Consider the following 72,089-nt stretch of genomic DNA (forward strand, 5'->3'; position numbering starts at 1 on the left):
TGTGTTGTAGGGAGGAAATACCATTGCAGAGTTCTCTCTCTGCCAACATATATATTAGTACTATAGTAAAGCATTTAGCAGCCTTTAACGGGTCAACGAGCATTGACAGTTGGGTTTGTAAGTCTTAATAATGGTATTACGTCCTTTGCAATCCATGCTGAACAGGAACAGCAGTTCTTGGGTCCCCCCTGATGAATAGGTATTGGGAGCGCCACTGGGTTGTGCCAGGGATTACTGGAGGTCTCAGTCACACTGAGGGATAACATCTTGCAAACATCCTCCTGGATGCTGACCCTTACCTTACCTGAATAACTGTATATTTTGTTTTTAATAAGTAAGCTGTAACCATTGTCAGGGAGGGCAGTCTATCAAACTGTTTCAATATTTGGTGACAGTGCCTCTGCTACTAGTCTGTGAGTGTAGGAGAGAGCTCTAATTCCTCCAATGAAACACTTTTGTAATTGTGGGATAGTAGGTCCGGGAGAGGTTTACTTTCCTCCTTCTCCTCTCCATCAGTGCCCATCAACATTGTCATCTCTGACAAGCCAAACTGTGGCTTGAATTGGACAACATGAATCACCCAGTGGTGGTTTTGGGGGTGCCAAGATCCAGCAAGTATGTGACCTCCTCCATCTTCTCCAGTGTCCATTCCATTTATCTTAGATGTCTCTGGGGTCCATGGGCTACAAAAGTCCCAGCTTTGGCCTAACTGGTATTTCACCAAGGTGGTCTTCAGGCCACTATGTTTTTGATAGCCCTCTATATTTACTTAACCAGGACAACAGGCTATACATGTAGTCCATAATGCTTTATTGGGTTCTTTGAGAGATTTGTTCTACCATTCCTAGAGTAGACTCAAGGGACCTTGACTGGGTGCTCATACAAAAGTGCAAAGAGGTTGTTGCCCACTCCTTTTCATGGCACCTCCCAACGGGCAAATAAAAGGCATGGTAGCAGGACATCCAACTTCCATCTAATTTGCCAATATAACCCCATATTCACACTTTTTCAAGGTCTTGTTGACTCTTTCCACAAGCCTATTGATTTGGGAGTGTTAATGAGTAGAAAACGTATAAGTTATCCCATACTCAAACCACGAAGTCTTCACGTATGCAGGCATGAGGCTTGTCACTCTATTACCTTTTTGGTCATCCTTTCTAGGACAAAGATACGTAGCACACCCGTGGAAACCACAGACAGAGTTACCCTCCACAGAGTTATGGCTTCAGGGTACCTAGTGCCATGATCCATCACCACCAGGATGAAAGTGTTTCCTGAGGCTGACTTGGGGACTTGGTGCGTGACAATGTCAATCCCCACCCTCTCCAATGGCATACCCACCATTGGTAGGGGGATCAGATGAGCCATGGGTTTCCCTCCTGTTTTGTCACAGGCTTGCAGGTAGTGCAGGAGCAACAGAACTCTTTCACGTCTTCAGATATCTGGGGTCAGTAAAAGTGATTTTGGTCTGCTGTAAATTCTCAGCCAAGTGGATAGCATTGGTTAATTTTGAGAGGAAATCCCTGTAATGCTTCAGCCAATCTTCTGGTTGTCACAGATTTGGGGCACAAGGCCTATCAGTTTATTTTGCATGCTTCTCAGGAGATGCATCATGATCCACTAGCATCCCCTCTTTTTGGATCCCAGCCTGTCACTGAATGCATTCAATAGTTGGGCATTCTTGCTGTGCTTGTCTGAGTTACTCCTTTTTGGGTCTTCCAGCCCCATGCAGCTCAGAGTGCCCTGGCATATATCTGGCCAGGATCCTCTACACCATTAAGTAACATTTCTACTCCTTGAGGTCAAATTCCTTCTGAGCCAATAGAGGTTTTGAGGCTAATTTCCTGCATCTCTTATCTTACCTCTTATTTGCAGGATCCTAGACTGCACCAACAGCTGTGGTTTTTTTGGAACCAATAGTATCACCATTCTTGTGTCCCAGCTTATGACAGTCCAGGTATACCCCAGCCTTAGAGTCCTCAAAGGTTTTCTTCCCCTTGTACCTATCCCACTTTTTTTTAGAAAAGGTATGTGAATTTCCCTTCTGGTTAAACTTTTGGGGATCACATAAAAACGTTTCTTTGTATCCATGTGATCCATTATTTTCCCTTAAGGGGGTTGTGCCCGCTTTCTTGGGATGAACCCCTGGTACTTCTTCAGCAAACTAGTGTGCACCCACATATCAGCTGGCTTCCCAAGCTGTCTGGGATCACACTGCTTGGATCCACTGGATTATAGCGTAACTTTGAATATTCATGTGCATTGACTGTATTGCCTTTCACTCAGCCCTCCGGTGATTTCACTAAAACATCTACAAAATCATCTTTGGATTGTTGTGAATCTTTCCTTATATCCCTAACTGTCTTCCAGCACATTCACGTGTACGCCTAAAGTTCTGCATTAGGTCATCCTTTATGTAAGTATAGGACAATCTAGTCCCCAGGAGTTTGTAACCCCACCAGTTTAGGCATTACTGCCCACAATAAGACAACCTACTTATGTTGGCCTATCCTGCTCAGTTTATATGCCCTTTCATTGGAGGTAAAACATTTAACAATGCTGTCTACCACAACAAAGCTAAACATGAGACCACTGGCCAAGAAAGAGGTGTGTAACCCCAATGAAGGCATCTTGCAATTACTGCCACTATCCTGCTTGAACGTCAGGAGTCCTATACTAACCTTCTCCTCTCCTCCAAGACCAATTCATTTCTTCAAGTGCAAGCTTATTTTCCTCCGTTGTTATGACTGCCAGTTTCACCTGCACATTCCTTGCTGATCGTTTGTCACTGAGATCCATCTAGAGAACAACAAGGAGGGACATTAAAAGGACAATATTTATAGGGGTCCAGTGTACCTGTCCTAAGAACATACAACAAAGAATTGTACAAAGTTCCCCAATAGGTAAAGCTAGTGTGGCAAAGAAGTCTCTCTCTCTACGTAGGAATGTGAAATCAACAGTCAGGGGACCAACGGGGTCCCTTTTCGGAACTAGGAAGCCTCACACAACTAGTTAGCTGGATGACTTGTTTCATCCAGCACAATGGTTGTCTTGCCTCATCACCGGCTTCCTGCTCCAACGTCAAGCCGGCGCTGCAATGCCTGACGGGTAACACAAGGTGCTACACTTTTATGGAGATCTTTTGTTCCTTGCCGTCGTTGAGTGCGTGTGAGGGGCCTAGGAAGGTGGAGTAGTGAGCAAGGGAAAGTGTGTTTAAAAAGGTTAGTTTAGTCCACTAAGACAACTTTATTCACGTGGCTAACTGCCTAGTTAAAAGAGTGAAAGGAGGGGTACCGAGAACCAAGGTTAAGGTCGTATGGCCTCGTTCAACCCTCGCCTGTGGTCAACATGTTTCATGCCCTATAGGCAATTCTTCAGGACCTAATTGTGCTCATAAACTTATAAGGGGCCCAGATTGGACTAGAGTGTATACAATATACAACCTGGTGGGTCAGTAACCAGTGCAGGCAGATGGTCCTGCGTGAGAGTCAGCTCTAGAGAGATAAAAGAAAGTGTTATATACAGACGAGTACATGCTAGTTATTGCATGACAAAAACTATATCAAGTCTAAACACTTCAATCGGGCGTCGGTGATCACCCAGATACAAGGAGATCAGGTTGTGTGAACGTGAGAGAGAGACTACGAATGCTTATCGCATTATTATAAAATTATAGTATTTACATCGTATTACTGACTAAAACTGATAGTCTACTTCTTTTACATATGACAGGTTCAGTTTAGTCAGTATTGCGAAGGTGAGGGCCATTCAAGCCAAAAGGGGGTAAGAATTGGCAACCCAAGTGTAGAATGTAAGAACTGGGATCTCACCCTAATAAACCATAGGAAAATCCCCGCAGACTGTTCTTGTGGGACCTGTGCTTCTAGGTGATTGTCTGCAAGGTAGAGCGGGGAAAGAAAGGCGGAAGGGACGGGGTTAATTAGCCCAGTCAAGGGGCAGGTGGAGGTATGGAGCCGACCAAGAGCCCGCATGAAGACCTGTCCCACCATACAGCTGGTGCCCGTCGGACGTAACTCTCGACCCAAGGGCCGGCGCCGTCAACGACGCCGCGGGTAACGCCCGAGACACAAGACCCCTCCACTGGAGACCAACAGGATGAGGGGCGATCCAGCCCAATCAGTAATGATGCCAACGGGCGTGGCAGGCTCAAACCCTCAGGGACGGAAATAGTTGTCCGCTCGCTAGTATCCCAAACAAGGCCAGCGGGTGGCATGTGACGTGGCGGCACCGCGGAGATCGCAAACCAGCGCCGCTAACCCGGGTGAGGGCAGTCCTCGGTCACCGCAAAGTGGCGGCGAAACGAGACTCAAACGGCCTTGCTAGAAGGTCCGTGGACAGGGAAACAAGGATGCATATTCCCCCACACTCCGGCGTGTCACGGCACGCAGAACAGCTGGTGGCGTCCTGGGAATCCCGCCGCCATTAAATAAGGGGAGTTCCCATCCACGAGGGCGTATTATGAGGGGGCGTGTCCCAGGTGGCGTCACCGAGCGACACAGCCAATCGGATGCCTAATGTGTGTAGAGAATAGGCAAGAGCGTGAGTCTATGCGATTTAGCGTCTTAAGGGCGCGCCATGTTGGGAAAGGGTTGCGTTCTACAAGATTGGCAGAAACGGGAGACCCCATCAAATCTATTAGGCTCTTGGAGTGGTAGCGTGCCAGACCCTGCCCTCAAACGGAGCGACTATAGACTAACGTTAGTAGAGTTATCTGGCTAATAAGTTCCAAGGGACAGAATCATTAAGACCACGGGTATCTAATTGTAAACGATGTTCAATTCTATGTAGTGCTTGCTGACTGATGGAAGGGTGCCATTCCAAAATGACCCATTGTATGCTTTCGGCAGGATGGCCGTTTTGTTTACAGTGTTCATACAAACATGTATGTGTCTTAGCACAGCGGATGTTGCTGTTGTGTTCCATAATGCGCACTTTCACAGTGCGCATCGTCATTCCTATATACTTTAAACCGCAGGGGCATGTGAACATATAGATGCATTTGCTACTGTTGCAGTTTGTGTGCTTGTTAAGGTGCCAAGTGAATGTGTCCGACAGTATGATGTCTTTACCTTGTGTGGACTGTGGACAGACGACACAATTACCACAGCGAAAATGCCCTACAACTGGTGGTAACCCCCAAAGTGTGTTCTGGGGGAGTGTACTCGTCTTCTTTGGTCGAGTGTGGATGAGAGTGTCCTTCAGGTTTGCTGTTCTTTTAAAAGCAAAGCGTGGACGTGGGATATCTAATCCAACTGAATTAAGGATACCCCGATGAGTGTTCACTGTCTTTTTGATGAATGTAGAGTTTTTTGTGTAGGACGTTACACATGTGATGACATCTTTGGTATCCTTAGTATGTGTTTCCAGTAGAGATTCTCTATTGTTGTTGAGTGCTCTCTTCACTGATTGTTTAAGGAGTCTCATCGGGTAGCCCCTATCCTGGAGTTTATGTTGCAGAGTGGTTGCCTCCCGTTTGTAATCCATTACCGAAGTGCAATGTCTGCGAATCCGCAGAAATTGACCAAAAGGCAGATTTTCCCTCAGTGCCCTGGTGTGATGGCTATTGTAGAGCAGGAGGCTATTCCTGTCGGTCTCTTTTCTGTAGAGAGTGGTGGTGATCTCTGTGGGTCCCAACATAATTGTCAGATCCAGGAAGGGTAATGATTGTTCGGATATGGTACCCGTGAACTTAAGGAATGGGTTCTGGAGGTTAATGCATGTGCAGAAAGCCTCGCAACTTGCCCGGTCACCTTTCCAAAAGATCAAAATATCGTCGATATAGAGTCGCCATAGGGTTAGGTGTTCGAGAAACGAGGTTGTTGTCAGGGGAGTAGATGTAATATTTCTCGAAAGTGGCCATGTATATGCATGCCAAGCTCGGTGCAAAGGTTGATCCCATTGACGTGCCACGAATCTGGTGGTATATCTGTGACTCATATTTGAAGAAATTCTCCGTTAGAGCTATGTTGGCCAATGCCATGATGAACGAGATCGGGTGGGGGATGTCCATTCTTCCGACCTCAAGGCGGACTCCACTGCTTCCAATGTAGCCTGTTGGGGGATGTTTGTATATAGGGCTTCCACATCCAATGTCAGTAGAAAGTCGACATCTTCCCTACCATCCACGTCGTTAATCAGGTGTAGGACATCCCTGGTGTCCTGGAGGAAAGATGGGATTTTCTTAACTACGGGTTGTAAAAATACGTCACAAAATTGGGAAAGTGGTTCCAGTAAAGAACCTATTCCGGAGATGATGGGCCTGCCCGGGACCGGGGTTACCCCCTTGTGTATCTTCGGTAGTGTGTAGAAATAGGGCGTTACCGGTTCAGTGGTGATGAGGAATTCTGCTTCCTTCTTGGTTATCCGTTCATTTGTCTCGCCCTCGATCACCAGACTTATAATGGTAGTAGTCAGGCGTTTGGTAGGGTCCACAGTGAGAGGTCTATAATGGGTGATGTTAGACAACTGTCGTCTGCATTCCAGGTCATAGTCGTCATAGTCTTGGATCACCGTTGCTCCCCCTTTATCCGCCTGTTTGATGACGATGGTCTTGTCATTACCCAAGGCGAGGGAGGCTTGTCTCTCTGCATTGGTCAGGTTATGGAATTGGTTGATATGGGGTTTATTTTTAAGGCTAGCAAGAACTGCTCGCTCGAACGTCAAAATCTCTGGAGGGACCATCCAATCCGTGGGAGTGAAGGTGGAGGGTTTACGTAGTCCCGTGTCTGGACTCTTTGGTTCGGGTTTGTCATCAAAGAAAGCCCGCAGGCGTATCTTTCTGAAGAGTTGTCTGATTTCAATCATCTCCTAAAAGCTGTCTGGAGTCGGAGTGGGGACAAAGCCAAGTCCTTTTTCCAAAACTCTGCTCTCATTTGGAGTCAGGACTTTTTTTGAGAGGTTCACCATCAGATTCTTCTCCCACTGGTTGTACTCCTGGTCTCCACCATTGTCTGTGGTGTCGGCTGGTCTTGCCACTGGACCCCTTTCTGTCCGCCTCGCTTTCGCCCTCTTCCTCTGCCCCAAACTCTACCTTGAAAAGGTGGCGGGTTCAAAGGGTAAAATTGCGGCGGGCCCTGTGGGTAGAAGGGATACTGCCATGGAGGTGCCATGTGTGGGGGCCCATGGAACATTGGTCCCTGTTGGTAGCCTTGTTGCCAATTGGGGCGTTGTGGGGAAACGGTTGTTCTTTGGATTGCACCCTCCACTGGAATCGCTACTAGTAGAGCCTCGTCTGCTGTTGTTATCTGAGTTGTCATCCGAGGAGTAGCTGGTCTTTTTACTATTGAAGCCGTCTTTCAGGTATGGATATTCCTTCTCCTTCTCAAACTTCGAAATATCTTTTTGAAGTTTTGCTGTTTTTTTGGTTCAGGAGGTATTCATGATGGTCAGCCATTTCCTGATTAATATCAGCTAGTTTGGTGGTGAAGGCGGCCTTGTTGTTCTTGTTAACTGCACTCCTCATAGTGGCTTCTATGGCTGTGATTTTCTCTAGTAATGCATCAGACAGCCATTTGGCTGTTTGTACGATTAGGAAGAGTAAGTCCTTGGTTCATTTCCAGGACACCTGACACCAGTCAACCTTGAATTGTTTGTCTTCTAAAAAGAGCCTGGGTATAATGTTAACGATTAGACCCTGAGGTGCTATTTTGCTTCTCAGGTATTCGGTCATCAAGGTCCCATGTATAGTGATCCTTATCAATTCTTTCTTCATCTCGGTCAGAATGACCCAGTCGTCATTGGTAGTGCCTGAGGCAGAGGCAGTAGGGGTATTGAGCAGGGTGGGTGCTGCCCTTAGGGCTTCGGCAATGGCATCCTCATCAAAGCTGAGACCCGGTACGTCTTGCATAATTGGTGGAGTGTGGCCGGGTTTAGAGGTATGTGCTAAAAGATAGGTGATCAAGCCACTAATGTGGTATTTTGAAAGAGAACGAGTATGTGATGGGCCAATACAGTGAAGTAGTGTCACTGTTGGTAACCTAAGTGTCCCGTGGGGGGCAACCCATGCAAATCATGTGAACAACAAGGAGGGACATTAAAAGGACAATATTTATAGGGGTCCAGTGTACCTGTCCTAAGAACATACAACAAAGAATTGTACAAAGTTCCCCAAGAGGTAAAGCTAGTGTGGCAAAGAAGTCTCTCTGTCTACGTCGGAATGTGAAATCAACAGTCAGGGGACTAAAGGGGTCCCTTTTCGGAACTAGGAAGCCTCATACAACTAGTTAGCTGGATGACTTGTTTCATCCAGCATGATGGTTGTCTTGCCTCATCAAAAAAAAAGTCCTGACTCCAACTGAGAGCAGAGTTTTGGAAAAAGGACTTGGCTTTTTCCCCACTCCGACTCCAGACAGCTTTCAGGAGATGATTGAAATCAGACAACTCTTCAGAAAGATACGCCTGCGGGTTTTCTTTGATGACAAACCCGAACCAAAGAGTCCAGACACGGGACTACGTAAACCCTCCACCTTCACTCCCACGGATGGGATGGTCCCTCCAGAGATTTTGACGTTCGAGCGAGCAGTTCTTGCTAGCCTTAAAAATAAACCCCATATCAACCAATTCCATAACCTGACCAATGCAGAGAGACAAGCCTCCCTCGCCTTGGGTAATGACAAGACCATCGTCATCAAACAGGCGGATAAAGGGGGAGCAACGGTGATCCAAGACTATGACGACTATGACCTGGAATGCAGACGACAGTTGTCTAACATCACCCATTATAGACCTCTCACTGTGGACCCTACCAAACGCCTGACTATTACCATTATGAGTCTGGTGATCGAGGGCGAGACAAATGAATGGATAACCAAGAAGGAAGCAGAATTCCTCATCACCCCTGAACCGGTAACGTCCTATTTCTTCTACACACTACCGAAGATACACAAGGGGGTAACCCCGGTCCCGGGCAGGCCCAATCATGATTCTGTACCTTGGAACTTATTAGCCAGATAACTCTACTAACGTTAGTCTATAGTCGCCTCCGTTTGAGGGCAGGGTCTGGCACGCTACCACTCCAAGATCTTAATAGATGTGATGGGGTCTCCCGTTCCTGCCAATCTTGTAGAACGCAACCCTTTCCCAACATGGCACGCCCTTAAGACGCTAAATCGCATAGACTCACGCTCTTGCCTATTCTCTACACACCTCGGTGACGCCACCTGGGACACGCCCCCCCCCACAATACGCCCTCATGGATGAGAACTCCCCTTATTTAATGACGGCGGGATTCCCAGGACGCCACCAGCTGTTCTGCGTGCCGTGACATGCCGGAGTGTGGGGGTAGGTTCCTAGAGGCATCGACCTCGCGCTGACCAGGTAAGCCTGTGTGTATGAATATGCATCCTTGTTTCCCTGTCCACGGACCTTCTAGCAAGGCCGTTTGAGTCACGTTTTGCCGCCACTTTGCGGTGACCGAGGACTGCCCTCACCCGGGTTAGCGGCGCTGGTTTGCGATCTCCGCGGTGCCGCCACGTCACATGCCACCCGCTGGCCTTGTTTGGGATACTAGCTAGCGGACAACTATTTCCGTCCCTGAGGGTTTGAACCTGCCACGCCCATTGGCATCATTACTGATTGGGCTGGATCGCCCCTCATCCTGTTTGTCTCCAGTGGAGGGGTATTGTGTCTCGGGCGTTACCCGCAGCGTCGTTGACGGCGCCGGCCCTTGGGTCGAGAGTTACGTCCGACGGGCACCCGCTGTATGGTGGGACAGGACTTCATGCGGGCTGTTGGTCGGCTCCATACCTCCACCTGCCCCTTGACTGGGCTAATTAACCCCGTCCTTTCCGCCTTTCTTTCCCCGCTCTACCTTGCAGACAATCACCTAGAAGCACAGGTCCCACAAGAACAGTCTGCGGGGATTTTCCTACGGTTTATTAGGGTGAGATCCCAGTTCTTACATTCTACACTTGGGTTGCCAACTCTTACCCCCTTTTGGCTTGAATGGCCCCTCACCTTCGCAATACTAACTAAACTGAACCTGTCATATGTAAAAGAAGTAGACTATCAGTTTTAGTCAGTAATAAGATCTAAAAATTATAATTTTATAATAATGCGATAAGCATTCGTAGTCTCTCTCTCACGTTCACACAACCTGATCTCCTTGTATCTGGGTGATCACTGACGCCCGTTTGAAGTGTTTAGACTTGATATAGTTTTTGTCATGCAATAACTAGCATGTACTCGTCTGTATATAACACTTTCTTTTATCTCTCTAGGTCTGACTCTCACGCAGGACCATCTGCCTGCTCTGGTTACTGACTCACCAGGTTGTATATTGTATACACTGTAGCTCAATCTGGGCCCCTTATAAGTTTATGAGCACAATTAGGTCCTGAAGAATTGCCTATAGGGCATGAAACATGTTGACCACAGGCGAGGGTTGAACGAGGCCATACTACCTTAACCTTGGTTCTCGGTACCCTTCCTTTCACTCTTTTAACTAGGCAGTTAGCCACGTGAATAAAGTTGTCTTAGTGGACTAAACTAACCTTTTTAAACACACTTTCCCTTGCTCACTACTCCACCTTCCTAGGCCCCTCACACGCACTCAACTACGGCAAGGAACAAAAGATCTCCATAAAAGTGTAGCACCTTGTGTTACCCGTCAGGCATTGCAGCGCCGGCTTGACGTTGGAGCAGGAAGCCGGTGATGAGGCAAGACAACCATCGTGCTGGATGAAACAAGTCATCCAGCTAACTAGTTGTGTGAGGCTTCCTAGTTCCGAAAAGGGACCCCTTTGGTCCCCTGACTGTTGATTTCACATTCCTACGTAGAGAGAGAGACTTCTTTGCCACACTAGCTTTAGCTCTTGGGGAACTTTGTACAATTCTTTGTTGTATGTTCTTAGGACAGGTACACTGGACCCCTATAAATATTGTCCTTTTAATGTCCCTCCTTGTTGTTCACATGATTTGCGTGGGTTGCCCCCCACGGGACACTTAGGTTACGAACAGTGACACTACTTCACTGTATTGGCCCATCACATACTCGTTCTCTTTCAAAATACCACATTAGTGGCTTGATCACCTATCTTTTAGCGCATACCTCTAAACCCGGCCACACTCCACCAATTATGGAAGACATACCGGGTCTCAGCTTTGATGAGGACGCCATTGCCGAAGCCCTGAGGGCAGCACCCACCCTGCTTAATAGCCCTAATGCCTCTGCCTCAGGCACTACCAATGACGACTCGGTCATTCTGACCGAGATGAAGAAAGAATTTATAAGGATCACTATACATGGGACAATGATGACCGAATACCTGAGAAGCAAAATAGCACCTCAGGGTCTAATCGTTAACATTATACCCAGGCTCTTTTTAGAAGACAAACAATTCAAGGTTGACTGGTGTCAGGTGTCCTGGAAATGCACCAAGGACTTACTCTTCCTAATCGTACAAACAGCCAAACGGCTGTCTGATGCCTTACTAGAGAAAATCATAGCCATAGAAGCCACTATGAGGAGTGCAGTTAACAAGAACAACAAGGCCGCCTTCACCACCAAACTAGCTGATATTAATCAGGAAATGGCTGACCATCATGAATACCTCCTGAACCAAAAAACAGCAAAACTTCAAAAAGATATTTCGAAGTTTGAGAAGGAGAAGGTATATCCATACCTGAAAGACGGCTTCAATAGTAAAAAGACCAGCTACTCCTCGGATGACAACTCAGATAACAACAGCAGACGAGGCTCTACTAGTAGCGATTCCAGTGGAGGGTACAATCCAAAGAACAACCGTTTCCCACAACGCCCCAATTGGCAACAAGGCTACCAACATGGACCAATGTTCCATGGGCCCCCACACATGGCACCTCCATGGCAGTATCCCTTCTACCCACAGGGCCCGCCGCAATTTTACCCTTTGAACCCGCCACCTTTTCAAGGCAGAGGTTGGGGCAGAGGAAGAGGGTGAAAGCGAGGCGGACAGAAAGGGGTCCAGTGGCAAGACCAGCCGACACCACAGACCATGGTGGAGACCAGGAGTACAACCAGGGGGAGAAGAGTCTGATGGTGAACCTCTCAAAAAAAGTCCTGACTCCAACTGAGAGCAGAGTTTTGGAAAAAGGACTTGGCTTTGTCCCCACTCCGACTCCAGACAGCTTTCAGGAGATGATTGAAATCAGACAACTCTTCAGAAAGATACGCCTGCGGGCTTTCTTTGATGACAAACCCGAACCAAAGAGTCCAGACACGGGACTACGTAAACCCTCCACCTTCACTCCCACGGATGGGATGGTCCCTCCAGAGATTTTGACGTTCGAGCGAGCAGTTCTTGCTAGCCTTAAAAATAAACCCCATATCAACCAATTCCATAACCTGACCAATGCAGAGAGACAAGCCTCCCTCGCCTTGGTTAATGACAAGACCATCGTCATCAAACAGGCGGATAAAGGGGGAGCAACGGTGATCCAAGACTATGACGATTATGACCTGGAATGCAGACCACAGTTGTCTAACATCACCCATTATAGACCTCTCACTGTGGACCCTACCAAACGCCTGACTACTACCATTATGAGTCTGGTGATCGAGGGCGAGACAAATGAATGGATAACCAAGAAGGAAGCAGAATTCCTCATCACCACTGAACCGGTAACGCCCTATTTCTACACACTACCGAAGATACACAAGGGGGTAACCCCGGTCCCGGGCAGGCCCATCGTCTCCGGAATAGGTTCTTTACTGGAACCACTTTCCCAATTTTGTGACGTATTTTTACAACCCGTAGTTAAGAAAATCCCATCTTTCCTCCAGGACACCAGGGATGTCCTACGCCTGATTAAGGACGTGGATGGTAGGGAAGATGTCGACTTTCTACTGACATTGGATGTGGAAGCCCTATATACAAACATCCCCCAACAGGCTACATTGGAAGCAGTGGAGTCCGCCTTGAGGTCGGAAGAATGGACATCCCCCACCCCGATCTCATTCATCATGGCATGGGCCAACATAGATCTAACGAAGAATTTCTTCAAATATGAGTCACAGCTATACCACCAGATTGGTGGCACGTCAATGGGATCAACCTTTGCACCGAGCCTGGCATGCATATACATGGCCACTTTCGAGAAAGATTACATCTACTCTCCTGACAACAACCCGTTTCTCGAACACCTAACCCTATGGCGACGCTATATCGACGATATTTTGATCTTTTGGAAAGGTGACCGGGCACGTTGCGGGGCTTTCTGCACATGGATTAACCTCCAGAACCCATTCCTTAAGTTCACGGGTACCATATCCGAACAATCATTACCCTTCCTGGATCTGACAATTATGTTGGGACCCACAGAGATCACCACCACTCTCTACAGTAAAGAGACCGACAGGAATAGCCTCCTGCTCTACAATAGCCATCACACCAGGGCACTGAGGGAAATTCTGCCTTTTGGTCAATTTCTGCGGATTTGTAGAAATTGCACTTCGGTAATGGATTACAAACGGGAGGCAACCACTCTGCAACATAAACTCCAGGATAGGGGCTACCCGACGAGACTCCTTAAACAATCAGTGAAGAGAGCACTCAACAACAATAGAGAATCTCTTCTGGAAACACATTATAAGGATACCAAAGATGTCATCACATGTGTAACGTCCTACACAAAAAACTCTACATTCATCAAAAAGACAGTGAACACTCATTGGGGTATCCTTAATTCAGTTGGATTCGATATCCCACGTCCACGCTTTGCTTTTAAAAGAACAGCAAACCTGAAGGACACTCTCATCCACACTCGACCAAAGAAGACGAGTACACTCCCCCAGAACACACTTTGGGGGTTACCACCAGTTGTAGGGCATTTTCGCTGTGGTAATTGTGTCGTCTGTCCACAGTCCACACAAGGTAAAGACATCATACTGTCGGACACATTCACTTGGCACCTTAACAAGCACACAAAATGCGACAGTAGCAAATGCATCTATATGTTGACATGCCCCTGCGGTTTAAAGTATATAGGAATGACGATGCGCACTGTCAAAGTGCGCATTATGGAACGCAACAGCAACATCCGCTGTGCTAAGACACATACACGTTTGTATGAACACTGTAAACAAAACGGCCATCCTGCTGAAAGCATACAATGGGTCGTTTTGGAATGGCACCCTTCCATCAGTCAGCAAGCACTACATAGAATTGAACAGAGGTGGGTGCATCGTTTACAATTAGATACCCGTGGTCTTAATGATTCTGTCCCTTGGAACTTATTAGCCAGATAACTCTACTAACGTTAGTCGATAGTCGCCTCCGTTTGAGGGCAGGGTCTGGCACGCTACCACTCCAAGAGCCTAATAGATGTGATGGGGTCTCCCGTTCCTGCCAATCTTGTAGAACGCAACCCTTTCCCAACATGGCGCGCCCTTAAGACGCTAAATCGCATAGACTCACGCTCTTGCCTATTCTCTACACACATTAGGCATCTGATTGGCTATGTCGCTCGGTGACGCCACCTGGGACACGCCCCCCCCACAATACGCCCTCGTGGATGGGAACTCCCCTTATTTAATGGCGGCGGGATTCCCAGGACGCCACCAGCTGTTATGCGTGCCGTGACACGCCGGAGTGTGGGGGTAGGTTCCTAGAGGCATCGACCTCGCGCTGACCAGGTAAGCCTGTGTGTATGAATATGCATCCTTGTTTCCCTGTCCACGAACCTTCTAGCAAGACCGTTTGAGTCTCGTTTCGCCGCCACTTTGCGGTGACCGAGGACTGCCCTCACCCGGGTTAGCGGCGCTGGTTTGCGATCTCCGCGGTGCCGCCACGTCACATGCCACCCTCTGGCCTTGTTTGGGATACTAGCTAGCGGACAACTATTTCCGTCCCTGAGGGTTTGAGCCTGCCACGCCCGTTGGCATCATTACTGAAAGGGCTGGATCGCCCCTCATCCTGTTGGTCTCCAGTGGAGGGGTATTGTGTCTCGGGCGTTACCCGCGGCGTCGTTGACGGCTCCGGCCCTTGGGTCGAGAGTTACGTCCGACGGGCACCCGCTGTATGGTGGGACAGGACTTCATGCGGGCTGTTGGTCGGCTCCATACCTCCACCTGCCCCTTGACTGGGCTAATTAACCCCGTCCTTTTCGCCTTTCTTTCCCCGCTCTACCTTGCAGACAATCACTTAGAAGCACAGGTCCCACAAGAACAGTCTGCGGGGATTTTCCTACGGTTTATTAGGGTGAGATCCCAGTTCTTACATTCTACACTTGGGTTCCCAACTCTTACCCCCTTTTGGCTTGAATGGCCCCTCACCTTCGCAATACTAACTAAACTGAACCTGTCATATGTAAAAGAAGTAGACTATCAGTTTTAGTCAGTAATAAGATGTAAATACTATAATTTTATAATAATGCGATAAGCATTCGTAGTCTCTCTCTCATGTTCACACAAACTGATCTCCTTGTATCTGGGTGATCACTGACGCCCGATTGAAGTATTTAGACTTGACATAGTTTTTGTCATGCAATAACTAGCATGTACTCGTCTGTATATAACACTTTCTTTTATCTCTCTAGGTCTGACTCTCACGCAGGACCATCTGCCTGCTCTGGTTACTGACTCACCAGGTTGTATATTGTATACACTGTAGCCCAATCTGGGCCCCTTATAAGTTTATGAGCACAATTAGGTCCTGAAGAATTGCCTATAGGGCATGAAACATGTTGACCACAGGCGAGGGTTGAACGAGGCCATACTACCTTAACCTTGGTTCTCGGTACCCCTCCTTTCACTCTTTTAACTAGGCAGTTAGCCACGTGAATAAAGTTGTCTTAGTGGACTAAACTAACCTTTTTAAACACACTTTCCCTTGCTCACTACTCCACCTTCCTAGGCCCCTCCCACGCACTCAACTACGGCAAGTAACAAAAGATCTCCATAAAAGTGTAGCACCTTGTGTTACCCGTCAGGCATTGCAGCGCCGGCTTGACGTTGGGGCAGGAAGCGGTGATGAGGCAAGACAACCATCGTGCTGGATGAAACAAGTCATCCAGCTAACTAGTTGTGTGAGGCTTCCTAGTTCCGAAAAGGGACCCCTTTGGTCCCCTGACTGTTGATTTCACATTCCTACGTAGTGAGAGATACTTCTTTGCCACACTAGCTTTACCTCTTGGGGAACTTTGTACAATTCTTTGTTGTATATACTGAGATCCATCTGGCAGAAAATCAGCACAGGAGGACTTATGCTGGTAAAGCTTGCATCAATTCAGACTCTTGGGAGTACAGCATGAAGTACATTCTGTCCATCTTCCTCTGGAGTTTCCTCCCTCTATTTATCCTAATAGGGGGTTTGAGGTTGGGAAACCTTGTCCTACTCCCAGAGGGCGTTCTCATAGTCTGCCTTCCTGGCATTTTGGCCCATATTCAATTTCCTTTCCTTGCGTATTGCCTTCATCTCCACAGTGGTAAATAGTAGTCAGGGTAGCCATATCCAAATATATGGTCTCTGAGACTTAAGGTGCAAAAAATGGAATCAAATATAATTTTGAAAAAAAGGACAAAATGGACCAAAGTCATGATGCCAATCGGCTAAAGGTTGCCAAGGGTAATGCTACCAACTGGTACAGCAGTTCCTATGTGCTCTTCTGCAAACAATACCAAACGGTCGCTCACTCATTAAATCCAAGATTGAGAACCCGATTCCCTTTGTACAGAGCCTGTGTGCACATCATGGGGTGGGGCAACTGTAATGAGGAGTCCCTCCTCTGCTTTCACTCCAAACCAGTTCTGGTGGTAGCTTTTTCCCCAAAGGGAAAAGTAATGGAAACTTTGGTTCCTGTCTGACTGTGAGCAGAAAGAAAAGAGCCTATTTAGGTGTCATGTGATATCTTCCTATGAAAGGGAAGGGCACCTTAAAATAAGGTTTACTCCAACTAATTCTCCTGCCAGAAAAACAAAAACACTTCCACACACCCATGTCATTGTCTCCGCACTGGTAGTAGTTTTCACACCTTATCAGAGCTAGCAACCAGCTGGTTGACAATTGGAGGGATAATGCAAATTAACTCCCAAGAGTTTTAGGAAGAAAAAAGGCAACTCTTTTGTAAGTCTGTTGCCTCAAAATGCCTTATAGATAGAATTTCACCATTTAGTTGGGCTCTAAATAAATATTAAAACATACTCTTATAATCATGTTTTCAGCTGATTTCAAGCCTCAGATAAAAGAATATTGCTTCCCAGTGCTTCTCTATGGGCCAGTCGGCCTCCCTACAACAAAAAAACTGGATGTTAGTCACTGTATCTTTACATTTCCACATGTCCTCCTTTTAAATAGAGGTGTGGCGCCGCGGCCAGGGCTACTGACTCCGGAATCTGGGGATCACGGTTCGATCCCCGGTGTCGGCGGCATATTAGCCCAGCACCATGTGACTCTGGGCAATAGCTTGCTTAATCTTCCCGACGGCCCCTAGCTCCTAGAGACCCTTACGGGTGATTGTTCGCGCTTTGCAAATGTAGATTATTAATATTATTATTATTAATATTATATAATATATATATATATATATAATATAATATCTCTGGCTTGTAGTCTACAAGTGGGCTTATTCCTTTTTATAACGGAGGTTGTTATATGACAAAAGGGTCATTTTGATAGGTCCGTCTTCAGTATTAAAACTGCAACAGCCAGGCATTAGTGGTAGGCCTGGAGTCATTTTGTCTTCACACAGTAGTGCGATCGCACAGTAGTGCCTTAGTAAGTAGGTGACTTTTAGCTTTCCATGTCATGGGTGTATTTTGGTACTTGATATACTACTTGACCTGTAGGAAAGTTGAATATGCCAATTAAGTGTAAGCCAGTTCTATATGTTTTAGGAATCAGAGCAAATGCACTGGACCTAGTTAACAGTGTGCCAGTCAACAGACTCAACATTCCAGCAGCATCAGTCCACATTTCTTATGGACCCTTTAAGAAGGGCTTCCTTTTTTAGGTGAGTGTGGGGTAGCTAATACTAGAAGGATTGAATGCAAATGTCATGTTTTGGCATGCCAGAGGTCTTCATACCTGAGTCATATTTACTTGTATTTTAATGAACCTGAATGTACATTGTATTATGTGTATTCATTAGACTTTGCCCTGTGTGTTCAAGTTCATATGTCCATTGTTCCTATCTTACTTATAATTACTCTACACAGACTCCCTCTCTGCATGTGGCATGGTGCCTCATTGACCAGAGCAGTTGTTGTGGCAATGTAAACTCCAATGAACTGGTACATATAGCAAGACACCATCACTATTCTGAGGCAGAATCAGTTCCCTAATATATTGACCACGAGAACCTGGATGTTAAATAAATAGATAAAGAATTTCAAGGAGGAGAAACTAAGGGTGAATACGCACCCATGACAGTAGGGATGGGGTTCAAAGCCAGATAATGAGGAATGCCCTCCCATTAACCTACATCCCAAGAACTGAACCAAATGGATCAAGGGTTCCTAGGGAGAGATTTAGTTGTAATACAGAAATGTACAAACATGTCACAATTCACCACACAGCATCCAAATCTGCTGTGCTGCATTGCGTGTGAGGGCGAGAGGAGGGAGGATAGTGCCATATCCACTAAGATATGGCACTGTCCTGCTCTCTCCCCATTGCTGGCACAATATCAGGCAGCCTAACACCACTCCATCACGTTAGCACCATTTTGGAAAGGTGTCTGCATCATTTTCAGCACAACTTTTGTACTGAAAGGATGCTCTTCCATTAACAAACACTATGTTTAGCCTAAAATTAAAACATTTCCCACTTTAGATGTGTGTTCTACATTGCAGCACACATGCCAAGTGGGAAAGGTTATGACAAATAAAAGCATTCTTCTATTTTAACACCAGCAGTAAAGATGTGTTCTTTTTTGGCCCAGAGCCTTGTCTGCTATTGTTAGTAGATAGGGTTTTGCATCACACACCATAGGTCATTGCATGGGAATCTATGTACCACTCTTGGAATGCCCCGTTGACGCAGATTAAAATATTGTAATACAAGATGCTCAGAGTTGAAAGAAACACTCCACAACAGCTGGTCGCACGCAACCTTTTATTGCTTTGAAGGTGGCATTTCCTCCGTTTTTTAAAAACCTTCCACCAACGCGTTTCAGAGCTGTCCGCTCTTTCTTCAGGGTGAGATGGCTTGATGCGATGATTTTCAGCTGCCTCACAGTCTCCTGCCTACGTGCCTTTAGTAGTTGCGAGCCGCTATTGTTGCGCTGTGCATTGTGGGACTTAGGGTGTTTATGAATAGTCAGTGTCTGCCCACAGTGGGTTTCGCATATTCGCCATCACTAATATCAAGGTCCACAATGATTAGTGAATTCATTGTAGTGTTGAGGCACTCCAGTGTGCCCCGGAACGATCTGCTGACCTTCAATTTATTCAAAGCGCTGCTGCGCCGTCTTTTCCACAGGCACGGTTTCCTGCTAAGACAGTCCCATTCCTCCTCAGCTCCCTCTCAATCAGCTGGGAGGTGCTCCTTTCCGCGACCGAAGCCGTCGCGTAAATTTTGTAATACAAGATGCTCAGAGTTGAAAGAAACACTCCACAACAGCTGGTCGCACGCAACCTTTTATTGCTTTGAAGGTGGCATTTCCTCCGTTTTTTAAAAACCTTCCACCAACGCGTTTCAGAGCTGTCCGCTCTTTCTTCAGGGTGAGATGGCTTGATGCGATGATTTTCAGCTGCCTCACAGTCTCCTGCTCACGTGCCTTTAGTAGTTGCGAGCCGCTATTGTTGCGCTGTGCATTGTGGGACTTATGGTGTTTATGAATAGTCAGTGTCTGCCCACAGTGGGTTTCGCATATTCGCCATCACTAATATCAAGGTCCACAATGATTAGTGAATTCATTGTAGTGTTGAGGCACTCCAGTGTGCCCCGGAACGATCTGCTGACCTTCAATTTATTCAAAGCGCTGCTGCGCCGTCTTTTCCACAGGCACGGTTTCCTGCTAAGACAGTCCCATTCCTCCTCAGCTCCCTCTCAATCAGCTGGGAGGTGCTCCTTTCCGCGACCGAAGCCGTCGCGTAAATTTTGTAATACAAGATGCTCAGAGTTGAAAGAAACACTCCACAACAGCTGGTCGCACGCAACCTTTTATTGCTTTGAAGGTGGCATTTCCTCCGTTTTTTAAAAACCTTCCACCAACGCGTTTCAGAGCTGTCCGCTCTTTCTTCAGGGTGAGATGGCTTGATGCGATGATTTTCAGCTGCCTCACAGTCTCCTGCTCACGTGCCTTTAGTAGTTGCGAGCCGCTATTGTTGCGCTGTGCATTGTGGGACTTATGGTGTTTATGAATAGTCAGTGTCTGCCCACAGTGGGTTTCGCATATTCGCCATCACTAATATCAAGGTCCACAATGATTAGTGAATTCATTGTAGTGTTGAGGCACTCCAGTGTGCCCCGGAACGATCTGCTGACCTTCTACTACCACTACAATGAATTCACTAATCATTGTGGACCTTGATATTAGTGATGGCGAATATGCGAAACCCACTGTGGGCAGACCAGCTGTTGTGGAGTGTTTCTTTCAACTCTGAGCATCTTGTATTGCAGATTAAAATATGTGTTACTTTGTCCTTTTCATGGCATATGGTAACTGAATGAGTGAAACCTTTAGGCCAATTGTTTAATCCTGCTTCTCACTCCTCTTCTTTCTTTCTTGTCCTTTCTTAGTCTCTTGTACTCTGCTTCTCAGCCTGTCTCTATGATGTTACATTCTTGCTTGTATCCTGTACAATAATTCTTGATTACTAGAATAAACCCACATAAGGACGCAACAACTAAAGGAGTCATCATTTATTTTGTTAAACGTTATACCAATGGCTTAGAGTGGACTGCTGATCAGTGTAGTCTTCTTCCATAGTCTCTCGGTTGACACTCAATGATTTTTGCAACATCACTTACAGAATTCTGCAAGCACCATATTTGAAGTGTCAGATGAGTGTGAATGAAGAGAGTAGCACATAACATAGAACTTAACTTTGAGTGTAGCTATAAAATATGTCACGAATCTAATGCATTGTTACAGTTGTCTAGGTTGCATTTAAACCTTCACACTAAACATTTCATATTTATATTTATTTTAATTTGATTTTTTTTTAACTCTAAGTGAGTAACCAAACTATGTGCAATCATTCATCAACCTCTTATTCCGGGATAAAGCCGCAGACATATTTAGAAAGTCATTTTAATATGCAAATAAAACAAAGATACATAGAACATCGGCTGGGCCTACAGTTTTCAAAGGACTTGTTACCATCCTGGAATGGTAGTTACACCAACCTTAATTGTCGCCTATGCTGATATCAAAATGAAACATTAACTCATCTGCTATGTGCTTGCCCAGCTCTTATAGACCTAAGGATGCGGCTTTTAAAGAAAATTTTTAATAACCTGAATATTCGAACATGCAGGCAAGCAGTAATTCGATGGCTAGATGGATCATCTCCTATGTTGGCTTGTAGGGGGGTTAAATATATGAGGGAAGTACAATCTCTTCTACAACAAGTGGACCCAGGAAACACAGTGAATAGGGAGTGCACACTTGAAAACTATAGCCAAAAAAGAAATGTACAATCAAAATGACATTTTTTATATTGTATTAATTGTAAGGACTTTTGATTTTACCTTGTGAACAATTGAGCACATTACTTATTTACTTTTATCGTTCACTTCAGATGTATGTTGTAATAATTTTTAATATTTTGAAACAATAAAATTTGACTTGACTTGACATTCATCAACCTAGATATGTCAGGTCATGAGCCAGCTCTCTTGGAAATCTCAGAAAAATTGTTGTATGTTGATGTTATGCACGTGATCATAGACATGGTGATGTAGATGTAGATGTTCCATAGGTATTTTGATTAACAATAGCTATGTGGATCCGGAAATATGTAGTCCCATAGGTATTCTGATCCATAGGTGAGACACTGAGAGATATACTGTGAGTTGTCTATTGGCAAGGGGTCATTTGTGACATAATTCTGCACAATATTGAAGAGTTTTGGGGTAATTCCGCATGAAAACAATAAATGGAATTATTTGAGTTATGCCCACCCCTACTGGTGAGTCACAGTATAACTAGCAGTTTTACTTGTTTTACTATTTGAGTGAGTTTAGCTATCTTAGAAATTGTTTAACATTCAGTCATTGGTGCCTTAAAATGAGCAAGTGCTCATTGAATAAACTGATTAATTATGTGACTACAAATGTGCAAATAAGAAAACCTACCTACCAAAGAAATAAAACTGAAAACAATATAAAGTCATATGCAGGGAACTTTATTGTTTTACAGATTACAATAGTGAGAAACAAAAGCACATGCGTGATTTAGTATAAAAAACAAAGACTTTGGTGTACATGTTTTAGCTAACTCCTGAACAATAATAACATTCTTGTCCATGGACAGCATATGGGAAGTCTATGTCCTGTTCAGCTCATAACCAAAATACAACGTGTAACTCCTACTTAACAGAAACGATCTGCAGAGGGCTTGATCTGGAAACCATCTACTATGCAGGGACATGTTCTCAAGCAGGGGGTTTTAAATCATGTGCTTCAGAAGTACTTTGAGTTCAAACGCCGTAATATCAGAGTTTATCTACAGGTTCAAGCACAGGTGGATCTTGCAGCAGTTTAATTCTAGAGTAGACATATTTGGCACACCGAGTAGTTCATGGAACAAGATATTTAACAGTGCTTTGATTTCAAGGCAGAGATTTTTCACATGACTTTGAGTTTATGCACAAAGGTTTCTGGCGTTGTAGTGTACATAAGTGAGCTAGCATTGCTTGATATCTGACTCTAAATACATTTCTAAAGAATGGCATATGAGGCAACATTTCACACCCATGGACAACATTAATCTAGAGAAAAACATGTGATATATTATATGTAAAGTCCCCATCACCCACACCCATTGGAATGGAAACATCTTTCACCCACTGACTGCAATTGAGTATTGTCTACGCAAAGCTTAAGGAGGTAAACTTGAGTTAAACAGAATATGCTGGCCCTCTCAGGCTTATGAAGATATGTCTAGAAAAAGGCTACATCAACTGTCACAGCATTTGCCCCTGCATTTACATCCTGACTGATGTGCTTCTTTTCTGCTGCTGACAGGGATGGGATGGCTTCACCCAGCTGGCAATTGATTTCATTAACTCTTGCCTCAATACTCATGTCAAACTCTTCTTTTTTTGCAATCACCAGGTCTCGGATTGACTTTTGAGCCTCTTCACAACCACTTTGTAGCTTCTCACGCTCAAGCTTGAACTGTGGGTTTGAGGGAGACATGGTGATCAGTCTTCCTAAAGCGCTCACACGGTCCATCAAGTAGCGTTGGGACACCTCGCAGTAGGTAGACGAGATCATGTTGACTAACTGGGCAACACTGCTGGATGCAAATGCTCGGTTGTACATCAGGTCCTTCACAAAGGCATCAGTGGAATAGTTGGGAATGTTCTGCACTGATTTGGCAGACTGCACTAACTCACTGACATTTTTATCTAAGCAGGATTGGATGAGGTTGGATATCATCTGAAAGAAGCGGACCATTTTCTCCCACTGCTCCTTTACCTTCCCCAGAGATTCCAGGCCTTTAACAAGCATATTCTTGGCTACATCAAAATCAATCTTCTCCAGTTTGTAGCTCCTCATTTCAACCAGGATCTTTGTTAGTTTCTCATTTTCTTTTTGAACCTTCTCAAAGGATTCCTTGTACATTTCCTGAGTTCTTTTTAATTGAATTGTGGCTTGTTCTACTCGTGTCTGTGCCATTTGTGCAGAGTAAGTGCCTATGCTGACAGGGCCTTGAGTGCTGGCTGCATTCGGTGGGTTTGTCTGCAAAGGCTGAGCATTAATCGCTGTCTTACAGTATGAATCAACTTTTATTGACTTGCTAATGATTGTGTTTAACTTTGGAACAAGTGATTTCAGGTAACTCTCGTCTGTATTCTTAGATAATGCAACTCTTTCCAAATCTTCACAAAAATCAAGAGCAGATTGTAAAACAGCCTCCATTATTGTTTGTGCTTTACACTCAGTTTCTGTCGCTATATTCTGTAACAATGACATTATCAGCTGTTTTGGATAGTTTGTTGTCACTGTTTTATCATTCTCATTATAAACCATTGCCATGTTAATGGTTTGCCCATTACTATCTATGACTTTTCGAAGGCCGTCAGTGATAGCTATCATCTGATTGGACTTGGTGCAGACATTGACAGTCGCCTGAGTGGACCTCACATCACTCGCGCCAGCAGCATTAACATTACCAGAAGCACTAACAGTACCTATAGACCCAGGGGTAGGAATGTCTGTCATAATCGCCATGCTTACAACTTTAGTTGCAGTGAAAGACAGTGTGTCAAGAACGCCACCCACAAAATTAGCAGCCATGGTTTCCCACACAGAGGGCACCTTCTTCAGAGCATTCTTGTAGGCATCTGCAGCATCCTGTAGTTGTGTCTCAGTCATCTTCCTGTACTCTTCTGCCATTTTTGTAGAGCTGTTTGCGGAGGCTTCTCTTATGGTGAGCTGCTCCAGGGCGATCTTCACATCGGTCAACTTCTTCTCGTAGCCCCTCTTGGAGTTCAGACAAGCTTCAAGCACCTCCTGGACTAAGTGAATGGTGTTAGTAAAGCTTGCCTCCACAGACTGAGCCAAGGATGTGCATTCCCTGGATGAACTGAGAATAGAGCTTAGGTGATGAGGGAGCAGGGCATTAACAGAGGCAGTGGGCTGGAACAGAATCTTCACTACGTCTTTAATGTAACTTGGCATGTTCCCTGAGAGAAGCCTGATCTGATCCATATTTTTATTTGCTGTGTTGAAGGAATTCCAGGCTTTATTGCAGACCTGCATTAGGGTGGCGGCAAAGGACTCTGGGTATTGCATGTGCTTGAAACCACTTGCTGGTGGATTCAGGTTGATAGAGAAGTCCCCACTGGCTGATGAAATGCAAGCCAGCTCTGCTAGGACCGCGATGGACATGGGGGCTGGCATCAGGAACTCTTCCCAGTTAGCGTACGGCTTCATCATCAGCTCGGCATTCATCCTCACGTCCTGGGCTTTGGTGACACTCTTCACTGCATCCTTGAGATTAGCAGCTGATGATTTACAGTCAACTTCCCTCTTACGCCCTGGAGAGAACAGATTCAGAAAAAAGTGACATTAATTGTGTTAAGAGAATAACAGTGATTACAACAATCATCTGGAGGAATATATGTCCAGTTCGAGGGGTTAACACATTCATTCTGACATGTAACCCCCACATATGTAATCTTTAGCTCATGCTGCTCTGCTAATCTCTCTCACAAAACCAGACATCAGATTAGGACAGCAAGAGCAAGGCCCAGCTTCCCAAAGCGCCAGGATACCCTCTGGGTGACAGAACAGCGCTATACAAGTATGCAAATACATACATACATACATACATTTCAAAAGATCCTAATTTGGGAACAAATCTAACCCTTTCTGTAAACTACGTAGTAACACGAAACTATAGGGGATTGAGCAATAAACATATCTCTTTAATATAACATAACTTTCGAGAGTGATCCATTGGCTTTACATGTAGTATTGGAGATGACGGAGTGTGCAATCTCTTCCAGGTGACACAAGGCCACACCCTGTCCAGTAGCAGCTCCCTCTTTGATACCACATTACATAATTGTGTATGTAATTACTAAAATATAGGACAACTGGAAAAATGATGTGTACCCAGGCCTATGTGATTTTATCAGTGAAGGTGAGATACTGCTGCTAGGCCGGTTTCCGTCCCAGGCACTCAACCGAATCGGTTGTGGTCTCAGTCCTAGACAACCTCAGAAAGGGTATGGATGATAACAAATACCAGGCACTGGTCCTCCTTGATCTATCCGCCGCCTTTGACACGGTGGACCACACCATCTTTCTGTCCCGTGTCAGGGCGGCCGGAATCGGGGGATCAGCCTTGGTTTGGCTCTCCTCCTTTCTGAGGGACCGCACCCAGGCAGTGCGACTAGGCAATTTCTCTACCACCCCCCTCCCAGTCACTTGTGGTGTTCCCCAGGGTTCCTCTCTTTCCCCCTTACTTTTCAATCTCTATATCTCTCCTCTTATTTTCGCGCTCCAGCAGCTGGAGGTCACCGTGTACAACTACGCGGATGATCTCCAGCTCATCTTCGATCTGTCCTCCTCTCCCCTTTCGGTCTCTAATTTTCAGTCCACTATGACATTCATCAGGGACTGGATGAACCACAACCACCTTAAGCTGAACCCGGACAAAACCGAACTGGTCCTCACTGGTGGTTCATCCAGCCCCTGGAATTCTCTCTTTTTGTCCCCCTCTCTTGGGCCTGCACCTTCCCCCTCAACCACGGTCAAAACACTGGGTGTTAAAATGAATCATCAGCTCACTCTCCATTCACAAATTAGCTCCGTGGTCTCCTCCTGTTTTCTCACTCTCCGCACCATCCGCTCTGTTTCCCGCTTCTTTTCCACTCAGGCACTCAAGATTATCATGGCCGCCCTGGGGATATCTAGGCTGGACTATGCCAATGCTCTCTATCATGGCATCCCAGCATACAGCTTGCGAAGACTCCAGTCGATCCAGAACCAGGCGGCCCGGTTGGTGTATGGCCTCCCACGCTATCACCATTCTACCCCCCTTCTCAGGGAGCTTCACTGGCTTCCCGTAAAAGAACGTTCCCTTTTTAAGACGGGCTGCATGGTCTTCCAGGCCCGTCAGGGCACTGCCCCCGTTTTTATTTCTTCTTTAATAAAACCCTATGTTCCCACAAGAGAGCTCCGGTCCTCCTCTAAATCTCTTCTTCAGACCCCCCGCTTCAAACGTAAAAAGTGGGGTGGGGCCAACTTCTCCACCTTGGCCCCAACATTCTGGAACTCCCTCCCTGACCATCTCCGCTCTGCTACCCAGTATCTCTCCTTTCGGAAAGATTTAAAAACCTTCCTCTTCAATCAGGCTTTCCCCGCTTAGTTTTTTGTTCCTACCACTCCTGTCTTGTCCCTCAGTTGCCAATCCTATTTACTAGCGCCAAGAAACAGCAAGGTGTACGCTGCGCTTTAGAAATGTTTTAAATTAGAAATGTTTTAAATTAGAAATTAGAAGATTGTTAACTTTGAAGTCATCGCTGTGAAAAACTGTTAAATGTACTAATAGACATCGCCATGCTAAGAGTAAACAGATATATTATAGACATAGACAAATAATACAAGTCCATACAGGCATACTAGACTTAGACATAGAACAAATATTAAACATGCATAGGCAGAGTAGACACACTGATCCCAATTTCCAAAACCATTTTTAACCGCATGCGCGCGGGCGGAATTCCGCCTGTACGCTGAGATTTTAAAAAGCGCACTTTACGTGACGAGCTGGGCTCGTCATGAGCGTGCGAGGAGGCTACCTCATGACGAGCCCAGCTCGTCATCAGCGTGGAAGGGGTTAAAAAAAAGATTTAGAAGTGCAGTGTCAGGATTTACAGGTCACTAAAACCACAAACTGTGACATTGTTGCACAAATCCTACTAATCCCACATGAAGTTACACTATGGCAGCTAAATGTCTTCCAGAAGAATATTCCACACAAGTTGAGGGCAGTGGGAGGTTCAAGGCTTGGTCAGTCTTAAAATTGTATTAATGTCCACATATTTTTAAGAACACACAAATCTAAGAATGTGGCCTATGCCAGCTCCCCTCCGACCCATTTCCGTCCTGATCCTGGTGGAGATTTTCGGACACATGCACGAAAGGATTTAGAATTTCCTAACAAACCAAATCACAATTTCGGTCTTTTAAGAAATGCTAAATTGCTTTTTCAAATTGTACAAAGGCAGATAGGGAATGGCAAAATGTGATTTCTGCGCAGTAGAAACTGCATCTTGCCATTCCCTAAATAACAAATATTTGTGATGTCCTAAGCACATGTGCAAAGCATTTCCTAAATGCAAAATGAGCATTTAGGAAATGCTATTACCATGAGCAATTTAAAAATATGGTGCCTCATTTAAGAAAAGTGACGCATCGCTGCGTGAACACAGCGATGCGTCATTTTTCATTGCGCCCTCCTTGCGAGACCAATGATGCGTCATATTTACAGTATGACGCATCATGGCGCAAGGAGTTACAGATACATCAGTATTTCTGACGTATCTGTAAGCGCAAAAGTCACGCATTGCTGGAATGTGTCACAAAAGTGACGCAACTCCAGCAATGTCACTATTCACATGGGGAAAGCCCCATGTGAAAGGGCTTGCCTCAGTCTTACGCCTGCTGTGAGGCAGGTGCAAGATTTTGACGCAATAGCGTCCTAAAAGTGACGCAGTGAAATCTCATAGATTTACTGCGTCACTATTACGAGGCTTTTTGCGGGGGAACGCCCCCTCTGCATACATTATACCTGACGCAGGTATAATGTAGCGCAGGGGTTTACAAAGTGACGCAACTGCTTAGATGCGTCACTTTGTAAATAGTGCGCAACAGGAGGCATGTTTTACGCCGCAGATGCGTCTCAAAAAGTGACGCATCGGAAGAGCAAAACTGACCCAAGGCCTCATAAATGAGGCCCATGCTCTCAAAATGCTTTGGTTAAAGTGCCATGTAGCACGCACATTTGTATGCTTTATATGTGCACCATTTTTTGAGGGGATGCATCAAGGTGGGCGCTAGGCCCATAGGCACTCATGGTTTTGCATTCCCTAATTTACGATTTCCTGTTCGGAAATTTCACATTTGGAAATGCAAAACTATTTGTACCTATGGTCCCATTGTGACAAATGGTTCAGCATTTTCTAAATAGTGATTTCCTAATAGTGATTCCAACAGACTAGGAGTCAATAGCTACAGAGCTGGAATCGTTATTAGGAATCTCTATTTTTCTACATTTCATTTAGTTTTTCCTAAATTTTCGATTTCTTGTGATTCACTATTTAGGAAATGCAAAAAGGACATTTTGTACATATGGCCCATTCTCTCTCTCTGGGTGAGAATATTTTCCGGGATGGGAAGGCTAGAGAAACACCCCAATATGTTATAGGGTATCAGGTAAATTATTCCACAAAGGAAAATGGCATAAAGAACACTATGCCATTGCATAAAGAAGTTGACAATGCACATAAGCAAATAGGAAAATGCTAATGTGTTCCTCAATCATGCACAGAAAACTGCAAAGGTGCCCAGGTCAAGTAGTCCTAGAGCTGTCCTTGTGCTCCTAGCACTGCCAGAAAAGTAAGTAAATAGTTTAAGTCAGTTTAATTATTTGACCCTTGTGACTTTTAATATATTTAAATTGTAGAGCACAGGTTTCATTTTAATAGACCAATCCTGATATTGTTGAGACAAATTCAACAGGGTAAAACATTAGCAGGTGGTTCAAATACAGCAGACAAACTCTGGTGGCAAGAGGTAGGTGGCTTGTGAGGGTCATAAAGATTCCTATCTGCTGTGGCTACGTTTGTCAGATTTTTTCCAGAGAAGCTGCTTATAATTGCAAAACCTCAATGTTGCTGAGTTTATAAATGCTTTTCTTTTCTTACTTGGATATGTTGTAGTGGTTTCATTTTTGATAATTTTATAAAGCACAAACCCGACCCAATGGTATCTGAGCACTTTGTGTGAGCACCTTTCATTTCAAAATACTTTATTCGGCTTACATAATAGAAAACCATAAAAAGTTGCACATCTTCATTAAAATATACAGGACATATATATACATATCAAAACATACTGCACAAATAGTCATGTTAAAAAACAATATGAGTGGATATGAATACACCTTAGTCAGAATAAGATGTTGATAAAAATACAGATAAAATACGGGAGACAACTTTGTGGAGAAGTGTGGCTCACTGGTTAGAGGAGGCAGACCTGAAAGCAGAGGTCAGCCCGGGACCAGGGTTCAATTCCCGGCTCGGCGGGGTCTTGAGTCCTAAAAATGTCCATGGACTCGACAATTCTCGCTCCGGTGCCTACTCGATTCACGGGTTCACACTCTGCGACTCTGGGCAATAGCTTGCTTAATCTCCACAACGGCCCCTCGCGGCGGGATGCCTGGCTTTCACCTTGCGGATACCCTGCCGGGGTTATCTCACAGGGGAATACCAGGACGGGTTCCCTAAGCAAGCGCTTAGAAACCGCTTGGTGATTTGCGCTATATAAATTCCTGTACATTTACATTTTAGAATTCCAAACAGTTTCTATACCTTAGAGAGCATTTAAAAAATTCAACCCCAAATGGGATACATTCTGGCTTTAGTAATTGTAAAAAGTAAAGGGCTGGGCTGATCTGAGTAAAATATGGCTTTTTTAACAGTGATTATAAAAAGAACCTCCGGGGGGCTTCATAGAAGCTACAAAAAAACACGAAGTGCAGTAGGTCCTGTGGAGACACTCCGTCGCAGCCAGAGAGTGCTAACACTTGACCTGTATGGCACCCCTTCGGGACAGCGAGTAAAAGATGGAAATAATCTATTCGAAACCTGATCAATAAAAAACGCTTGTGGCCCGACAAAGGCCACAGAAGATATGGCTCCATGTCTGGGGTAGTTTTAAGCATCACGAATTTACGGACGCTAGTTTTTGACAGTTCTATCCCATCTCCATTTAATATTTTAAGCATAATAAAAGATTGTTTCACGAAGGCCACATCTACTCTTGCAATAAGATCAGATCTTAAAAAAAGGTCCGGATGCCCCAGCTCTCCAAAACAGCCCTTTAAATATTTTAACCACGGAATGTTAATCATGTGGTCCAGGCTCAAAATTTCTTTCAATAACTCATGAGTAAGGCCAAGATTTTTATTTAGCCAGCTGTTGAGCCAAAAAAGCAATGGGCCCATAGCCAATATATCACAAATGAATGTTAGCCCAATCTCTTCATGAACTATTAGGTTAGATGTTCCTTTAGGTACCCCCATCAACTGTTTTAAGAAATTATTTTCTGCCACCTGAATTCCCTCCAATGCTGCATATTCCTGCAACTCACTACCATAGCTGGCAATCGCTACGCTCTTTGCCTGATACATTTTCAGCTTGGCCGCAATTGGGCGCTTGCCCATTTTTGCAGCAAAGTTGAAAATCGCTGCGTTAGTCCTTGTCACCTCCCCCCTTCTTCTCCGAACTAGAGCACCCCAGTCCAGGTATATCATCCAGTAGGACACCCAGATAGGAAAAAGTTGATGTTATAGGCACTTTTTCTGCGTTCACCTTAAAAGTGTGCTGCCTCTTAGGATGCAACCTTGCATTACATAAGATTTTCATGATCAGCCATGAAATTACGGAAGGTGTGAGCACCTGTTACAATGCAGATGGACACATTTATTTTTATGCAATGGCAGATTAAGAGATTTGCCGGTTCCCTCCTTTAAAGGCGGCCGCTCTAGCAATTCTTGACTTTTAGACAACAGCTAGCAGTTGTTCTGCTGCCATTCCAATGCTTTTACCCAAAGATTCTATGTTTGCTTCTTCACCTATTCAATTCATAAACTGCATTGTGCTGTTCAGCTTTAATCCAAACTAGAGCAAGCAAACTAAGAAAAACGGCAAAGGAGGAATAGATATCTGAAGAATTAACTAATAGGGGACTACTAATTCTCCTATACTGATGGCACTAGTCCACTAATCTACTACTTCATCAATGAGCATACCATCACAAATAATGGAGAGCGTGATTATGCATTGTAATTATCATAATCACATAGAAACATTCTTCAATAGTTTCAGTCAGTTTTAAATTTACATTATACACAAATATACATACATATGTACACAGCTATATACAACACCAAGGGGCATAATACACACAATTGATACAAACAGTACATAATCACAAATAAATCCATCTTCGCCCTTGCAAAAATTATTGAAGCGAATGTTAAGTGTGCTCCTATTACTTCTAGGAAATACACTCCGAGGTAGGCAGACACAATTCGTTCAAAGCAAACAATATGAAACCTAAATATAAAAACTGTGTCAAAAAGATATAATTTCACTTTAATTTCTAGTTGAAATGAGACTCCTCTTTATGGAAAGTGCCGACGCGGTCTCTTGTCGGCCTTCCAACAAATCTGGCCTCCACAGGACAGGGTAAAAAAAACAGCAGTAGATCCAATCTGGTGGCACCCTTCACACTTTTATTAAGCAAACTAGCAATTCTTATCAATTACGTAGTACGTCTGTGAGGTTCACTCTCACATGTAACTATCAATGAGGAAATAAATCCCAGGTACAAAGAACTGTAACAACGAACAATTCCAGTCGCCCATTCACTCCGGGCGATCTGCATTCTACACCGCGGGTCACTGGCGTGTAAACGCCGAGGATCTCCTCTCCTAGAAAGAGGATCCACCTCTGGATTTCAGGGTTATTTTTTCTGTGTTATGGTAAGCCTCCAGGGATCTTTTTTGGTAATCGTGACCCCCCTTTGAATTTTAATATAAATATTGGCATTTGTATGTCCATCAGATTTTGATATTGTATTGGTAATTTACCACGTGCAAATTACCTTAGTTATTCTTAAATGGTTATCAGAATGTATTATGCCTTTTAAAAAAAATCTTTTAAGGTCCACACACAATTTTGTGCTATCATCATACACTATGCAGGGTACTGTTGCCAAATTCAAACATCACTGACAAACATGATTACTTGTGTTAGGAAGTATCAGTGGTTTACTGTGCTCATATTCTTGAATCACAATATGATACAATATTTGCATCCAAGATGGGGGAAAATGTAGGATATTGGTTGAGGGGACTGTAAGCTGTTCTTAAGCAATGCCCGGTGCACAGACATAATATCGACTCCAAAATATCGTCTGGACAGAATATCGAGTTTTAAATATCGTTTGGAGAAAATATCGACTAGACAGAATATCGACAGCCAAAATATCGTTTTTAAGGTAAGTGAAGTAATATCGACTGTAAATAATATAGACAGTGAAAATATCCAAGTATATAATCTAGATAGTAAAAAATATAGTTTTTTAAATAATATTTAATTATTTATAGTGTGTTTATGTTATAATATGTGTGAAAAGTGTCAATTTATTTTATAATTATTTTTAATTTTTTTTTTAATTATTGTGTAATTTAATTCTGTAGCGGGTTGTGGGTTTATAGGGGAATAGGGTGGGAAGTAATTTAATTATAATTAATTAAATATGTAAATGTATTAATTGGTAGTAATAATTAATTAATTGGTAATTAAATAATATATGTTAATTATTTAAAATTTAATTGGTAATTAATTTTATTTCATTGATTAATTGCTAATTATGTCAATTAAAATAATGTATTTTCTCTAGCGGGTTGTGGGTTTATAGGGGAATAGGGTGGGAAGTAATTTAATTATAATTAATTAAATATGTTAATTTAATAATTGGTAGTAATATTTAATTAATTGTTAATTAAAAATATTTGTTAATTAATTAAAATGTAATTGGTAATTAATTTTATTTAATTGATTAATTGGTAATTATGTTAAATGAAAGGGGTATTTTTAGGGTTCAGGGTCAGTTTTCAGTTTTTGGGTAAAGGGGTATTTTTAGGGTTCAGGGTCAGTTTTCAGTTTTTGGGTAAAGGGGTATTTTTAGGGTTCAGGGTCAGTTTTCAGTTTTTGGGTAAAGGGGTATTTTTAGGGTTCAGGGTCAATTTTTAGTTTTTGGGTAAAGGGGTATTTTTAGGGTTCAGGGTCAGTTTTCAGTTTTTGGGTAAAGGGGTATTTTTAGGGTTCAGGGTCAGTTTTCAGTTTTTGGGTAAAGGGGTATTTTTAGCGTTCAGGGTCAGTTTTCAGTTTTTGGGTAAAGGGGTATTTTTAGGGTTCAGGGTCAGTTTTTAGTTTTTGGGTAAAGGGGTATTTTTAAGGTTCAGGGTCAGTTTTTAGTTTTTGGGTAAAGGGGTATTTTTAGGGTTCAGGGTCAGTTTTTAGTTTTTGGGTAAAGGGGTATTTTTAGGGTTCAGGGTCAGTTTTGGGTTTTTGGGGTACATATACAATATTGCCTATTATTTAATTAAATTTTGTTACTATATATATATGTTTTAAGAAATATGATTAAAAAAATATTTTTTTTTTACTTTCATTAAATATTTAATTATTAAAAGTTATTTTAAGTATTGTTAATTATATTTTAGTAATTAAATTTTTATATTAATGTAATTAAACATTGTTTTTAGTAAAGTCGATATTTTTTACAACGATATTTTTGTAAACGATATTTTGTAGTCGATATTTTTGTACTTACCTGTTTGTACATACAAACTCGATATTTTTGTAGTAGATATTTTCTCCTCGATATTTTGGGTACTCGATATTGTGGTAGTCGATATTCTTTCAGTGATCCGCAATGCCCATAATCCTTGTTAGGGTGAAACACAAGTGTTACTAAATCATCATGTGCTAAACCCTCTGGTCGCTTGGCACAAAATCAGTTAGGTAAAAGTTACAGGCAATGTGTAAAGTATTTATGCAGCACTGAGACAGTAATAGAGTGAAAATCTTACTCTAGAAAAATAACACACAAATTTACAAGCCATAGAGAATAATATATTAGACTTATAAATAAAATGACTCTTAAATTAATTAAATCCGGTCAATAGACCTGGAGTTATGAATGTTTAAAGTTTTAGTGAAGCTTAGTGCCTAAAAGATCAAAGCACCAACCTTGGGCATCTGGTAGTGCAAAGTCAAAATTTAAGGCCGACCTCAATGGAGAGTATGTAGATATAAGAGAAGGATTGGACCCGGCCTCAGCTTAACTTTGAAATGAAAAGAAAAGACATTTTGGAGAAAAATGTCAGAGAAGGTAAAATCAGTGGGACAGGGCATCTGGAAGAGCTGCTTGACAGGATTTGTTGCCATGGACAAGAACATGGAGGGAGCTATCATAAAGTCAGGCAGATTAATAATGAACATCAGGTGGTTCTGCAAAAAGGTAGAACTCAGTCTGCTGTCTTTACTCCGGTCACTTTTTAGCAAAAAACATTCACAAGTTTTGTTTTTTGGTACCTTTAGCACCTCTTCAAAGGGTCCAGGACTGGGCGGGCACCACTTGGAGGGTAGGACTTACTTCAAGTTGAAACCAGGTACAGTGTGTAAGTGGTTGGAGCTTTTGGATCCCTGTAGCTTAGAATCAGAGGGAAGCCAACGATCCCTTGCAGTCACCCTTGCAATCCAAGGATCAAGAACTAAGTTAGGCCATCAAGCAAAAGGGCAGACCTCTGCAGGTTCAAGGCAAGGTATTAGGGGACTTATTCTGGTAGCAGCAGGTCAGTCCTCTTAGACACAAAATGGGCCTCAAGCAGCAGGATCGTCCTGTGAACTACAAGGCAGTCTTTCTAGGGGTCCTTCACAGTCCCAGGAATGATCTGACCTTTTGTTCTGTGAGTTCAATATGTATATATATTTGGTGCTTACTTTTAAGAGGGGAATGATGTCCTGCTTATTCCAACTGATTCTGGAAAGTTCCTCCTTTTCCCTGCCAAGACTACACGATGTCTGGAGTGACAAAAGACTGGTGTTAGGTTACTTTGTGAGTGTTTTAGAGGCTGGCTTTTGAAATGTAACTGGGGCCAGGAACAGAGGATTTAAAATGACATTTGAGCTGAGACCAAACATGATATTTGTACTTGTTCCTTAGCCAAAGTTATCACGTGTTAAAGGTAATAAGATAACCCACTGTTATCCCAAGGCAGAGGTAGGCGTGCAGTAGTTAAACAGCAAATTGAAGAGTTTTTACTACCATGATGTGTAAAACTTGAAATTACAAGTTCCATCTTTTACATATAATGGATCCTATCCTGTGTGCTATTCAGGGCCTACTTTAGGGGGACTTATATATATTAAAAAGGAAGGTTTTTAGCGGCAGTTCTTAGACCTGTTTTGAAGTCATAATTCAGTGGATGGCACAATGTGTTCTGCAGGCCTACTAGTAGCATTTAATTTTCAGGCCCTGGGTACAAGTATTAACATATACTCGAGACTTAAAAGTAGGCAAATTAAGTGTTTTGAGCAGATAGCAGAATTTAGTACTGGTTAGTGCCAGCAAATACGAAATCCAGAAAATAGGGATTGATGAAGCCAGAAAGTTTGGAGATGACCAAGGAGAGAGAGCCAAGTGAAACTATTAGCATCTTATTATTAATGGTATTACGATTATTATTATTAGAGATTTCTTAGCCATCATACCCTTTACATTTTCTTATCAACGCAAAGGATAATACACACAGTTTGAAGAAGTATCCTAATAGGAATCACTTTGTAACAGTTTAGCAGACAAGCTGCTGAAAGTAAATGTTTTGGTGATGTGCCAGGATAGATTTAGTAGCAAAAAAGGTCGAAGCAAGGAGCCAGGTGCTCCCCTAATCACCAATGAGTGACCCATTTGGGCTTAATGAGATTATAGAGTGGAACAGGATTAAGCTGTAGGCTTCTATAAATTAGCCCTCTGCTCTTTGGTGTCTGCCGGGGCTCCGGTGGACTGTCCTGCTGAATGGCAGGTGCCTGCTGTCATTTAACATACCGCAGAGGCAAAATGACCACGTGTTTCAGCACTTATTGAGCATACAGTAATTATACACTAATTGATTTAACATTTGGATTTTGACGCTTCCATCTGGGCATGATGATGTATTGACAACATCTTATATATGGTAAGGGTGTTTTTATGAGGATACTGCATTGTTGAAACAAATTGAGTTTTGATCTTTAGCCCTTTTTTTGTTGAAAAACGTGATTAAAACACCATTCCAAGATGGAGGCCAACGACCCTGACGCTGGTCATGCGACTACCGTCACCTAGAGTCTATGCGTCCAGGAAGCTTTATTTTTGAAGGGAGGGGCGTGCTCTCGGTACAGAAGGAGACGACGTGCTCCGCGTGGAACCCTACGTTGAGGAGTAGGGTACCCGGGCTTTGAGGTGCATATGCTTATTCTCTATCCGATGGCAGTTTGAGGCAAACTAGGCACTGGTGCACCCTTCCAGCAACTTTGTTACGCCAGCGGAGGGCAATTGCAAAACATGGAAATGCAATCGATCTATGTAGCATAATAGCACCGATCACATTTTTCTATTTAATGTATGGTACAAAGGAGATGACGATTTTACGTGGTATAGATGATTACGATGAATGTTGGAGATATATGTGTTTCACTTGTTCATAGGGATATAGGAGTGGCCACACGATATAGAGGCATTTTAAGAAAATAGGGTGTACATTTCATACTACTATTGTGTCTCTGAGAAAACGGACTCGGGCGAAACAGAGTCACAATTAGCGCACAGATACCTAGCTACTCCATTACCTGAAGTGGCTCTCCGGTGCCTCACGATCACCATTGGCCTGCAAAAAGCATTAATATAGGAATGAGCCACATTACCGATTTTGTGAGATCATGCAGAGTTTTGGTCTTCATGAGCGCAGCAAATGGGCAAATATGTGTCTATACTCAAATAATCAAAGAACGAGTATTGCTGATATTTGTGTCTGTGTGTTGTTTTGTTTTTCATGTGTCTTCCAGATTGATGATCACAATCGTTTGGGCCAAGATTGCATTAAGAAAAACTCATTTTAGGAGTATTATGTTATGCTCACCTCCCTCTGAAGCCGGTATGAGTGAAGAGGGCTGCGAGAGGGTAAATATCATGAATTTGGCAACTTACATAAGGCTTTGAAAGGTGGCATACTGGGCTTTTAATGTTTTTATTATTGTGCTTTCCTCTACTTGACAGTCGACATAGAACAAAGTGTCTAACAGTGGTGCGGTGACAAGGTATGTAGCCCTGACGAATTTGCCGAACGTTTTAAGGCAGAGAAACATGTTGGCAATAGGTAATGGTATGCGATGGTAGCTACCAGCCTTTTTTATTCTACAGATCACGCCTGATAATTAGGAATAAAGTTGCAAAGAGGTGTGCCTGTTGATTTAATCACATTTTTCTGTCACAAGCAGAGCTATAGTTACTGCTAATGCGCACGTTTCACTTCTTGGTTGTTTTTTTGTTTGGACACATTCTTGTTTCGTTTTTTTAACTGAATGATGACCAGTGATGAGAAAAGGGACCCAGTCTGGTGAGTACTTGCCAGTTACCCCGAGGGTGGTGTTCCCGTGAGGTGTCATTCTTTTCTCCACAAATTTTTTGCAGATTTTTTTTTTTGTGCAAAATTCCAATTTCATTTGGTGGATGCACTGTGCAGATTAAGGGTGCAGACATACTGTGTTGTTCTATGTGATTGTCAAGAGACATTGGCCAATATATTCCCTTTTTAAAAAAAAATTCTTTAAAATATCGGACATATTGCAGTAAGATACCCCTGAAAAAATGATAGTGGATAGGGGAGCGCAACAGTAATCATTGACATGAGACTGATCTGTTGTAAGGCATACTGACATAACTTACGCCCATAAGGCAGGGTTTTGTGGTTGTTGATGATTTTTGAGTGGAGGGCAACCCTGTTCTTTCTTTTCCCTCTGAGCTCCTCTTTGTGATAGACTAAAGCACTACTCCACCATACCCAGCCACTCTCTATATTCTTTAATCTATTATATTTAATCTAATGTATTCATGCTCCTTAATATCTTCAAATGGCTCCCAGTCAGCACCAGACGAACTGTTGGACTACGGCAACACATTCTATGTAGGAATCACCAACCCATTGTGAAGAGACTGCAGACCATACATAACTCAGTTATGAGATTCATCCTTGACCATCCCAAAAGGACCCAAAAAACCCAACAACACAACAAGCTCCACTGGATCACCATTTACAAGATATGTCATTTCAAGATGCTGATCCACACCTGCAAAGCACTTCACAAACATGAACCAGCATACTTGAACTACCGTGGGAATGTCCACCAACCTGCCAGACAACTTGCTCTGCCTCCCTCTCCCTCTTACATCCCCCACATCTGCTGAAGTGACAGTGGGGGTATCTCCTTCTCCTACCTCACTGCAAAGTCCTGGAAGAGCCTCCCCTTCTCCTTTTCCCAATTAAAACAGACAGCAAGCACATGTATGTGCTGACCCATGACTGTGATGCTAACCCACACTCTTGCTTCTAGAGAGGACAGAGTGAGTGTGAAAATTGATGAGTTATAACTCACTATTTGGAATGCACAATCTCTCGATAGACCTAAGAATACATCAGAAATGTACACTTCTTCACCAGTGGCGCAACAAGGAGAAACATCTTTATTTTACCTTGTTGTTTTCTAAATTTCATTGTTTTGCACTGTGCAGCACACTTAGAAAGAAAAATGCCTCTGAGGATGTTTTTTGCAGGAAGGTGCTCCTTCCTGCAAAATAAACACTCCTGCCTTCAATTAATGCATGCACCCTTACACCATGGTGAAAGGATGCCTGCATTGGGGCTAGGCAGCTGTTGTGCACCATTGCAGGCAGGGGGTAGGAATTTGCCATATAATGTTAAATACAACACATTTCTTCCTTCTCCCTTTCATATAGGTTTGCTGTGTTACGTTGCATGAAGTATAGATATACATGGCCCTTAGCCTTGTAAGTGTCCTGCATACTTTTTTTTTACACTCCTTCTTATCGGCCCAATATATTTGTGAATGGGCATAACAAGACAAACAATCTTGCCCTGGGACTGATCATTAGCTCAGCAATTGTATCTAATTGGCAGAGAGTCTCCTGTCAAGCAATTTTCCTACATTAATTACCTCTGTCACTTTAGCAAGAGGGGATCTCTGACCATTGTTTTTGTATTGGGGACAGCAGGGTTCCAACTTCGCAAATGCTTCTAGTTGAGCTCATAAGACAAGGCTACCTACTGCAGGGGAAAGGAATTGCCTAGAAATGGGGTTTCACACTTGCAAGTAGTCAAGCAAATTCACTTTGCCTTAGCGGCTAGGAAAAAGTACTCAAGGTCCCTAAAAAACGAGGTTCAACAGAAATAACCAGCAAGAATGTACTGCAGTGAGGATACTCCAATGTTCCATTGACAATGCTGCAGTGAGCAGGCAGTTTACTTACCTATCCCTGGATACATAAAACACAATAGTTGGCCAGAAGTGCTTTAAGAAAAGACTACTCAATCCTAAACATGGGCACCACTTGTTACAAATCATGATTCTCCTAAAAAGGGGTAAGTAACATTGGTCTAGCAGGTGCAGTGCACCAGGGTTCAGATTCTATAGGGGCCTATTCCTCTGTGTTATTTTATACTACTACCTGAGCAGAGCTCGAATGGGCCAATTTCCTTGCTTCCCACAGGGACTGTGGAATACGTCCTTCGCTACAGCTTTCAGAGTATAAACCCAAGAGAAACCAAGTTGTTAGTCATAAAATTTGAGGCAAGTGTTCAGAGAGCTTGCTCGGGACGCAGGCAGAATGAAGGTCTCAAATGAGAAACCGGTATGTGCTTACAGCTTTCATTTTTCCTGGTTCTATTAAGGGAACACCTTTGAGGCTCCGACAGCAATCTAACAAACATGAAGTGTATGACAATTCACAAGCTGGTGGACATATTTTGAAAAGCCCTTGAACATCATTTACAGAATTGGTGCAGAGGGGAGATACGTACAATTCAATACTTGAGCCAGTGGCATCACCTTTCAATCACACCTGCATCATATTATCTGACACAATATAAGTTCTTGAAGGGCCTTTGCTAGGTAGTCATTTCAGAATGGCTACTGCTACGTTAGCTTTGAATTACCAAACATAAACTCTTCAGGGAATCAACCTGCTAGGAGGTATATACTTTATTTCTGTGATGCACCCCAATTGCTTAAGTAAGTACCCTATAGGCTGTGACTGATGAGAGACACACAGAAAGCCAATGGAAGGGATATTTCCCTGTGAGAGATGAAATGCTTCTATTGACAGATACCTGCTGGAGGTTTCAAGCCATGCAGTGCAAGTGTTTCTCACAAACAGATGTGTTTTCCATACTAAATTGGCAGAGAACAGTTGGGCATGATGGCAGAGTAATAAGGGAGTGAATGCTGCAGTGATCCTTCTAGAAGTTCAACTTGGAAGACCATGGGTGGGTGCCTTTTACCCTGTGGGGTGGTTGGCATTAAGAGTACACCTCCTCACAAACTGGTAACCAGAGATTATTAAATATTTTGACCAAGTAGAGCAGAGAGCACATAGTGCAGCATTAATGTTCATTGTTGGGAGCAAACACGCCCACATTATTTGAGGATATAGCGAAAAGTAGCTTTACCATATGACCTTATAGTTAAGACAACTCACCCCACGCAATATATTGAAGATTTTATCTCTTGCAAGCTGGGGTAAAGGTTATATTCATCCCAATCAAGAAGAGGACCATAATGTGAAGACAGAGTTGTACCCAAACACCAATGTAGAAAGGACATAAAGTGGATAGAGGTGGAGATGGTTGCACAGCCCTTCTTTAGAAACAGGTTACCCAAGAGATGCAACCCTGGGCCCCATGGCCTGTAAACCATCACACTGGCAGCTGGCACAGGGAGTCATCTTTGAGTTAGAGGTGGGACCAACCTACTGGTGGTCCTGACCTTCTGCTCACACCGCTGATGCCCATGATGTTCACTTGGCTGTGACTAAATTGTCACATAGTGCACTAACAGGCACTATGTGCTAGCCTTTTTAAGAAAACAAATCCATTGCACAATTGGTTGCACTATAGTATGGAGACATCCTTAACGTAGAGAGCTTTAGCATATGTGGAGTTTGGCATTGATTTCACAAAATTTAGAAGACTTCAAAAGAATTACTCAACCACCCAACCTATGATCCCTTGTTTATAGTACGGTTTGTAAAGCTGAGGTGGCCTCTGCCTTTTTGCTGTGGGAGGAGAAGATGTCCAATAGAGTCATGATCACCACTGTCACTGCAGGAAATTACAGTTAATCACAATAAAAGGTAGAGTCCTGCGTCCGATAACTTACAGACAATGTCAACTGGGCCAGCATAGGAACTTTCAAGGATGGACAGCACAATGACCATAGAGTATATTAGTATTCGGGGCCCCATGGTGCCGGGTCTGATGATCTGCTGTCCAAGTTTTCTTCCTGCGGAGGATGGCAGAGAAATATAATTTTATCACATGTGTAGTAAATACAGACAACTTAAGACCCTGGATATCTGAAGCTACAACAATCAAGACCAGGAGCATGTCTAAAACGTGAAAAGCTGTGAAAGCCTTCATATAAAGGTGATATACAGATTTACAATAACCACTTACCTCCACTGCCTTGGTCTGCACTGGACCATATGTGAAAGTGAAGAGTTAAAGAGATGCAGTGTAAACTTTTATAACAAGACAGGGTTGTGTAATGCTGTCCACATAAGTTAGCAACTTGACACTAGATGTGTGATATACAAGGCATAGCCCATGTAGCAGTAAGATGTGTGGGCATGTCTTAAGGTTCAGCTATTTGCTGGCACCATGTTGACAGAGAAAGGCATTTGTGGAAGATTACCCTGGGGTCATAATTAAAAATGAGATGTCTACAAGCATAAGACACACTATTCCAAAAAAGAAAAACACCTATGAACCTGTAGGCTGCCTGATAAATAACTACTATAGATTGAGTAGACCAGACAGGACAATCTCTCGGGTTGAAAAATGCCTATTGTCAGCTTAGCAAGATCTTGCAGTAGCTTCACACCTGTCTAATGCTTAGCATTGTTTGGTATTATTGTTACTCTCATTTTCTTTCTTTTTATTCAATGGCTTGCCTTGTCCACCATGTGTTTTTCCCAGCCCTTTAGCATAGCCTCATTACTCGTGTTATTCTACTGCTCACTTTCATGAGAGCTGAAGGGCATATTATATATGAGAGGTGTTAGCCGCCTTGGCTTAAAACCTCTCTTCACCAAGGATATGGTGCAGCCTAGCGTTTCCCCCTGCGTTTCCCCCTGCGAGTAAATGTTACTGATTCGGTAATATTCGTTATTACCAATTCGGTATTTACTGAATTGGTAATAAGGAATACCTTCCCATTCATTCCTATGGGCCTGGAGGCCCTTAGGAATGAATGGGAAGCCATTCACTATTACAGATTCGGTAAATACCAAATCGGTAATAGGGGGAGCATATTCAAAGATGGCAGGGTGTCACATTGACACCCTGTTGCACCCCTGAATCGTGAATGTGTGCACATGTGGCGCACATACATGCCCTAAAGGAATGTATGTCTGCCACATGGCACTTTTAAAAATTGCTTTTTAAAAGGTTTTCGGTATTTACCACCAACTTGTAGTTGGTGGTAAATAACGAATTCTTAAACCAAAAATGCACTCACTTGAGTGCTCCCTACATGGGTTTTAAGGATTCGGTAATTTACCGATTCCTTAAATTAAGGAATCGGTATTTTACCGATTCCTTAAAATAACGAATCGGTAAATTACTGAATCCTTATAATTTCTAGACTCTCCAACATCTGCTCTAGGAATACTTTTACAACTGACATGTTAGAAGAAGGCAGTACTAATCCATCTTAGTGGAAATACAGTGCATTGCAGGAGTGCACTGGCATGTTAGAAAAGGGCGCAACTAAGGCCCATTAGTGGAACCGAAGTGCAATGGAGGAGTGCACTGACGTGTCAAAAGAGGGCAGTACGAATGCGCCTTAGTGAAACCGCAGTGCAATGGAGCACTGCTGCTTTTGAATGCCATGTAGACACCAATACAGAGCAAGGCCTCTCTCAGCAGAGCAGTAGTGGTGATATGGGCACAGTGTCACCGTTCAGAGGGGCAGGGTGCCTAGAAGACAATTGTGTTCCCAATCATGGAGACAAGTATCCTGTAGGCCTTTGGTGCTGTGGGATGAGGAAGTTAAAGAATGTTGCATGATCTATGTAGATAGTGTCAGGGGTGTTGAATGCCAGAACCTGAGCAGCTCTCTAAGGGGTTACATGGCTGCAAACTGGAAACCCTCCTGAGCAAAGCAGGGGTGCCGCAGCGTCCGTGTGTGCTGTTTACCATCTGGGGCAAAAAGTGAGCAGGTTCCCTTTGCGGATTTGCCTGGATTGTATCATTGAATGAGAGGACAAAGCCAGCTACTGAGGAGGTGCTAGAAGGGCTGTGACATTATCTTGAAGACGCCCTTGACTCACAACAGGACTCTAAGTCCCAGAAGGCTCTGGGCTGCCCTCACCTGGTTTGGGGCTTGACACCGCCCATAACACCGTCTGTATATTTTTCACAGGTGACTCTCGCTGCGCGTGAGCGTGCCGGGAGAAGCCCACTACAAGGGCAGGACCGTCTAGCGCCGTCCGAGGCCGATAGAGGTCGGGCCACCCCCCGTCCCCTTATTCAAGGAGCTGGACTAATTGAGGTACTTTATTAAGGCATAAAGACATTGTATTATTCATGAAATATAGCACTGTGTTATATCAACGTAGCTCTATTTTTTATCGTCAATGTCAATGTCAACACGCTCAGAAAAAGTTAGGAGGGGGGTGTGTGAGTGGCACGTTAGACCAGTTTATCACCCGTGCTTATTCAGTCCTCGAAAAAGAAATTGCTATTACTGAGAGGCGCCTTTCTACCGAACATCTAAACCGTAAACAATCCTCGCTGGGGCCATAAGCGTTGGTTCTTTCCCCAGCTAGTATCCAGGAACATTCTAAAGGCGTCCAGCTGGGTAAGGCATTGTCAAGTCCAGGGAGTGTAGGAGCAAACCAAGAGAGTCCCATAGTTCAATGTCATACAGCACAGGTAGACTCCCTAATTCCCCGACACAGGGTATCCGCAAATATCGAACATACACATACCACAAATACTTCACCACCCCAGGGAACTTTAGTGCAATCAGCATCTACACACACTGTAGGGCCGCGAATAGCTACCAATAAAAGAAAAAGAACTGTGAGTGTCCAAAACGGGGGGCGTCCATTAACCTCTAAAAAGTTTATGTCCAAGAACCTAAACGCAACAGGGAAACAAACCGGGCAGGGAGGGCCTGTAGAATCCATACCTTTCTCGCCAAATGCCGAATTACCTGTTGGCAGCTCGGTTCCGGGCAGTCTAACGGCCTCGGTAATATCTTGCCCCAAACCATTCACTGCCACGGGTGTTATATCTCACGACACCTCTTATCGTACATATAGAACAAATTGCGAAATCACTAATTCTCCCAATATTAGAGAGGGTAAAGGTACTGTCAGAGAGGTTGGATCGATTTGAGCAAGCTACCCTTGATAACTTCTTCTCCCTCAAAACACTAATTAAATTACAGTCAAAAAACAAGCAGGACGATTGTGTCCTTACATAAAAGCCCCTCGTAGATCTTACATCTAAACCTGACCCAGACCCATCGACTATTATTGCAGCCTCCGGCCTTTCATCGAGAACGGACTGTACAACATTAGACACCCCAACCCCTAACTCCAAATCTGGAAAGAGACCAACGATCCCTACTATGACCAAAGGGCCAAAGGAACCTACACGTGGCTCCCCCATGCATGATCGGGAAAAAGAGAGTAACCCAAGCATAAAAACTGGGCATTGCAATGACCATCTTATGTTAAACACAAAATCTGGGGTCGTAATACCAGACAGCCAGAATCTGACTCACATTAGCTTGCCACCCGAATGCCAGCCATATGTAGTGGTGTTAATGGGAGTACCACAGTTAAAGTCCGGGAAACATGAATCTTACCACGAACTGAAAAACAAAGCCATTTATTGGCTGAACAGAAATGGACCACTCCCGAAACAGTTTGATGGCCAGGTTCTGTTTGCTAGCAGGGTACGCTGGGTGGGTAGCAGGACCAAGGATATTCCTGGGGACTGCATCCTTGTCAATTTCAGGGATTCCCGTGTCTCGAGGTTCATTTGTAGCCAATAGACAGATTATAATTGTAGTGGAATAGGCACCTATGATCTGCGCCACTTCCACCTCCAATTTTCAGATCCCCAGCACACTCAGAATGCCTATTTCCCATTGGGGAGGGGGGGGCCACATGGTGGACCTATCCTTACTAACCACTCCGCACATATAGTACCCGCTTCAAATAGAAGTTTTCTGCCTTACGGGATGGTTTGCAGATACTGACAAGGGGATTGTTGTCCCCTTGTTTTGCCACACAATGATGTGACTGGGCCTTCCCCATCTGGCAGTAGAGTGTCTGCTATTAAACAAAGGATTTTTGAAGCCACTGATAGTGCTCATAACAATAACAATGATATCTGTAATTTCATATTAGCAATCGAACCCCCTATTTTGTACAGTAGTCCCGGGAACACTAAGAGAGAGGGAAAATTGCAGGGGACTATCACCAGGGCCGTATTTAGTGGCTTGATCCTGCCAGCTCAACCCCAAGGGACAGGGATTACTGCCAGCTCACAGGTAGCTAGTCTGTCATTCCAGGCAACAGATCCCAGTGGGGAAGGAGGTAGCCCTCTTTTAGTGTCTCCATATTTACCCATGAGTATAGCTGCGGTTGATCCTCCGATAAGGATATTGTCCTGGAACATAGCAGGCATTTCCAGAAATTTAGACTTGCCAGACTGGAATGCCCTGGTAGAGTCTTATACAATCTGCATCTTCCAAGAGACATGGAGCCTGGTGCCCCACTATAAAGTGGGTTATACCACCTTCTTCTCACCAGCTGTATCCCCCAGCGCAGGGAAAGGCCGCCCTTCAGGCGGGCTGTTAGTCTGGGCAAGTATCTCGCTGGGATGCTGCTTTAAACAAATTCAATGCAACTCGCCAGATATTCTAAGGATCTCAGCTAGTGGTGCACTGAGAGGGAGAACCATGGAGATATTTGATATATATGCCCGTGGCACAAAAGGTGGTACTCCATTCCCCATAGTTGCGCTGTTGGAAGATGAACTCAGGCTTTGTCATCCGAGTGCATATGTTCTAGTCGCAGGGGACATTAATTGCTCATTTGAGCCCCTTGAAGATATTCTAGATACCATTGAGGATGACACTAGGAGGGGTATACCCATACTTGCAATTAGCCCAATAAAGAGGTGGTCACAACGGGCTATACAGATGAACACTCTTGTAATGGAATTTGGCTTTAGAGCAGCAAACGGCAGAACCCACTCAGATCCGACTGGGGCGCACACGTACAATAGGGTAAATCATTCCACGAGGATTGATTACATTCTCCTTGATCTCAAACTATGGAGTTTTATGCAGGACATGGAAGTACTTCCAACCACGGATAGTGATCACAATCTCCTCTCCCTGAGCCTGCACCCCTTGTGGTCGTCTGCGCACGGTTCTGCAATACCACTTGCATTAATGTCAACTCTAGAAGTACGCCCCTCTAATTGCGGTAGGCGCTTGAAATGGTGCAAAGTTGCCTTGGATGGGGGGGGAAGTTAAGAGGATAGGGACTATCCTTCTGGCTGCACAGAGCAAGCTGTATACAATCCTTACTAACCAATGTGGCTTATTTAAGATCTCAGATATTTTTCAAGAGACCATTGAAGCCTTGGGTAGCTTATTTCTTGTTCAAACTAAAGGTGTGGTACAGAGAAAGGTCTATAGACCCAAGGTCAATGAGGGATGGTACACATCCAAATGCCGTCAAAAGACATTAGCATTAATAAAGGCTGTAAAGAGTAAGTCCCAAGGGCCCATCCAGTTGGCTAGGAAAGAGTACAAGCGAGCTGTGGAAGAGGCAAAAAGGGAGTGGGAAGATCATTACTGGCAATCACTCAATGAGCCTAGCCTCGGGAGAGACGCTGGCCGTTTCTGGAATATAATAAGAACCAATAATAGACCCAGCCACGATATGATAAATTGTAATATAACGGGGCAAATATGGTTTGATCATTTTTCTAAATTGTATTCTTGCCCACAGAGTGGTCTAAACGATTCCTTTCCCTACAGCCTCTTGCAAATCTCGGGCCATAGAAATAGCTTCCCTTTCACAGATATGGAAGTTGAAAACGCTATTAAGCGTATCGGGCCGCAGAAAGCAGCAGGCCCTGATGGTATCCCCGGTGACCTCCTTCGCTCTGACTCCCACAAATGGGCACAGATTATTTGGGGATTATTAAATGCTATCGACAATGGGGCTCCTATTCCCGAGTCTTGGAAAGGGGCAGAGGTCGTCCCGATCTTCAAAAAGGGAGACAGGGGCGACCCTACCAATTATCATCCCATAAGCCTTATCGATTCCACCCAGAAGGTTGTTGGGAAGGTGATACTCGAGAGAATACTGCACTGGGCAGAAGATAATAAAATTCTCTCTGATTATCAAGCAGGTTTCAGATCTGGAACTGGGACGATAGGGCAAGCCTTCAGATTGTTACTCATTTACTGGAAAACAGTACATTTAGGGAAAGGCAGCCTTTACTTGCCATTTATCGATTTAAAAACTGCCTTCGACCTGGTGCCTCGTGAACGTCTATGGGGAGTATTGGGGATTCCATTGAACATTTTGTCATTGCTAGTGAGGCTTCACAATGGCAATTTTGCTCAAATAAGGTGGGGCCCTCAGGGGCAGAAGACCAGTACAATTCTGGTGAAAAGGGGTGTCCGCCAGGGATGTGTTCTTGCCCCCACTCTTTTCTCACTTTATGTGAACAGCCTGGTGGAGCATTTGCTAAAAAGTCCATCTGATGCACCATCCCTGGCGGGCAAGCGCATTCCAACTCTCCTGTTTGCTGATGATACCCTCCTTATCTCTAAGTCCCTGGTTGGTCTTCAGAACCTCCTCAATAACTTCCAGTCTTTCTGTACCTTGAGAGGGCTTGTGATAAATACAGACAAAACTAAGTATTTAGTGTTGAATCCGCCCAAAAAACTTGGTAGACCCCCAGTTATGAACTCTGTATCATTAGAAAGGGTTACGGTGTTTGACTACCTTGGAATACGTATTTCGGACTCGATGAACAGGAACCCTCATATCCAGAAAATGCTTTTAGGTCACAAAAGGGTAGTGGGGGCAATTCTTAAGGAACAGCGCTCTTCCTCAACTAGACCGATTGGCCCAGTAATTGATATCTATAAGGCTAGAGGTGTAAGTTCGGCCTTATATGGAGCTGAAATTTAGGGTTCAAGCAACATGGAGCAACTGTCTAAATCTGAAAATAGATTTTTAAAGGATTTAATGGCACTCCTATGATCCCTTTGCTACTGGATTTGGGTTGCAATTCGATAAATGACCTGCCAAAACTCCGACCGCTTTTACTTTGGGCTCGGTTATGGCGAGTCCCGGAGCTAGCAAAGTATGCTGAAGGTCTGTCAGAAGTGATGTCTTTGTTGGGATGGCAAAAAATCAAGTGGCTCAAAGATGTTAAATCCCTCTTATGCGATCTGGGCCTTCGTGAGGCATGGGAGAACAAATCAGCTACACCAAAAGCAATGTTAAAGAAACTCCATTGGAGCTGGGTATCTAACAAGCGTAACTCTGATCCCAAATTAGGAAGAATAACTAATGATTTTTTGAGGATCAAGGACACACCAGGTAGTGAGCCTTATCTTGATATCATCCAAAAGTCTTTTGATAGAGTGTTGTATTTTAAATTTAGGATAGGTACATTGCCAATACGGGAATTGACCGCACGTTGGAAAGTGCCTTTCCAAACATGTCTTTCTTGCCCCAATTGCGACTCAAGGATAGAGTCAATGGCACACATTTTATTTGCATGTCCGGCATGCAAAGCACCTAGGAATCACTGGCTAAAGCCATTATGCAGAGATTTGGGTACAAGAGATCACTCTGTAGCGCTGCGCATCTTACAATCTGATACTCGATTGTTGTACGTATGCGGAATGGCTAAGTTTCTGGCTAAGTTTCTGAGATGGGCTTGGTCCATCAGATGTAAAAGGCTGAGAGAAACTGTTTAATCCAAGATTTTATTTGCTTGAGAAAATAGTTTTTATTCTTATGTAATGTGATTGACTTGTTGTATAAATGTGTATTTTTAAAAGAAATCATTTAAAAAAGTTGTTACTGGGACACCAATATTGATGAAATGAGCTGTTACCCTAAGCGCTGATTTTATGTATATGCTTTTAAGATATGTTTTATCGAAATAAAGCCTTTTCATACTCATACTCAGGTAGATAGTGTCAGGGGTGTTGAATGCCAGAACCTGAGCAGCTCTCTAAGAGGTTACATGGCTGCAAACTGGAAACCCTCCTAAGGAAAGCAGTCTTAATCTCTTAGTGCGGCATGGTGGAAATATCAGGGGAGGTTATTATGGTGAGCTCATGGGACCACTAATGGTGGAGGAATTCCTCCTGTAGGTTACCATGCTAAAAAGTGCCCTGAACGTTTCCTGCAGGAGTTATAAACATAAAATAAGGGTTTGCAATGTAAGTTTCTCTCAAAACATTTGTTGGAAATACAATTTCTCCTTTTGCTGTAGATTTCTCACACAAATACACATTTGGCAGAGTTTTTGCTGAGAAATCTGCTTTTTTAATCTATTCAAACCTCACAAAGTTGCAAAGGGAATAAACTTTTCTACATCCTTTCTGCTCACCTTCTGTTGGATTACTCACCTCTGCCTGCTGCTCTCTTCTGTTAGCTCAGGAGGGATCTCTCACACTCAGTGAGTGATGCTGGAGCACTAGAGATCTCTGTAGATATAGAACCTGCAATGCAGATTCGGGGGAAGGTCTGGCAGGGAAAACTGTTCCCACACAACCAAAGCCATCAATCACCTGCAACGCGCCAGCAGACAGTGAGGTATCTTGGCAAATATTTGTGAGTAGAATTGTTGGTTTTAATAAGTTTAGGCCTGTCATGTGCAACTCAGACCTAACTGTGGGAGTAAGAGGCGATTCAAATATGAACAAATCCAAAATGGGTCTCACACATTGAATTAAGCATAGCAGAGCCCTGTCTGTGCATTAAATCATATTTGACCACCAGAGTAAAATTGCACTCTCTAAAGCACTCAATGCTGCCAATGCAGGTACCCGGGTTTGTGCCATATGGATGTCACTGAAGGTTCGGGTGCCCCGAACATTTGCTATTTAATAAAGCAAGAGTTTAAGAATTATTTAGATAGTTAATAGATCTTACTACAGAACACCTCAAACTAAGAGCCTAAAAATGTATTTCAGTATTTCTTAGTGCAAAGAAAGCTAAAAATCTTTTACCATTTAACAACACTTGGCTATGGGTTTCTTTTTCATCTGATGCTGCACCACGCCAAGATGTGAGTGTGCGCATCATTCGGCGCACATCTGTATGCAACTGTGCAAAATATATTAGTCTCTCGGTAAAGTGGACTCGCTGCAATTTGACAAGGCATGGAATATTAAAATGTTTTGCATTAAGACGTGTATGAAGCATCTCTTGTCAGCTCTTCTATGACTTACCTGCAGGTATTTGCAATGCACACCCTTTGCCCACATGCACTAGGTCATTTTAGACATGTCAAACAGAATAGGATGATGGACGGGTGCGCTGACACTTCTCAGCCACTCACCCCCAGCCACAGATCTAAGCATGTGTGCATAGTATACCCATGATGAGAGAAGTTTCAAGAAACATTCCTAGTTCATTGATTAAAACAAAATAATAGTAGTTGCAACTGTTGCTTACGTCTGCCAGAGAAATTATAATCCCCCTTGTTCTTGGTAATATCGAAGCACTACATCAAAACAATCTCCATTTCTTGAGGTGGCCCTCCCCTCCCACCAGGTTCACCGCTATCCTCTGGGATCCATCGCTCTTCTTCTCCCTCACTTCCTGGAATCCCGAAGACAGGCCGTTCACCTCTGGAACTGCCCCCGCTTGATCATGGCCTTGCATACTTCACGGTACATAAGACATATGTCTACTTTAGGTTTCTAATGTGGATCCTGCCTTGCCTCGCTTCTCCTCATTGGACAATGGCAGGGAATGTGTTCGCCCAAACCAGGCTTGGTTTTGCAAAACAAATTGTGCACCAGTACAAGGACTCCCATACATGGGTGTATATTTATGGGTGTTGGATTTCACAATAAGATGTGTGCAATACCCTGCGTTTCATAGCCATTTACGCGCATACAAGGAATGTCATGTAACTATTGTTTTTTCCCCAGTGTGTATTTGTACAAACACAGCCATATTTATGGCTCGTTTTGTGTCGCTCTTGCACCATGCAACATGGTGCAAGAGCGATGCAAACCTTAAGTCCTATTTTTGAAGCCACACAAAGGCACTTTGTGTGGCTTTGAGTGGCTCCATATACATGGAGTAACACAAAGCAGCACAAATCGCTGAGTTGTGTTTCTCTGTCCAGGGTAGGAGTTTCATGGGTGTTGCCTGTGTGTTTCCAAGCAACACCCATGGTGTGTTGAAGCATTTCCGAGATGTAGAAGACCTCGTAAACCTGTGAATGCACCAAGCATTATGCAGCAAAGAGAGAAAGAGGAAAAAGCCTCTCAGGATTGTTTTTGTGCAGGAAGATGCTCTTTCCTGCACAAATAACAATCCTACCTACAACAGAGGCACCCTTGTACCATGGTGAAAGGGTGCCTGTGTTGGCATTAGTCTGCCAAAGTGGCCAAAGAACAAGGGAAAAGGAAAGGAATGTGCCATATTCGATAAATGTCACGCATTCCTGCCTTTTCCCTGGGATTAAGGGTAGTGCAGCAAGGTGATTTGCTGTGCTTCACTGCGCCACAAAGGTCATAAATACGGCCCACAGTAACCCTTCACCAACATAGAATGGGTTCATAACATTGGAGGGCAGACATTTACAATGCAAATCCAAATTATTATTTTTTTTTCAGTTTTTTTCTTTTTCCTCTATGAGCATTTTGCCAGCAGTTTTCTATTACAAGCGCAACACGAAAATTGCAAATTTATGCAAGATTACACGGCCATAAAGGAAAATTCGTCGGGGTCTAGTTGGTGCGCCTTGTTATGAATTTTATGATCTGTCTGGGGAATGAAAGTGACCTCTTGCTTAAAACAGAGAAAAACATAGCTGACGTTCGAACCTATGATTAAGGACAGAAGCAACTGGAGTACCAAGTCTCCAACAGTGCCAATGAGGGGAGGTGCCACTCAGAGGAGTGTCCCCAGTCATTCATCCAGCTACCACGAACTTATATGGAGCACCCTATTCAGCGTACCTACATTACGCAGCGCTTTGTTTGTCTGCAGGTGGACAGTAGTGAATGAGGATTAAACCCAAAGATTGGGGGTGAGTTGAAAAGTCTAGTAACATTGCTGTGTGGGGGAATGTATGTGGGCACATGGCAGAACTAAAAAGGCTGTATCCTTTAGGTTACCTTGAAGAAAGGGACAAGGGGTGGAATTAAGAGCAATTTATACAAATGTATCTAATAGTGGTGTTTATAGATTGCAGTACTAGACACTGACCTAGAGTGCTTCATAAGGGAAGGTTCACAAAAAAATCAGAAGCATGTTTAATAAACAGTCATGCAGCGCAACCCAGCAAGACACCTGACTGCGTTGCTTGACAGGGAAAGGACAACATTTGCTGTGTTTACCATTATACAATATGGTTAGATAAGGGTCCCCTCCAACAATGATAATTACAGTTCTTGGAGAAAGGGGGAAAATGACACTAGAAATACTACTGACCCTCCCACGTGACCTACAATTCTTTGTGTAGGCTTTCTAAAGCTCTATGGGCTTTTGAGATATTACTTTCACATTTGTAATATTGTTTAGCTTTTCACTATTTTATTAAATTATTCATACGTTTTTCTTTTTTTCAAATATATCAAAGTATAAAACAAATAAAATACAATCATTTTTTTTACAATATTTCAAATATGCTAAAAAAATTGCAAATACAGATAAGCATTGCATTTGTTTTACTTCATTTCAAAAAGGTATGACTCCATCAATGTATTTCATTTTATATCCCTCAACTTGAACCACAGATACATACTGACCGATCCTACCACCACACATTCCCTCTCTCTCATACTTATCATCCAACATCCTGCCTAGATCACAAATGCTAAATGAGTCATGGTTGAAAAAGCTCTAACAGATCTCCCTTGATCATGTCGTAGGCTTGGGTATCACAACAACCCGGTCAACACACGTTTCGGTGGTGACTTTTAAATTGAAACCCCCTTCTTCAGGACCACCTATAACAGATTTGCAGGTGAGTGGATGGGAAATCTGTAGACAATGAAACACAATATCACCCTAGGGCTGCCCCGCCTGTGAAATATCTTTTTGTTGACTTCTTTGAGAATAATGCTCCTGGTTTTTTTTTTTTAAAGAAAACTAGATTTCCTTAAATATTATTATACAGTGAATAGAGATAGACATCTATCACCGACACAAATTAAAAACGTGTATTCTTCAAAAATGTGAACAAAAAAAGTGACAAGAAATTAAAAGGTGTCATAGGGTCAAAGACACATATGCTAGTTCATAGACCCGCTGACCATGCCGTCAGTATTCATTGTGTGCAAGGATTGTTAGAAAGATTGTGCGACGGCCAGACCAGATTGAAGTTACATCCAAGGATTCCTCTTACTTAGTGCACCACGTGGTTATCACTACCACAACCTCCGAAATGAAGTTTTTCACTCAGAGCCAAGAGCACAAACATGCAAGACTCTCACTCTCTCATCCCTTCGATATGGAAGCGAAAAGTGCGCACCAGTTCAATCCTATCTATATTCCACAAATGAGAGTGCTGATAAAGAATCATGCCAATGAGAAATCTACACTGAAACATATACACCTTAGGCCTCAGATATCTTATGGTTCTTTTCAAATTGGTCTCCAAAGTAGAATCTATTTATTGTAGTGCTCAGTTGGCATGATAAATAAGCATAGTTAGTTCTGAAGAATTTTCCACTCGATACTCCCGACCTATGAATACAAAGCGAACACTGTGTATCATTTTATTGTTTGTGTTATGAATGGTAAATGGCTTTGATTTAAAGTCCCACTTGGAAAATCTAACATATTCCGATATTGGCACCGATCCAATCTGCAGAGCAAACTCTATTCACTTTGGGCCTCATTTATGAGGCCGTGCGTCACTTTTACGCCACTGGTGCGTCACTTTTTATGATGCACCAGCAGCGTAAGTAATGTGCCTTGTTGCACCATATTTACAAAGTGACGCATCAAGGTAGATGCGTCACTTTGTAAACCCCTGCACCACATTATACCTGCGCCAGGTATATTGTATGCAAGGGGGGCGTATTGACGCAAGGAAGGGTCGTAGAAGTGACGCAGTGAAATCTATCATATGGCCCACAATATGACATTCTTGGCATGCACTGGGCATATGGTGTCAGTGACACACACGTATCTTATTGGCAGATATGAAATATACCCAATGTGTAGAACCTTACTAAGGAATCTGAACCAGTAAGTACGTCACAAAAAGACAACAAGATTTCCTGAGTCAGTGGTAGGACATCAAAAGTTGAAAATAACAAAACCAAACCTAAGTAATTTAATGTAACTGTAACATCTAGTGAAAAAGGTTCTCGACCTAGCAAACACACTCATTTTTCCATGAACCTTGCAGCTGCACTATTCTGAGCCACCAGAAGATGGCAATATCACATATATTTGCAAGACTGCAAGGGTGTTGCAAGATTTTAGTAATTCTCTGGAATGTGAAAGATCATTAACCTTAAGTCCCAGATAATAACCACAAATCATATCCACTGGTTATATGGCCCTACAAGTGCAAAGCATCTCTTGTTCACATTTTCTGTAAAGTCACCAGATTACTGTAATGTCTAGGATTGTCAAACAACCTAAGGGCTCACAAACCTGCCCAGCTAGGCTGGAAATTGACCATGTCCTGAGGTGCCTTGCCACAACCAACACCCTCTCTGCCCATATACTTTGTTAAACTGATATGTGTCTGATCAGCTAAGTCACTTAGAAGTGAAGGCTGACATTCAGGGGTGGTGTTGTGCATTGGGGCCCCTCCAAATCTGCTATTTTGAGTCATGTAGATGGTAATTATAAAGAAGAATTACCATCCACATTATATTTTAGCACAATGCTTGGAACCCTGATTGTTATGGTCTAACAAGTAAGGAGGCCAGACACTTTTACAGCATTTTAACCAGAGTGATTCAGGACTGAAGGTCTGTACTGCAGGCCTCACTGCATTGCACTGCAGCCACAAAACTCCTGAAGGACTGGCTGTGACCAGGGGCACAGGTGACAGGGGCAAGGGGTACACTGTATTCACCTACTACACAAAAGCAGGGCCAGTCTTTGAGCACCTGGTGGAAATGGTTGTATTATGAACAAAATAAGCCATTTGACAGGTTGCACATCAGAAGTAGATGCAAGAGTATTTCAGTCGTCACTGGGAACATTTTATATTAGTGGTACTACAGAGGCAAACAGTTTTATTGTGTTTGAAATTCAGCAAGGGCTCGTATGAGTAGATCCTGCAAGGTTTTCCATAATTAACTAACTGTTTAAATTAAGAGATATTGACAATGAGTGGGAAAAATGTCCATTTGTGACATTTTCTTCTGTAAATTTTTGCCATGAAGGCCGATACACAAAAGCGTTATACCATAATTTATGATAGACTCTTCTGGTTGCAGCGATATATAGGGTTTATAGGTTCCTCAAGAACTCAAGATACCCAGATCCAACAGCTCAGTTGCACTGTACAATGGATTTTCATTGTGTACAGCTTAAAGACCAATACATATGGTGAAATATGTAGAGAGAAAAATGGGTATCAAGGAAACCTATGTATTCATGAAAGAGGCACAAAATATAGAGTTTAGGTGTAGTGGTTATTTGTACCTCGTTGTGTTTGTGGGTACACATAGTAGCATATATTATATAGAGGGTATTTTTCAAAATGTCTTCTTTCATATTAACTGGCTTACAATCGAAAGACACCAAAGCAGGGGAATCCAATTGGTAATAACAAATGTTCTACTATTCTATACTCCCACTTTTCTTCCAATAAAAATGGTACCTCACAGGAAATGGGCCAAAACACAACATGGATACATAACATTTTGCCACTAAATGGACCCTTTATTCAACTGTGGGTAGCTGTAGATTTTTGTCTCTACCTCAGCTGCCACATATAGACACCTAGCAAATTTGCACATGTTTGACATCTAAACACATTAAGGAATCTAAAGTTGCGTGGCCTGAATTGCTCTCATTGTTTTATTGTTTACTTGGAATCTATCGCAAACCTGAAACTTTGACTGCAAACTTGGAGTAGAGCCACTCTGAGGGCATCGTGTTTTGCCTAGGGCCACTATACGGGGTTTGCAGGCCGACCCTGTCTCTCCCACGAGCGATGTCCTAAGAGGCCTTAGGAGGTCAAGGCTGAAACGAGGGGACAGTATTAAAGCCACCAGGTTACACTACCTGGCGCGTGTATGCTAGTGCACCGGCACTCCTCCAGGATAGCGAAGAAGCAGTGGTGAAGCCCCATTAGTACCTGGATGTGCTAGAGCGCCTGATGGAACCTGGCAGGAAAGGCTAGGCCTCGTGATTGATTTATGTGTAGAGTAGCTGCTGGGGACCAGCAGTAGGCCTGACACTCCATACACAGAGAGAGTGCATAATTAACTAAATGAGTCTTTTATCTCGTACCCAGAATGGGTTACAGCGACTGATTGACAGATTCGCACAGTTTATTCAAAATAGGAGGCTCCGCGTGAATAAATCTAAGACTTATATAATGTCGTAGGGGCACTCTGTAAATAAACTGAAGCATAGTTTTTTCCTGGATAGCGACAAGATGACATATGTTAAAACATTCTGTTATCTGGGAATTACTTACGGTAGCGACGGGTCTTAAATACCCGAGTTTGACAACATAAGGCTGAAAATGATGCGGACCACCAGTAGCATATTCCGATTTGCATCCAAGCTTGGTTCGAGAAGTATTTCTGACATGACCAACATATATAACATACGTTGTGTTTCTTCTGCATTGTACGGGGCGGGAGTGTGGGGTCATATTGAGGGCCCTTCACTACAAAAAGATGAAAACAAGTTTCTAAAAAGATTGTTATGTGTCCCCCCCTCCGCCTCTGTCCAACTAATTCATGATGAGGTAGGGATCGAGTTTATCTCCGACTTAGCAGCCATTCGGCCACTCTTATTGTGGCGTTCTATTTGGGCTAAGCCAGAGACTCGATTCACTCAAGAAATTATTCTTGATTGTATAGGATTGGACTACTCATCTCGTATCCAATGGCTGAAATACATTCATTTCTGGTATAAAACTCTATTTGAAATAGATGTTCTCCTTGACCCCGAACTGGCGGTTGCAATTCCCAAAAAAGAAATTAAACAAACCTTTCTAAATTTTAAAAAGAAAGGGCGAGAAAAGGTGTATGGCAAGTTAGCCTCCGTGAAGTTTTACAAGGAACTAAACCTCACTCCGGGGTTTCAAGCCTACCTTTTGAACGTTTCTCGTCCCTCCCATCAATTTGTACTAACCCGAGTTAGGTTGGGCATTGTACATCATCTTGTCGCATTCCCAGTTCAGAAAATAAGATCCGAGACTCCTTGCCCATGTGACAATACCTCACGTCAGAGCTGTTGTCATTTTCTACTTTTTTGCAAATTTTATCACTTCTTAAGGGTAAGGTATCTAAAACCTATCTTTTTAAAATATAATATCCGATCCTCAAAGAGTGCCCTAGAGCTATTATCTTCCCTAGAGAATGTGGACATTTGTTTCTTTGTTGCCACTTTTATTCTGAAATGTACAGCTGCCAGGAAGAGCATAGTGCTGCCGTAACTTTATATATCCCTGTCTGTACATACATGTCTTAACAGTATATTACTTTTTAACTTTGTATCATTGCTTGCCCGAGCTATACTGGAACTTTTGCTTTTAAATCATATTTTTAACTCTGTACTATTGTTTGCCCCGAGCTATACAGGAATTTCTGCATTTAAATGTACAGCTGCCAGGATAGCACTTTATGTGATAATTATATCTATTCCTGTCTGTACATGCATGACCTTTTTAACTTGGCTTCATATTTTATCTTTAACCATGCATTGTTGCCCAGCGTTTGCCTTTATATGTTCTCATCCTCACTATGTATTATTCCCGAGATTATTTGAGTCACTTTATACTTGAACAAATATGTATATAATGAACTACTTTTATATGTTTTTATGCTTGTGTGATTTGTATTTCCCAAATCGAATAAAAGCTTATGACTTGACTTGAACTAAATGAGTCAGCCAAGAAATGACCGGAGCTGCAAAGGGGTAACAGGGACCTGGGTTGCAGGGAAGCATAGAGAGACATATAGACCATGGGGAGGGGGCTGACTACAACACCCCACAAGTGAATGTTAGATCTGCTTATTATGGTTACCCCCACTTTTTGCTGTTGTTTTACTGTTTCTCGACTTTAGTCTGGCTGGGACCCTGCTAACCAGGAACCCAGCCTAGCTGCTTCCTATCTAAATGTACTGCATGTACATTAGGTGCACTCCAGATTGGTTACTGGGTTACCCTTGTGAGTCCCTTGTATATGGTACCTTAGGTACCAAGGGCATAGGTATCCCAGAGGCCTACCAGGGCCTAAAGCATGTATTATGCCACCCAAGGGAAGCCTTCCAAAATGTCACCACAGTTCTGCTACTGCAGCCTGGGTAAGGTGGTGCACGCACCCCTTACTAAAATTTAGACTACCTATATCTACTCTTAATCACTGACACTTATAAACCTATAAGCCACTCCTATGCCAGGTCTTATCAATCCTGAAGGCAGAGAGCTTGGTTTTGTGTGAGAGGGTGCCCATGCATGAGCAGGACTACTCTGCAGCTTTCGGAATCTATTCTCTGTAGCTGTTCTGTGATGCCGCCAGACCATATACTCTTAAGTGCATTATAACCTCGTCGGACATGCTAACTGTGGAATGGCTGCTTGGAAACATGTCATGTTTGGTGTCAAACTCTTTGGAATCCTACCCCCCACCAGTCCTGACGGCGGGGGTAGAATTCCATCCTTCTAGAGGGAGAAGACATGTACACACTTATCTGACCGGTAATAGTTTAAAAGAGCCCCAGCATCACAAAATGGATAATGCAGCCACAGACATGAGTCTGACCTCCTGCTGTTGGACAAAACTCCAGCAGGGGAGGCCTGGACAATAGGTGTCCTGCCACAGGGAGGTGTAACCACCTCCCCAGACAGGTTTTAGTGTATTGGGGCTGGGTGGGTGCATTCAGTGAATGCTTTTCAGTCAGTGCGGGGGGCACACTTGGTGTCCCTGTGCATATCCCAGTTCAAACCGGTTGCAGGGGCGCTCAGCCCCTGCTCTGGCGTGAAACTGGACACAGGGAAAGAGGTGTAACCATCCCCTCCCTGAATCCACCCACAGGTGGGTCCCTAGAGTAAGTCCAACCCCTAAACGTAGTATAAGTATGGGAACCCAGTCCGTAGGACTTTATATTACCCTGGATGAAACTCTGCAACATATATCCTGGAAATGCGACATTCTATTTCGACTACAAGACAGAAGAGTCTCCCTTGAGGTCAAGGAGTGACTCCCCTGTTCAAACAGGCACCAAAGAAGCATCTTGCCGGTCTGCATTTCCAAGGCTCCCATCGGATCCTGATGAATTTGCGACTCAGGACATGGACTTCCAGGCATCTCTGAGGCCGACACGAGAACTCAGCAAAGCTGAGACCCGCAGCCATCATGAGAGACGTGGGACCGTATCTCCTGGACACCGTGCACATTTGCTAGTGTTTCCACTTCTCAAGTTTTTCTGAAGTTGTACATTGGGCTACTTGTTGTCCAATCCCTGAGCACCATCTGCACTGAAGATTGTTGGCCTACACTCCACAAGTGTTCCGTGGGCCCGCTTCTAGCATTTCTTCTCGAGGCTTCTTCGCGATCCCTGGTCGGTCAACTGGTGGGTTCCCACAAAGGTACCTCTTTTGTTTCTTGGGCTTCTCTGGTTGCTCCAGACATGCTATGACTCCCCTTCAAAGGGTGAATTCCTCAGACCTTGTGGGTCCGCACCAAAGTCAATCTTTGCTTTCTGCGTGGGTTGCTGTTGCCAAGGCTTGTTGGGTGCCATCTGGAATCTGACACTGCACCACTCAACATCCTTCATGGGACAGCTTGAATCCAGCACCTGATTTTCATTCACGCCTCCTGGTCCTCGTGGCTGACGAGTCAGGCTTCCCCATTCTTCACCTGCAAGCACCCGACACTGGTTGGCATCTTCTCTTCACCTTCCTAGTCACTGGCTAGTGACCTAGACTCTGTCCCCTCCGCTTTCAGGTTCTTCTTGACTCCGATTCAGGCTTAGATCGGACACTTTATACTTGGTTACCTGCAGCACTTTTAAGCAGCTCACCATAGAAAACGTCAACGAAACCCAACACGAACAGACACCTATGCACCCGGCTTCCCTAGGTGAGGTAACACGAGTACTCCAGTGCTCCCGTGGGTATTGACTCTAGAACTGCCTAGTTTTATAGGAGTTTGCTCCAAGTCCTCTTCTAAGTGTCCTTCCTTTGTAATTTTCCAATCGCGACTTTCCCCATAGAAGTAAATTGTGATTTGCAGCTGTGTTTAGACACTGCACGTGTCTCCCCAGTGCCACTATCTTGGGTGGTTCCTGGTGGCCCCAGTGGTTCTACAGGCTCTAGGCCTGGTATCTATGTCAGTTGTGGTTCTTAAACCATTCTCTTAATATATGGTTTTTGAGGCCCCTAGGGCTAAACGTATACTGTGCTAATTTACTGTGTGCCAAATAAGTTTAACTGATGTACTTTTTCCTCTAACCTCATAAAGAGACTAGAGGAGTGTGTTTAGAATAAATACATATATTTTATCTATATACCTGGTCTGGTTCTCTTTTCATTTGGTCATTCATGAGATTATAGACTGGTAAAACAAGCTGCTTAACATTCCTTCAAGACTTAGCCTGAAGGCTGCTCTCCACAGCGACCACTAGGATAGCTTTCTATAAGGTTGTCTTTAACCTACCATCAATAAGGGGTTGTTTGGACTGGTACAAGGTGTCCACTAGAATAGTGGACAGCATATGCCAGGCCAACTTCTCACAGTGACCACAGCAGGAGCCGCTGACGCTGCCTGTTCTTACCCGGAGGCGCTCTACTAATTGTTGTTGGGGCTGCCGGGGGCCATACACATCTAGATGAGGCTGCGCTGGGCCCCCACTCTTGAATTTTGTTCCCGGAGCTAAGGTTGAAGTTTTGGTACTGTTCAGACTTCCTCTGCGTTTGCTGCTCCACCTGAACTGTTGGCGACCCCACTAGAAAGTATTTTTGACAAGACCCTTAACTTCACTCAGGCTGAGTTAGAGATACTACAAGATGAGATCCTTTCTCAGTATTCCCAACTGTATGGGACGCCACAGCCACAGAGCTATCACAAAATAATCAACAAAAGCGGCCTGACTGGAACTTCAGCATGATTACATGATGCTCATCTATAGCTGCCAAACTGCTGCAACACTTGCCTGACAGGAGGGGGAGCAGGACTATAGTTCCCAGCATTCCCTGTGGCCTGGGACCCACTGAAAGGGGGGATACCGTGCCAGGAGGTGCTTAAGAGCACACCAGGGCTCTGCAATCGTCAGCGGTCGAAAGATGCCGGGCTGGGTCCAATCCCTTGGATTTGTACTTTATTTACCGGATGTAACAGATCAGTACTGCTGGCAAAGGATGTTGATCGCCCATCTCTGAGGATCGGCATGAAGTAAGTTTTCCCCTCCCCCTTCTTTCATACACCTTCTTTAAACCTACAACTAGCAGAATGGGCAAAAGGTGAGGGATATGTTATGTTATGTTAATTGATTTGTAAAGCGCATCTGTTACCCGAGGGTGTCCTGGCGCTATACAAAGACATTGGCTGAGCAAACTACAACCCCTAAGCGAACAACCATAGACACCTTCTTGGCTCGTGCTGTGGGAGCCCTTTCTAAAGAAATTGACTTAGCTGAGCGGCACATGTCCCTTATTGCGACGTGCCAAAAACGGGGGTCCAGAGTGTTTAATATCTACCAAAAGGAAGCCTGGCCTATGTAAGGAATAAAATGACCAAGATGACAAGAGCGCAGGATGCACAAGTGGAACTAATTGTGAAACACCAAAACAAACTGTACTTGAACAGTCACTTACTTCTACCCCCCCCCCCCCCGGGTCCAGCAATTATATGCTCAGCTAAAACTTTGGACAAAGCTCGTCAACCAGCAGCTAAACGAAAATAAAATACACAGCAAGGATCTCCTTTTGATCCAAGGCATCCAGATGCACTTGCCTTGCTGGGTGGTGTTGAAAATGGAAATAACTCTATGGATAATTCAACGTGGGCCCTTTTTTGGGACAAAGTAACATATACACGCTCCCGCATGCTATGGTCATAATTCGTCCCAGCTAAGATGTGATGTTGGTCGGGAATGTACAAGAAACTACTAGGGAACTTACCAGGGGGCCCGTTACCATGAGATATGTTGAGGTACAATATCTAACGGACCCAAATATACACCCCTTAATACCAATACCAATACACCCTCACAAGAACTAATGACCATTAATTTCTCACCTGCTAGCTGCCCTTTTGTGGCAGTATTAGTTAAGGTCCCCCCACTCTAGCAGGGGGCAGGGAAAACTATGGAATGCCTGAAGAACAAGGTGGTGCATTGGCTTAGCTCTAAACATGTATTTTCCCCCAGCAGGGCACATGAGATCCTGTTTACAATGAGAGTGAGGTGGATTGGGCCATTGGAGAAGAATCTTGGTGGCGACTATGTAGTGATCAACTTTCGAAAACCCAGAATTGCCAGAGGCATCCATATAATGACAGGAGTATTAACTATAGAAACACAAGATATGGGTATACTCCCATTGGGGTTCTTTTACCGCCATCTGTTATGTTATGTTATGTTACGAATTTTTGTATTGCGCACAGCTGCCCCAGCTAAGGGCCGTCCTGGCGCATGGCAAGTAATCAGCAACATCTACAGGGAACATAACAAAGAAAAGAAGGGAATTTACTTAAACAGAAGAGTTTTTAGAGCCCTACGAAAGGTTAATAGATCAGAAAGCAGTCGCATATCCACGGGGAGCGAGTTCCAGAGCTCAGCCGCTCTAACCCGGAAAGAACGGCCACCTACCCGGCACAACCTGTAACGGGGGATCACTGTAAGAGCTTGACCCAAGGATCTTAAAGATCGGGCGGGCACATACCAGGACAGAAGGTTCATAAGAATTTGAGGGCTCCCACCCCTCAAAATCTTAAAGGCCAGACACAGTACTTTGAACTGGATTCTTGACCTGATAGGCAGCCAATGCAGAGATCTCAAGGTGCTGGAAACGGAACATGTTCGGGGTAGGCCGACAATGGATCTCGCCGCGGCATTCTGGACGCGTTGGAGGCGGGAAACCTCTGCCACATTCACCCCTACCAGAAGGGAGCTGGCATAGTCCAGGCGAGATAACACTGTGGATTGGACTATCAGCTGCCTGGTGCGATGGTCAAGACGGGACGCAACGACCGTAGTATACCAAAGCAGCAGGCCGCAGTTCTCTTGGTATGGCCCACGAAGCTGAGGGAGGGATCCATCCAGACTCCGAGGTTCTTCAGCTCAGTGACCGGAATGGGGACCGGCCCCAATTCCGCTGGCCACCATCTGTCTCCCCACAGTTCCGGCCTCCTACCGACGATCATGATCTCCGTTTTCTTTGCGTTGAGCTGGAGACAGTTGTTCTTCATCCAGCTCGCCACCGCCCTAAGTCCACTCTGAAACCTGGGGGCATCCTGGTCCGCATCCCCGCTGATCGTAACCGCTAGCTGAGTGTCGTCAGCATATGAGACCATAGTCATGCCCCATTGCCTGACGACCTCAGCCAGCGGTCTCACGTAAAGATTGAACAACGTGGGACTCAGCGAGGATCTTTGCGGCACCCCCTGTTTCAGAGGATGGAATTGGGACTGGAACGGTGGAGTGGCAACGCTAAAGAAACGATCGTCTAAGAAGGACCGGAACCACTGAAGGGCCAGACCACTCAGCCCAGTCTCCTCCAGGCGATGCAATAGGATGGGATGCGAGACGGTGTCAAACGCGGCGCTCAGATCTAATAACACGAGCGCCGCTGTCTGTCCCGCATCCATCACCATGCGAAGATGTTTAGACCAATGCAGTAGTAGCGTCCAGAAATCCAGAAGACAAAGGGTTTTTCCAAGCTTGCACATGTCACACGGTTGGGATTTTACAATGCATGATCGATATGGTGCATTAAATAGATTAGATGAAAATGAATGACTCAGCCATGATCAAAGCTATGTCGGGGACCTTATGAATCATCATAGTGGGGATTTTACAAAGGATCTTATAACCAAACAGATTAACCAATTACCCACGAAAGACTGCACATATATCAAAAAGGTACCCGCTAATTTTGGGCTGGCTGAAGCTAAGGCCGCTAAGGCAACTGGCAGAGATAATCTTAATTCCTATAGCATATCTATAAACATATCAAACACTCCTGCTGTATGTCAGCCCTTAGAAGAAGGGTTCAAGTTTGCAACTTGGAATGTAAATGGGCTATCAAACAAGGCTGAGAATTTTTATTGGGTTAGTACCATATCTAGTTATGATATTATATGTCTACAAGAGACCTGGTGTACTAGTCCTGTACATGTAGAAGGATATTCCTTGTATTTTCTAGCAGCCGTAGGGTCACAAGCAGGGCGAGCAAAAGGGGGACTACAAACACTTATTTTTAACAAAATCACTGTTGTGGCTAAGTAAAAAAGGAGGGAAAGATTTGATAGTTATAAATTTATATAACAACATTTTCGGCTCCACACGTAGTAATGTGGCAATAGCCCTTGATCGAAGCCTTGCAACCTTTTTTTCTCCAACCAATACGAATTATGTTTTATTGTGGGCAGGAGATTTTAACCCCTTCGACGCGGATGACAAAGCCAGCTCGTCATAGGCGTTACCTGCGCTACGCGCATGACGAGCTGGCTTTGTCACAAACCGCGCGATTTTCGAATCTTCAGCGCACAGCAGGAAAACCCGCTAGCGCGGTAGTGGTTAATATACAGGCATGTAGAGCACCCTTACCCAGGCATGTGGACACATTTACTATGACGGAGAGGGGAATGATAATTTCTGCCATAATGAGTATGGGGAGGCTTTAAACCGAATGATCCCTAAATATGTTCTCCAATTACTTAGAGGGAGCTGTGGTCCAAATGAGGACTTAGTCTCAAACTTTACGGGGAGAAACCGGTATTCCATCATTGACCATGTTTTAGTGTCTGCCTCAGCTAGCTGTATGTGTGGTAATCTTAGTGTTGCTCCCTCCATATTCATTGAACATAACTTAGTCACACTTTTGTTTTTCTTCTGGGGCTAAAGAGGGACACATTTGATTTTGCAAATAATATCGATTCATATAGGGCAAATGGTGTAAGAATTAAGTGGACGGGTGTGGATCCTCGTATGACCATGCAGACAATAGTAGCATCTCACTGTTGGAAATAACCAAGTGTCTCCAGGATGAAATTGCCCCAAATACAATGATCAAACACTTCTGTTCTATTACAACTTTCATCAAACTGCTTCTAACTTAGTACCCAGGAATAGCAGGCAGCAAAAAAATGGATGGTTTCATGGTACATGCACTAAAGCATTACAGCTATTAAAGCATGCCCTGTCCAAATCCCTGCTCTATATATCAACGCTTAAATTCTTACAGAGTAAGTATAAATAAGTGACAGCTACCCGCAGAAAGACATGGGCTAGAGTAAATGTCCTAAAGAATGATGATATCCCAGAGTTTTGTTCTTTTGTTCCCTCAGATACATGGGTGAAACATTTTACTGGAATTTTCAGTAATAGTGGGGAGAGGATGGTAGGGCTTGATTGGGAGCTGCAGGAGGGGAGGTATCAGCCTCTGAACATTACTACTGATGAAGTGATTCAGGCTATACAGGTGAGCGCCGGGGGAAGTGCCCCCAGTCCGCATTGTGTCCCAGTTGATGTTTACAAATCTGCCCCTGATTTGTTATGGGGACCTATTTCAACCAGAGTGTTTAATTCAGCCATAACAGATATGATCCCCCAGCCTCGAGGAGAATCGATCATCGTACCCATATATAAAAAAGGGGACAAAACAGACCCTAAAACTATCACCCTATCTCGCTCATAGATACTACCTTGAAAAGTGATAAGTAGGGCCCTGTTACTAAGATTAGAAGAATGGGCACTAGACCATCTGATCCTAACCACGGTGCAGTTTGGGTTTAGGAAACGACTTGGGACAGTTGAGCAATGCATTAACTTTGAGTTACTCATCTGCAATTATACTAGGGCAAAGGCAAGTACTCTTTATCTATGCCTTCCCAATTTAAGTAGTACATTTGACCTGGTTGACCACAATTTACTCTGGCCAACCCTGATTACTATGGGAAATACCTAGGGCAATTTTTGGGTTTCTCTCCCGTTTATACAAAAAAGTAACCTGTCAAGTCCACTTCGGCACTCAGGTAGAATGCTCAGACAAATTCAAAGTAGGGCGAGATATACGACTATGGTGTGTACTAGCGCCAATTTTAGTTTCCCTTTTTATTAATGGGGTAGATGATCATTTACAAATGATACAAGCTGATGCCCCTCGGGCCGCTGGGAGTCCGATAATCATACTATTAGATGAGGGTGACGCTGTATTATTAGCACAAACCCCAGTCGGCTCCAGAGATTAATGTACACCTTTTCAGATTTTATGACACAAACAAAAATGGTAATCAATAAAGCTAAAATATTAGCCATGGTCCATGGCCCTTAACCGAAATCCTGTAAACCTTTTTTTATTGATAGTACTCTAATTCAAACAGTGAATTCCTTATGTTACCTTGGTATTTTATTTTCAGGAAACGGCTCATGATCCTAACATATTTTAAACACTAGAGCTGAAATGAGCAAGGCAACATAAGGGATTTTATAATTTTCCTCAAAACTAGTGAATCAACCAATCAATGAATTGGTTGCCATATCCCGGGTAAAAGGTGTAAGCACAGCACTTTATGGGGCAGGTCTCTGGAGTTATGCAAATAGTATAGCTTTGCAAACAGAAGAAAATAGTTTTTTAAAACGTTTACTTTATTTACCGTCCCCTGTATCAAATACTATTGTACATCATGAGGTGAGACTTGTGTTTTTAGAAGATCTTTTATTGGTTAGAACGCTGCTTTTGTGGGTCTCACTTTGGAAGAGTGAAGAAACAAACTTCACTAGATCAATTATTTTAGACTGTCTAAATTTGAACGATGCATTAAGAATTCCCTGGCTATCATATATTAATTCCACATTAGAATAGCTGTTCAAGATATCAGTTTGTTTGGATATTTCACAAATATTGTCTCATAAAAAGAAAGAGATTAAAGATTCTTTTTTACAGCACACACTGGATCTTAGAGCAATGGCTGAGCAGAATAAATCGACTGTCACTTTGTACAAATCCTATAATTTAGAGGAGGGAGCTAATAATTATTTGTTCTATGTGAATTATGTACATCATCCTTTTGTATTGTTGAGATTGAGATGTGGCTTTGGTCATCATCTTGTTGCATTTCCAATTGATATGGAACCATGCCCCTGCGATAGCAAAAGTAAACAAAACACTTTGCACTTTTTATTGTTTTGAAACTTTTATCATTATTTTAGGTGTTTTTATCGAAAACTATTGTTTATTGCCCATAACATCAGGTCACACAAAGTGGCAATGAAATTCCTGGTGACACTAGATGATTCTCTAACATGCTATAATGTTGCATTGTTCATCCTGAAATAGGTTAATGGGAGGAAAAGTATTGTGTTATAGAGTAACAAAAGAACTGTTTTAAAAAATGTTATTGTAATCATGGTCTTTTAATACTTTTTAGATATATTATCTTGTTTGAATTTTTATAAATGTTTTCTTTGACTGCTGAACAAAGATTTAAACGAAACAAAAGGACTACAACCTCATTTTTCTCAAATTCCTGTAATGGAAAGTTCTGCAACTTGTGTGGAGTCAAAAAATCCATCCATTTAACATTCACCCAAGTATCTCAGAACAAAAGGCACTCTCACTTGTAAGGGTAGGACTTGTGCTTGCAACAGGAAATTGATTATATGGATTTTGGACCATAGCTCAGTCAGGACCTAGGAGAAAGTTAGCAAACGTGCACATTTTAGAAATTCGACAGCAAGGGGTGCATGTCCTGCATAGCTCTCACCAGGTATTCTTTACTGTGAATTCAATGCAAACCTTAAACTTTGAATTCAAAACAAATGTTACTTAAATTTCTGTGATGGAAAGTTTTGGAATCTGTGTGGAGGCCAAGCTTCTTTCCACCCAGCCTTCCCCTAAGTCTCCTGATAGAAATGGTGTTGCCTAGTGTTCACAACAGGAAACATCCCAAACCCAAATATGGATACATCACATTTTTCAACTCAAAACTGACCCTTTTTCTGTACAGTGGTAAGCTGTGGATTTTAGGTCCTAGCTCAGCTGAGCACAGCCCCAAATCCAACAGCTAACCCTAAGCTGATACACGTAGCGCTTTGAGGCCTTTTGAGTCATGGTCTGGCGAGGTACATTTTATTCCGGAAGACTTGAGGGAATGCTGTATGGAAGGAAATGTGTAGCTCCCAACAGATTCCAGAGGCTTTCTTTTATGAATTGTGATGAAAATGTGTGTTTTTCTATAAAGTTGAAAGTTTGCAGTGCATTGTGGGTTAGAATATGTTATGGAATCCAGGTGAAGCACACCACCCTAGATTCTTCTAGATATCTAGCTTTTAGGACTGTGTGGTCTGTAGGTTAATTAACCTATCCACCCCCAGAAGGGGCAGCAAATCTATTGGGCCCTGTGGTGAGTGGAGCTTGGGTGCATACCCAGGGGTTTGGCCTCCAGAAAATATTGCACAAATGTAGACCCTAGTGTCTAGTGGGCTTTCCTTCCCTCAGGTGGCAGATTGGTGGTACACCCCCCATCTAACCTCAAGGGGGGGCTGAAAAGGCTGCCTGCTTCATTTAAAAATGGTATCTAGTGAACTTTATGCCCACAAGACCTCAGGTCATGCTTTCTTTTAACTATATACAGGGGTGGGGGCTGTCCACCATGGTCATGCACATGCACTCACCCCCAAAACAGAGAACAAGATGCCCCTTTATATACCTCCCAGTGTACGCCAATGGTCATTGGTTGATGTCTGCCCTTAAAGGTTAATGTAAGCCGATTAGCAGTGGAAAATCCTATTGAATCTGAAAGGTTATCTCTGCCCTCCCACTGTCTGGGCTGTTAAGTCTGTGATTGTCTACAAGAAAGAAAATTAAGAAAGCCAGGCACTTCATTTTATTTTATATTTTACTACCCTGTGCTTTGGCACTAAAACATAGGACAATATCATGTTTTTTTCAAGCATATATAATGTTGAATTGTGGGACTTGTAGTGTTGCTTTCAACAGTCTCATTATGCGGTCAAAACCCTAGGATGCAAAGCGGTGTGTGTGGCTATGTTACGCATGGCATAGAGCAACTTGTCTGTTATCTTTTAAAATTTGACACAGTCATCAACTCACTTTCAATCTCATCAATCAATTCAATTGTAAGCTTTATTCAGTTTAAGAAGTAACAAACCATAAAAGCATCCTAAAAACATAAAAACGTTTGTACTTCACAAAACTGATAACATTCATTAAAATAACAATTCATGATAAAAGGCATAGCAATTAACCCCCACAGACTTTATGTGCAGAATATGTGATTAAATTTTTTCTATCACAATATATATATCTCAGTACATTTTTTTAGTTTGCCACAGTGTTTTGCATCTCAATATTTGATAATATAATACAAGAAATAAAGTGCAAAGTGGTAAAGCATAAATTTATACCGCAACAAACTATACAGTACAATCATCATTTATCGTGTTATGCCTCGGTTTCTTCATAGACAAGTGCTTCGAGATGTGAGATATTGTGTCTTATTCTAATTGCCTACAGCATTACAGACATAATATTACCTTGGCTACATATATATCCGAAAGCAAATCTATATAAAATAACCTCTCCTTTAGGAACAAAGGTCATAAAAAACACTTCCTATGTTCTCTATAAAAGTTACAGAACAAAATAAAATGTAACGTTGTCTGATTTGATTTGCCATCACAGGGGCACTTTGGCAGGTATTGGCTCCACTTGCCCATTTTTGGAAAGGCTATTAAAAAATGAGTTAAACCCATCTGTAGTCTTGTAAGATAAAATCTGTGCGCTGTGTTTGTGACCTGCAATAATTAGTTTTGTGTCCTAATCCCAAAGGTTCTGTGACATTAATTCTGTGTCAAGGATTTCGATTTGGCCTCTACTTCCTTCAACCAGTTACGTGAATCCACCAGGCTACTTTTTGATTCTTTTTTGTCATATTCAAGTATTTGGGAGGGATTTTATAGATCATCTTCCTCAACACATTCCTTTAAAAGATTTCTCATATATATCAGCCACAGAATTTGACTTCCATGGTCAAGGGCAGTGCAGTCTCTGATTACATCTTGTGTGAACCTTGCACCCTCTGTACTCCATATCCCATACCAAGTATTTAAGCTTATGGTGCTTATAAAATCACTAATATATGGTGCCCCAATTTCTTTATGCACACTATATGTGGGGGTGGAATTTGGTACAGCGAGCAATCTTCGTAAAAAATTGTTTTCTTGAATTTGAAGGGATACACAATTTGACGCCCCCCCCCAAAGTGTTGCTACGTAACCAGCTTAATTTCGGCATTTGCCTAATTTGCTTATTATTATTTTTTCTCAAAAATCTAAATTGCCTCTGTCGACCTGACAAATTTTAATTTACATTGTTCAATTTGGGTTCTCCAGTGTCCCTTTGCATTGTAAACTAATCCCAGATACACAAATGAATTTGTTGCTTTGATAGGTACACTATTTACATGGTGAATCTTTATTTTCACCACCGAAAAAGTGTTGTTCAAATGTAATTCTAGGTCCTTATCATGTAAAAATTCAGCAAATTTTTCTATTAGGGACTGTTGCCCATTTGCAGTTCTTGATAAAAAACTGCGTTGTATGCATAGACTAAAATTGGAACGGAGCGTTGACCTACTCTTGGGGTGTCAGCATTTACATTTTGTAACTCTGCATCCACTCCATTTAC

General features: G+C 43.4%; 1 protein-coding gene across 1 annotated transcript; it reads right to left on the reverse strand.

The window, feature by feature from the left end:
• Positions 1-22,267: 22,267 nt before the first annotated feature.
• On the reverse strand, positions 22,268-42,030 carry LOC144817786 (uncharacterized). Its single transcript, XM_078674601.1, has 2 exons — positions 41,912-42,030; positions 22,268-25,150 (listed from the first exon to the last, which is right to left on the reverse strand). Exons 1-2 carry the CDS (start codon positions 41,994-41,996, stop codon positions 23,046-23,048), a joined length of 2,190 nt encoding a protein of 729 aa, XP_078530727.1. The 5' UTR covers positions 41,997-42,030; the 3' UTR covers positions 22,268-23,045.
• Between the last annotated feature and the right edge of the window lie 30,059 nt (positions 42,031-72,089).

The sequence above is a fragment of the Lissotriton helveticus genome, chromosome 2_1 (genome assembly GCF_964261635.1).
Source record: "Lissotriton helveticus chromosome 2_1, aLisHel1.1, whole genome shotgun sequence".
Lineage (NCBI taxonomy): Eukaryota > Metazoa > Chordata > Amphibia > Caudata > Salamandridae > Lissotriton > Lissotriton helveticus.

Excerpts from the sequence above, each read along its gene's own strand:
- LOC144817786 (XM_078674601.1), bottom strand. The coding sequence starts at position 41,996 with ATGGGGCCCCGAATACTAATATACTCTATGGTCATTGTGCTGTCCATC. Across the intron at positions 25,151-41,911 it reads TGGCCCAGTTGACATTGTCT|GGCGTAAGAGGGAAGTTGAC; the intron begins GTAAGTTATCGG and ends TGTTCTCTCCAG.